The sequence below is a fragment of the Dasypus novemcinctus genome, chromosome 3 (assembly GCF_030445035.2).
Source record: "Dasypus novemcinctus isolate mDasNov1 chromosome 3, mDasNov1.1.hap2, whole genome shotgun sequence".
Lineage (NCBI taxonomy): Eukaryota > Metazoa > Chordata > Mammalia > Cingulata > Dasypodidae > Dasypus > Dasypus novemcinctus.
In genome coordinates, this window is record NC_080675.1 from 107,102,007 (window position 1) to 107,174,095 (window position 72,089).

At 37.2% G+C, this 72,089-nt stretch overlaps 1 pseudogene; it reads left to right on the plus strand.

The window, feature by feature from the left end:
• The first annotated feature begins 10,264 nt into the window (after window positions 1–10,264).
• Window positions 10,265–42,312, plus strand: LOC101423811 (protein SET-like; annotated as a pseudogene).
• Window positions 42,313–72,089: the final 29,777 nt, after the last annotated feature.

The window sequence follows — 72,089 nt, forward strand, 5'->3', positions numbered from 1 at the left end:
AGCAAGAAGACAAGCTAAAAAAGTACATTCTGTTAAAAGGCTTAGTAATAAAGCAGTTATAAAATTTTAAAAATAAACAGGCCTTAAAGTTATACATTAAAAAACAAATACACATTGAAGAGATGAACAAGTAAAAGCCAGATGACTAATTTAAGATTTACACTCAATTATTGAAAGGTTATTTATTAAATAAGCATCAATTTATGCCTCACATGTTTTGTACATTTAATAAATATTTTAGGATAGAAAGAAGGACAGAAAGAAAGTGGGGTGAGAAGAAAGAAAGAAGAAAGAAGGGAAGCCAGAGGGAAAATGGGGTAAGGGAACTACCTTTTTGTAATTTTTTTTTTTCTATTATCCAACTTCAAAAAATTTCTTTTTTAACATCTTAAATAAAAAGGACAAAATTATCTTCTAACACTCTGTAAGTCTTATTTGATGGGACAACAAAAGGGTTAGTCATTATAAAGATCATATTTAGTAAAGGTGAGAAGACAGAGAGGGAGCCTTGCTAAATATAATAATTGAAAAGAAGGATGTAAATCTATGTAAGGATTAAGAAAACTTTGGTTTTGGAAATCTCCTGCTGGGACTTGTCCCTTCACTCTACCTCTCCACTACAAACAAGAATAATATTTTCACCTTTACCAACTGGCTTCTAACTTCACAGATCATTTTGTGATCACAATAAGAATTGTGTTGACCCGTTTGATGGTGCCGTTGTGAACAGTGGCTAACAGTGTGTCCCATCACTAATAGGACCCTGTCAACAATGAGAAGTTTAGGAAAACCCATGCACTTGGGAAATCATGTACTTACACCACCGCCGTTTCTCCTCCCACAGTATATGCACACACACCACAACCTTTTCAAATCAGTCAATCAATACGTGGCAATGAAAAATCCTTATTGGTTTTTCTAGTTACATACAATTATACCAGAATTCTAAAATTTGAAACTTAAATTTAGTCCACCACTTGTCTGTTTGTGATATACTGTTGTTGCTATTGCTGTTGTTACTGTTTATCTATTTTGATTTGCTTTTCACTATTGAAGCCTCTCCTTTGATAATTAAAAGCAAAATTGGCCAACAACATTTCTTTTCCAACAATGTCTTCTGCTTTATTACCCTGTCTGGGTTATTTAGGTATACCAGAAGGGTATTTTCTATCTATGTAGTTCCATGGTTACACATGGAAAATGTGGTGGGAGAATATTTAACTTAAGGGTATTTTCTTCCCATACTGCAATGAATTTTGGATAGTATTTATACTGAATCTTCCTTTACACACTTTACTAAAGTCAAAGCTTGTTGGGATCTTCTGTAGGAGCCAGACCTGCTCAACTGAGGTCCCATTTGCAAAGTACTGTGAACAAGTCACACTCTCGGAGATTTGTCTAATTTCCAAAAGTGAAAGAATCAGAGCTACTATTATAGCTGAAATTCATCTGAATGTCTTCCTCACTCTACCTTCCATTAATATCACCACCATATTTGTGGGCCTGTAGGCCATACGTCCAACCACCTCACTGATCATCTAAAGAAGACTACTGAAAATTTAAAACTAGCTTCATCTTGCAGGATGTTCAATAATCCATCACACAAAAAAAATTCTTATTCAGCTTCCACCCATAGATTATCATTTTCAATTAACAAATTATCTTGAAAGGAGACTTGCTGATGAGACGTCAACCTATGAGAACAAATAATGATGAGATGGCCAAAAAGATCCATTTTAGATCCTTATAATTTAAAAGTATTATTTATCCTCTCCCTGGCTCTGTTTCCCCAGTTATAAAGAAGTGAGATGAGTCAGACTTCCTCCCCACAGTGTGAAAGACTATGAAAATGAATTAGATAACCACCCTGATATCTTTGCAGAAAAAAATCTGAGTTAATTTTTAAAAATAAGTCTTGAGGGATACTATTTAGGATCTCTGTTTCTTCAGTCTTTTCCCATTCTCAAATTGTATTCTGTTGTTAAGATCTTGCTAAAGAAGGTCTGAGTACATTCATCTGTTTAGAATCTAAATTACAAACCAGATTTATCACATAGTTCCATTTTGTTACATTCTACATTTGACCACAGTTGGGGAGTGAGTTGAAAGAAAAACAATTGAAAGGAAAGGAAAAGGGAGGGAGTTAGCAAGATATTAAAGAGATTTCCAGGATGAATTGATTTCTTTATAAGGAAGTAATGTATATGTGTAAATAAATTGAAATGATATTGTTTCACAGAATTAAAAGTAAAACTTGATTTATTGAAAAAGAATAAGAATATAAACAACAGGGTATTATATAACATAAGTCTGTTACATGAGTATCTTATTACCCTATGTGCTGTGTTAGTAAGATTGCACCAGAAATGTGGAATAATCAGAAGCAGCTCTTGAATGTGGAAATATCCTCTTTTTCCCATTTAAAATTAAGGAATAGTCTTCAGGCATCTTGTGACATTGTCAGAATATTTCATGTGACCATTTCTTAGGCTCTCCCTCTCTAACTGATTAAAGCAAATGCCTTTAACGTAGCAGAGCTGTCTAACCCAAACTCTTCACAGAAAAGACACATAAACCTTTTCTGGTTGAAAACTGATCCAGTTCATAGCTTGCTCGACATAGCTTGTTTATTTCGATGGTGGTGTCTCCCCTTAACTGCAAGGAAACAAATAAGGTTAATGCACAGGTTTAATTTGGCATCAAGCACCAACTTAGTCCCTTGTGAGTGTTTATTGCACGTCTGCAGCTGTTATTTCCTTCCCTTTGGTCTGCTATTTCTTCCACAGCTAGGTAATGGAACCCGGGTATCATTCTCAGTTTGCATTTTCAGTATGTGTTTTCCATTTTCATTGATCAGCTTATCTTTTTGCTGCTGATTAACTAAAAATGCATTTTTTCATAATTTATTTTTGAACAATGTTTCTAAAGTGTCTCTGATTTTTCCTTTTAGTCATTATTTTTCCCTTTTAAAAATGATGTATGGATAAAATATTAACTGAATTAATTGTCAATATGCCGTGTTGACAATTTGAGAAGATTGTACTTCACTTTCTCTCTCCTTGATTCAACCATCTTGCTATGGCTCTAGACTCATGACAAAATACTAAAAGGTGACTGATCCTTGTAATTGTCTTGCTAGAAAAGCAGTAATCCTTCCCCAAAGGTTTTGGGCTTTATATTGCTCAAATTTTACAAACTAAAAAGAGTAGGAGTGAAAAATCTTAAAAACACTTTGGTTAGGGCACAATGGAGTCTCTGAAGGTAAGAGGCAAAGTGATGCTATACCATTCTTAGTTAATATTGCCATTCTTAGATGATCAAATGTGATTTTTCAGTCAGCCAAAGATCTTTTTTACTTCCTTCAAAGTCCAGTTCAATCATTCTTAATTATTTTTGACATTTCACTTATGTACTTATTCATTCAGTCAGTCCACATTTTTTTTCAATGAATATTTTTGAGCACCTATTGGTTGTCAGACATACAGAATGTTGAAGGAAAAAGAATGTGGTAGAAAAGACCATGGATATAGACTTAGAAAACTAGAGCTCATTGATAGGCAGGCACCAGGGTGCCTGCCCATCCTTACACCACTCTATGGGTCAGTCTTCTTGACTGTATCATGAGAATAATTAAGCCTTATTACCCTGGGCTACCTGACAGTATAAAGAAACTGATCCCATGGACTGGCACAGCGAAGTACTTAGGTTCAAATCCCAGTTTTGCCACTTTAAACTGTATGATCTTGGAAAAGATATTAACTCTATGACTGTCTCTTTAACTAAAAGGAAAAAATTATAGTAACTATGTCATACGTTCTCACTTAATGAGAAGAGTGCCTGGTACAAAGTAACTATTTTTGTTTAATAAACAGAAGGAAATAAATTAAGTATGTTATGAAAATATGCTTTCAACTGTGACTCACATGCTAGATTATGGTTAGCTAGAGTTGCTATTACAGATCAGTCCTGTTTTGGTAGCCCAGACCCCTTCTGCAGGATTCCACTCCATGAGAACCTACCACCTGACCATGGCTGGCTTGGCCAGAGGGAAAGCATATGACCCAAGGCAGAGAGAACTCTGTGAGTAATTGGACTGATCCAATTGTCCCTCCTGGACTAATTTTTCAAATGCATAACCTGGGCTTTACAGCCAAAGGTGCTGTTTCAATAGACTGGAATGAAGCATAAGCATTAATATATTTCTAAATTTCCAGAGACAATTATTAATGCATACTACAGACGGAGATCACCTAAGGATAGTCAAAGAACAACATGAGTCTGGGCCAGGGAAAGAGAGTGAATGAAAGTGAGATGACAACCAATGCTACCTTAAATCTCTCTTGTGACCTTCATTAATAATGTGCCAGTGGGCACTTTTTCAGCTTATAGAATAATCCTTCTAGAACATGAGTGTAACAGTTTGATATTACTGATAAATTCCAAAAAGAAATATTAGATTATGTTTGCAAACTGAGCTTATCCTCTGGGCATATTAGATTTTATTGGATTCATAGGTTTACTTGATTAGGTAATTATGTCAACCTCTTGTGCCAGTAGGGCACAGCTAAAAGGCATGGCAAAGAATAGAGTTGGGGGCTTTTAATGTTGGAGTTTGATGCTGAAGCTGGAGGCCCAGGGAAAGAGAGACATAACAATTTGCCTGATACTTTACAGCTGACCTTGAGGAGAAAACAGAGGACTTGAGCCCAGAGGAGTCCAGGAAGCCTGAACCCTCACAGCTGCTGGCAGCCATCTTGCTCCAACAATAAAAATAGACTTTGGTGAGGGAAGTAACTTATGCTTTATGACCTGGTATTTGTAGGCTCCTACCCCAAATAAATACCCTTTATAAAAACCAATTTCTGGTATTTTGCATCAGCACCCCTTTGGCTGACCAACACAATGAGATATTCTTTCAAAGCCATCATTGACTCCCCATGAGTCCCAAAATCTGTAACTCAGCTTTTGGGCTCTCCATAAAGTAATTCATAGGAGTTCTGCCTTCTACCCCTACACTCCAATCAAACCTGCCTTTGGCCATTTCCCAAACATTCTGTATGCCATTATACTTCCATGCCTTTAGTTCATACTAGTATCTCAGTCTGAATTGTCCCTTCCCATCCTTTCTGTCCACATCAAAGTAATAATTATAATAGCAATAATAATTTTCTCATGACAATATGCTTTCCCTAACACTTCTACATTTCTGAATCATATCAGCAACTTTGAGAAAAAGATAAAGCTTTTTCTTTCATCTCTCTGATCCAGAAACTGAGACTCACCCAGGCTAGCTGACATACCCAGCAACTGAAAATAAAATAAAAATTGCCAGAAATAAGGAACTGAACCAACCCAACCAACATTAAAGGCCAAGATGTATTTCATTCATTTTGTTTTGTTTTATTTAGCTTTACCACACTACTTCCCAAGGTTAAAATCTTAATCTTTCAAGACTTATATCCATTGGGCACACTATGAAGTCCTCTATAATGCCCCAATCATAGCCCTTAGCTTATAGTGATTAACAATAACTACCATTTTTTAACACTCACTATATGCCAGGCACTATGCTAAAGGCTTTAGGTACATTATTGTAGGTTCTACTTTACCAAGAGACAGAGGCTGAAACAACTGGCCAAGTTATCCCAGCTCCTATTCAGAGGAGCCAGGTCCCCAATTATGGAGCTCATATGCTTGGCTCTTACTCAATGCTCCCTTCTGTACCCAGGTATTATTTTTTCCCTTGTTTTAAGGTTAATTATTAATATGAATTTCTCTGTTATTCCCTAAAATCCTTGGGTTTAAGAACCTTCTCAGATACCCCTCACCCCACACATATATAAATACTCCTGTTTCTTCAACCATTTTAGTAAGTATCTTGCACAAATTTATTGATGTGAATCTGGTCCCAAGAATGGGACCAGAATCTTTAGGGACCAAATGCTCAAAAGAGGGCAGTTCAGTTTAGTTCAATTTATCCCTATCTTTATTTTCACTATGCCTCATCAAATTCATCTGAAACAAAATACTTCATGAGGTCTTTTTGATAGCCAAGCCCTTCATTCACCACGCTTACCTCATGAGGGCCAAATTAAATAAGGTATGGGAATTTACCTAGAAAAGTATAAAACACCTGATAAAATTGTTAAAACTTCAATTTAACTAGCCCCAATAAGAAAGTCATGAACACTGACAAATATTTTTCTAGGAAGTTCTTCATCTCAAAATTCGGTTGTTGTATTCTTCAGTTCTATGTTTTCTGAAACTGTGTAGTCTCCTGACCACTTTATGCCTAGTATAATAGGATATATAATATGAAAAGTGAATGGATCCAGTAATCCCAATTTTCCGAACAAGCACTGAGTGAGTAATATTCTCATTCCTCTGAAACATACTCCTGCCATACTTCTGACAGAGGTCACACCCATTTCTGTATTCTTTGTTCTTGAGGTTTTCATCACCATTTGACTCAGTGATACTGTTCAACCTCTCTTCACTCATCTTATTTACATTATTTCAACCTAGAGCCCTGCATCACTTTCACTATTTCCAATCCTATCTGGTTTACAGGTGGTTCTCATTGCAACCCATTTAAGAATATCAACAGTGGTTTAGCAACAGTGACTCTATTCACCTAAACAGCTTGTGACAGTTCATGCACAGATTTTTATCTCTTTACATAAAACTCCATCAATGTTGCATACTCAGACACAGAAATGTAAAACCATATGTTTCTGATATTTGGGTTTTTCCCCCTTAGGCTTTGTGAATGGAAAGGAGGTATGACATCCTCTTTACTCTTTCACTGACAAAAGGCTCATTCACACAAACTAAAGTCATTTGAGTATGATGTCTTATTTTCAAGTACTGTTATCAATTCTATATAAATTATAAAGATTGCAATACCTGCTCACAAAGAGGAACACCTGTGAATCACTCTTGTCCAAGATTATTCAGTATTTTACATTTATTGTTAATAATAACATTTCAGCTGCCACTGTTAGAAAATATTGAGAATATGTTCCCTCTGCAGTGCTTTAACTGGTGAAAAAATAAGGAAAAACTCAAGTTCTTCTTTTAACCGAGTACCAACAAGGTGTTTCAGTTGTATGATGCCAACTCTGATTTCCAGAAGTGCCTTATTCTAATACTATGTATTACATTTAACATGATCATATCAGCTGACCTTCATTGGTTTCTGCATATAACTAATTACTAAATTGTATTGTGCACATACTAATGCAAGTCACTCTGTTAAGAAGGTACCATATGTAATCACATTTCATGTGATGTGGAATTATTATTAAGCCCATTTAGCAACTGAAGAAATTGAGGCCTAAAGAGATTTAGTAAAATTTCCAGGGTACCCAGCTAGTAATGGCAGAGCTGGGATTTGAATCCCAAAGCCTGAGTTTTTAGCCACACAGATCACTCATAAAGATGTTGACTGGTTTATAATATTAAGATGGGCATCCTTTCCTAATCAGGGTTCGGAGGGCATCAGGGAATGGTTGTCCTGGGTGTAGTTCATAGACCAGTCAAACTGCACTGCCCATTTAGCAAACTGCTGTATCTGACCTCTTTGTTCCTCAGGACTTCAATGAAATTGGAAAGAAACTAAGATCAATGATGCCCACTTCCATTTATACTATATTGAAAGGGTTTTTACAGACCCCATTCTCTATAGCCATCAGTTCTGTCTCTCCACTGCTTTTTTTTCAAATTATTTTAGCTAGTATCCTGTGGCTGTGCAGTAAAAACTGCCCAGGTTTTAGTATCCTTAAAAATAAATTTCCATGTCAGTTCTTTACCCTCTCTTTCCCCTACCCCATATAAAAAACCTCCCAAATTCTCCTGGCCAGTGGAATAGGGAATTGCATAACAATTTGCAATATATCTTTCAAAGTACCCTTTTAAGGGTCTCTGGCATTATGTGAAGTGACTATGTAAGACCAAAGTCGAGTCTCTGAAACTGTTTTCTGCTGTAGAGTGACAAGTAATTTAAGATTAAAAAAAAAAACTTTTGCCGTAGATAATATTAGAAAACCCAGCCTCATATAAAGACATGCTTTCTATCCCTTAAATCTGTTCTGGGGCCTCAACTCCTTGTTTCCCAGTCAGCGTACATATGCTATCATATATAATGTCTGTGGAAATATATTGATTCAAAGATCAAGTCAGGAATGGAATTGGGCTCTTTGCAAGTTACCTCGGTTTAACTACTGAAAACCTCTGTAATTGCCTCTGAGACTTGAGTCACTGGAACTTTAATTCATTTGTCCTTTCACAGGGAGGAATTTAACTGCTCACTCTAGGCCTCCACCCCCTCCTAAGTACCTTCGGAAGTGAATGACAAACCAAGCAAACAGCCTATTTGTGGGCGTAAGGGGCAACTCCGGTAAAATCTTAGCCACAGAAGAACATTCTGGATATTATCCATCTGTAAGACTGGTTATTTACCACAGCTGTCTTGGGAATCATACATCCTATGACAGTCATGAATTTTAAAAAGTACCCATTGACTTCTGACCTGTTGGTTTTGAGAAGGTGAGTAAGCAAACAGTAGAAATGGTGACTTGAAATTAAACACATTTCAAGGAAAACCTCAAGGAGAGGTCAGAGCAGTGAAACTAGAAGGCAGAGCAATGATTTCTCCAGGAAGAACTTAGGTTTCCCTGGGAGGCAAATAAACTCCCCGTGCCTTCCGATGAAAATCACATAGATTGCCTACTTAATATTTGCATGTTTATTCTCTTGAATTTAAAGAACACTTTTCCACAAAAGCACATTTTTTCATTTAGAGTAAAAAACACTTTCTTCACTCATTTACCAGATTTACTGAAGTTTTTCTTCACTCACTCATTTACGAGAATGAGCACTAAAAACTGAAGCACTAAAAAATTATTATGTAGAACAGTGCTAGACCCATTTTCTAGAATCTCAGTTCAGCACTTTCTCCAATCAACTGCACTTTGTATGTATATGCAAAAATATATGCATTAAATGTTAGCATCGTTCAAGGCCATGTGGTAATGTTTCATGTTTAATATGCAAGTATGTTTCCTGTCTAGACAGTTAAGTGATTTGTCTGTCAGTTCTTCAGCAATAAATGATATTGAAAATTATTTCCTTTTTCAACTATTTGCATTGAAAATTGAAAGTGCTTATGTAAAAAGAAAAAAGAAATGAAGTCACTCTTGTGCTTCTCCATAGCTATTTTTTGGTTTTTGGAATTTAACTCCTATATTAAACCTTACCGTAGCAGTTTGATATGGTTATGAATTCCAAAAATAGATACTGGATTATATTTGTAATCTGGTCTATACCTGGACATGATTAAGTTATGATTAGGGCTTTGATTGGGCCACATCAGTGGAGCACTCGTTGGTGGGTGGGGACTCACAGATAAAAGGCATGACGAAGGACAGAGTTAGGGTTTCTGATATTGGAGTTTTGATGTTAGAGTTTGATGCTGAAGTCTTTAGCTGGAGCACCAGGAAGTCAGCATGTAGAGGAAAGAGAAGCAAGCCCTGGGAAGAGAGGACCTGAGCCAGGAGAAGAACATAGAGTAATAGAGGCAGCCTTAGACACAGCAGAAACCCCAGGGAGTGAGACAGAGCCATTCACCTGATAGTCTTCAGCTGCCCTTGTGGAGTAAAGAGAGAAGTTGAGCCCAGAGGAACCCAGGAAGCCTGAACCCTCACAGATGTCAGCAGCCATCTTGCTCCAACACGTGAAAATAGACTTTGGTGAGGGAAGTAACTTATGCTTCATGGCCTGGTATCTGTAAGCTCCTACCCCAAATAAATACCCTTTATAAAAACCAACCAATTTCTGGTATTTTGTATCAGCACTCCTTTGATTGACCAATACAGAATTTGGTATCCAGGAGTAGGGAAGTGCTTTTGCAATTACTGAAATGCTAGAATGGTTTCATAAATGGATAAGAGGTATTTTTTGGAGGAATTGTGAGATGACTGATGGAAAAGGCCTAGATCTCTTTGAAGAGACTGTTGGTAGCAATATGGATGCTAAAGAGACTTTTTATGATGCCTTAGAAGTAAATGATGAAATATCATTGGAAACTGGAGGACAGGCGATCCGTGTTTTAAAGTTGCAGAGAACTTAGCAAAATTAACTCCTGGTGTTTCAAAGAAGGCAGAATTTGAAAATGGCAAGCCTAGGCATTTAGCTGAAGAAATATCCAAAGTAAGCCCAGAGAATGCAGCTTGGTTTCTGCTTGCAACTTATAGCAAAATGCTAGATGGGAGAGATATTAAGGATTGAACTGTCGGGCACAAAGAAAACAGAAACTGATTCTGGAAAGTCCAAGCCTCCAGAAATCAAGCTCCCAGATAAAAGTGCCCCATTGGAGGACTTAATTAAACTTGGAACTTGTAAGTCAAGATTGAAGATGCAGTTATCTCAGAAAGACTTTTTTTTTTTTTAAAGATTTATTTATTTAATTCCCCCCCTCCCCCGGTTGTCTGTTCTCTGTGTGTATTTGCTGCGTCTTGTTTCTTTGTCCGCTTCTGTTGTCGTCAGCGGCATGGGAAGTGTGGGCGGCGCCATTCCTGGGCAGGCTGCACTTTCTTTCGCGCAGGGCGGCTCTCCTTACGGGTGCACTCCTTGTGCGTGGGACTCCCATACGCGGGGGACACCCCTGCGTGGCGCGGCACTCTTTGCACGCATCAATACTGCACATGGGCCAGCTCCACACGGGTCAAGGAGGCCCGGGGTTTGAACCGCGGACCTCCCATGTGGTAGACGGACACCCTAACCACTGGGCCAAGTCCGTTTCCCATCTCAGAAAGACTTGTGAAAAGTCTTACTGTCTGATAGCTTGGACACCAGCTTCTTGCATGCTAAACCAACAAGGTTTTTGAGAGATCTGTATGAACAAAACCACTGTCAGCTTGGACTAAAGGGGACACAGAAAGGAGAGATTGAAGGAGAACTAGCTTTAAGAGGAAAACCATGGAAGCTGAGATGAGAAATCACCATGTGTACAGAGAGGGTGAGTTTACCCCAGCAGTTGAAGAGGGTGAATGTTCCCACCCAATGTTCAGGGAAAGTTTTGCCACCCTAAGGTAAGAGAAGGTGGAGCACATTCCTCAAGGATTAGGGCAGTTAAGGTCAGAACCTCATAGGTCTGAGAGGGGTGGACCTGTCCCCCATGGATTAGGGAAGGCCAGGTGATCAACTTGTTGCTCTGAGAGGGTTGAGCCTGTATGCCAAAGATTAGGGAGAATGTTTTCTTCACATCACTGTACTAGGGGGGTTAAGACTCTAACCCAGAGATTGCGCAAGGTGTGGCAAGCACCCCTTTGGCTGGCTAATACACTTACCAATTCATTATTTGGGTCAAAACTATTTCAATCTCTTTGACATCTTGCTGTGATGTAATAAGACATTCAACAATATTCACTAAGTTTAGTAATCATATTTATAAAACATATAAAAGATAAAAGTATTACAAATACTACCATGGCATAGGCAAAACATACTGGTCAAGCTATTTATCTATCTCTCTCCAAAGTAGGTACATATAAAACAAAACAGGCCTAGCGGATGTGGCTCAAGCAGTTGAGTGCCTGCTTCCCACATATATGTGGGAGGTCCCAAGTTCACTTCCCAGTGCCTCCTAAAAAATAAAAAAAGACAAACAAACAAACGAAAAAACCAACTCAGGGGAGCTGATGTGGCTCAGTGGTCAAGGGTTGAGTACTGGCTTCCACATTCCAGGTCCCAGGCTCATTCCATAGCAACCAGTACCATGGGGAAAAAAAATAGGAACAATCCTCTTGCTGGGTGTATATTGGTGAATATTAATGAAGGAAGCCTTCAGTAAAATGTAATGTGTCATTCTAGTGGTTTGGTCAGTTCAAAGGATGTGAAGGATATACAGAGGTTGCCTATATCAGGAACATGGCTCCTACCAAAAGTGTGATGGTAGAAAACCAATTCTATAAAGCCTCCAGAATTATCATGGTCATTCTTAAATTAAATTTCAAATTGGTGGAGTCAATTTTTATACCTTGACTAGATTGCTAAAGGGCACAGGATATATGCAGACAAGCAAATGTTTGAGAGTCCTTATTTTCCATAAATACTGAAATGTTGTAATTATCTCAAGAACTATAAATTATTTATTTACTTTCATTCGTTAATGAAGGAAGACTCAATGTTTATCACATTAAAACAGGAGAGAGGTCACACAGGCTGAAAAACATGGCTCTTTTAATGATTTGGGCCTTATGTTTCTTCAGATTTTTTATCTGTAATTTTATGCTCTGCAGGTAGTAAACAAAAATGGTGACAGCCAAACATGTATTTTGCATCATAACAAACCATTGGATCTGCAAATAATTGTTTAAGGTGCTCCTTTTTCCATCGGAAAAAACAATAGCATTTATTAGCAGTGTTTCATTCCACTCCCATGATTTGTGTTCCTCATTCTGAAAGTGTCAGCTGTCAAATGAAATGACGGGGACTGACAGTTCAGAATTTTAAAAGTTCAGCTCCTTTCAAATGCACTAAATGAACAAGAGTTGCCTAATTTGGGCTCAAGAAAAAGCAGTAAAAAATCCCCTGTAAGTATGCAAGGTTTTATTCTACTTTTGCAAGCTTAGTATGCACAGAGAATGTTAAATACTTTTCAGCTGGATACACTGTTAATTCTATGAGTGAGAAAGATTTCATTAGGTGAGCTTCAGGCAAGAGTGGGCTACAAATGGAATTCCCTTTTATTTTCTGAAATTCACAGTATATGACCCATATCCAATGATAAATGGTCTATAAACTCTCTTGCTGTATTTAATTGCATAAACTTCCATTATATTCTACTATTAACATGGGAACACTTTGACACAAGATGTCAGAAGGGGAAAAAAAGTAAAAAAAAAAAAAACCTTCGCTCTTAAAAGCAAAATAATCTTAGAGATCCTTTGCAATCTTGTAAATTCCAAGGACACAATTTTAAATATTTTTTCAACTAATTAGTTACTTTTAATTTTAGTAGTGCAAAAATCTATTAATCACTATTTAATTATCTGTAGCTCTTGCCTGCCTAATTAGTGCTTTCCGTATTGCATCTTCAACTAAACTGGGGACCCTATCAACTCATTTATCTGATACGTATTTGGTGCACTGGTGAGTTAATTAATGAAAAGAGGGAAAAAAAGACTTAAATGGTTCATTCAAAAAAAGAGAGAAAAGCTTATTAAACACTTTGAACATTAAATAAGCCGAATGATTTCATTGGGTTTTCATTACCCTAAAAAGCATTATATAAATGCAAAATCCCATGTGACATTTCTGGATAACTACACATTGTAGAAGAATCAGAAGAAGCAATGATGAGTTGAGTAACAATCCCTCTTAAGTACATCGCCCAAGGCAGTAGGCTTTTGAAACGTTTTATACAAAAACGGGGACAATGATTAGACATAAGATTTTATTTGGAATTTTCTGGTGTTAGTCGGGAACACTAAACATGATTGTAAGTAAAATTACATTGTTATATCCTAGGTAATGTAGTGTAAAATGGCCTATAGTATCACTATGCTTGTAATAATGAAGAAAACAAAGGTAGTATGTTTTCCCAAACCCAAGTATTAGCAACCTGTCCCTCCACCACCTCTCTGTTTTGTTCTGTCTTGCCAAGAGGCTTCGCTCTTGTCCTCAGACAACACCACCCCTAAGAAGGTCTCCCTGAGCACCCCCTGGTTGGGTCAGGGGCCCTTCCTGGAATCTGGGAACGAACCTTTGTCTTTGTACTTAGCATGGGGAAACAGCGCAATACAGTGGTAAAGAGCATGATTTTGGCCTCAGAAAGATGTATGTGCTCCGCCACAGACTAGGCTGTTAGAATTAAATGAAATGATCTAAATAAAGCATCTAGTGCAGCATCTGGCTCATAGTAAATCTGTAATAGCCATAAATAATTTTTTAAAAAATCACACTCCACAGAACTTGCCTGTTCAGATGTTTCTACTACTAGATCCTAAGCTCCTTGTGGGAAGAGATCCACCATCCAACTTTGTACCTCCAAAGCCTAGCACAGTTCCAGACAGAAAGAGAGCATTCATTTGTGTTTGTGTAATAAATGGCTAGAGCAATGAATCTGCAGTAAAGGAATTCAAGGGATTTAAGAGTAAAATAAGCATACTAAAGCCAAATTGTTCCTCCTTCTTATAGACAGAGGGCAATGGAGGTTCTGAGCTACAAATCTACATATGTTAAATGTTTAAAACACAATTCGCCATCAAAACGGTGTTATTAGTTATTTAGCTATTAATACCTGCATTGTTTGTCTCTGGATCTCCAATAGAATGTCAAATGGAAAATGGCATTTGGTCCCTCATCTGTGGATTCATTTTGTGAGTTCTACCCATTAAGGAATTGCCCCTAGGAAATCAAAACTTGTCACAGCATGAAAATATTCACTGATGAACTGACCACTTGTAAAATTATTTCCTACCCAAACTCTCCTCTGTAATTAATATAGCACCTAATTTTTAACAAATCAATTTTATTGATACACATTAATAAACATACAGTTCATCCAAAGTCTATAATCAATGGTATTTGCTATAATCAAACAGTTGAATAGCATCTATTTTAATCCACAGAATCTACATCTTGTTCAGCTAATCTCCTGCTGATTATCTGATATCTACAAATTCCTATGCAAATAGGATGCAAATTTAAAAGTTAAACTGAAAATCTTTTCAAAATACATGATTTTGTATCGTTGATTAAAGTGATATTGGAAATCTGTTCAAATCATAAGACTGGGACTCTGTCAAGTTTAGATAATTGAAAAAGGAGAAAAAGAAAATGATGAGATTCAAAAGAGAACAATTTGAATAGCAAAGGATTAGAAAACCCCATTTGAAAATTAATAAAGCTGTGGTACATTTTTGCAAAATTGACCCTTTTTAATGGTCAGTGTAGTTTCCCTTTTGGGGAATGCTTTTCTTCCAAAGAACTGAGGTAATAGAAAAATATTAACTCTACTGTACTAGAAAGTGGGTATTTAATCAATAAGGGCTCCAAAACTAAATCACCAGACACTGCAATGCTCCAAAGAGCCAATGATGACCAAGTGCTGCAGAGGCTATTATATACAATATTCCCGAATGTTTTTTATACTCCCTCTCCACTTTTTTCTTTCCTGACATAACCACTGAATGAGTTTTTAAAAATTAAAGAATTTATTAAAAAATTTTAATGTAATTTTCTCTCTACTGTTGAAATCATAGAGAAATATACCATTTTGGACTTTTTTATTTTGTTATGTAAAACTTCTAAAAATATATGAAAGTTAAATATTCTTTAAAACTATTCTATGGTCAGTGAGAAACTTTAATCCAAGGATATTAACTTAATATCATTGATGTATATTATACATCCTGTCTTTTTCAAATATGACAAGGTAAGTACATTTGTTTCCATTTTAGTGGTATCTTTAAAGAAAAATTCGAATATATTCATCAGAACACCAAAGGTAATTTTTTTTTCTCGATCTCCCTGTCAAGTTAGTTCAGCTCCAATTCAGGCAAATTCCTGACAGATATCTGAGTTCTATTTACTGATTATCTAGTCTTCCCATTGGGATCATAAGATTTTAAGTGAAAAAATCTAAAAGATTTATTGCTAATGGGATTCTACAAATGTTATCTTTGCTCAGAGTAAAAGTAATATACGATCCTGGATTTGTAGAGTGCCTTTTAGGTTCCTTTTCTGAATATGTATAACTCATTTAGAGACCAAAAAATAGGCAGTAACTCATCATTTTTGCTACCTGCCTTAAAATATTTGCATTTTTGTCTGTTTGAAAATATATACTTGTGATTTAATTGATGTCATAACTTCAATTCATCACCATATTCATTGTAAACAAAGAGGCACTGAATAATGAACAAAATGCTTATTGTTCAGCAGAAGAAAGGTCATAACATGTTATATTTACACTTATGTCATGTCTTATTACTAAATCTGGATAAATCATCTTCTTTCATTATTTCTGAATGGGAGACTGATGATAAGTGCTATTTTCAAGATTTTTTATGCTTTTTTATTTGTCTAGCTAATTTGTGTGCTGAATCATTACAAGGCTAACTCTGTATTTTGCTTGTTAAGTTGTTAGGGATTTGTAACTCCTGAAAATAAAGAGCGAGTTCCTAAATGTAACATGTGCATGGGTCCACAGCTTCACTGGAGAGAGGTCAGCTGCCCCTGTGAAGCAAGAAGAAATCCGTCTGCGTCTGTGTGATCCTAATTTGCTTTGAATAATAGACACTAGGCTTGGGATCAGGAATGATTTGTTGTTAGGTTAATCAGCAGCAGGAAAGCTTATGGCTTATTATTTTTACTCCTGATACAACTGAAGCAATGGGTGAGTAATGAGAGGACCATAGCTAATCAAAATGATACAACGCAATGAATTGTGTGTGTCTGGGTGAGTGCGCAGGTTTTAGCCGACGACGCTGGCCAGTAAGATAATACAAACTATAAATATTCAGATGAGTTAAATCTCTATTACATCTGCAAATAGCTACTGGCATGTTTTTCCCTCCCACTTTATAATTTTAGTAACTCTGACTCTAAGCCATACCTTACATTCTCGGGAAATTTAAATTAAAATAAAGTGTATCACAGTGTGATAGAAAATGAAGACATACCCAGTGACACCTAACGGTCACACAATTAAAGCACAGACGTTAACGCTGGTTTCCTATTCCTTGGACATCTAGAAATTAATTCCTTACAGAGTACGGTTCATCCTATTTTCTCCCCTTCCTTCTTCTTCTCCACCCATCCCAGTGAATTTAGCTAGTCCAAGAGTTCTCATTTGCTGAGCTCTGTCCGTTGTTTAAACTAAAGAAAATACAGGATCAGTCCTCTTTTTTCTCAGCTATAAAGTCTCTTCAGAATCCAATTCAATGAGATTGTATTTGTTACAATGAACGCAGATTGTTCAATGGGGCAGATTTAAGAAATGCTGAAAAGAGTTCAGGGGTTCACGGGCTGGGGCCTAGCTGTAGGGTGGGAGAAGTGCAGTTTTATACATCACCCCATGTTTGTTAAGGCCTAAAAGCACTGAAAAGGATTTGTTCTGTTTGTGTAAAGAGCCTTCGTGCTCTGGGTCTCTAAGATGTCACGCCAAGCTTTTTAGCCCATGAGCTTTCTCTTGATCTTGGGCCTGACATGACCAAAGCGCAGGGGATCAGGCTCTCAGGGACTGACCCATATTGTTGCTCCAATCCAGCGTCTAGGAGTCTGTTTCCTAAACAATCAGCTTTCTGCAATTGCCATATTGTTTAAATTAATATATGAATTTGGAAAATCACTGCTGCACATCTTACTATTTCCAAAGAACCATCTTGTTTACTAAATATTTTCACTTATCATATTAGCTGTAATGAAAAGATCTGGGCTCTCCCAGGAAAATGAACATCTTTAATCATACATTATGAATTAAGCAGTCAATAATTAGAGTCAATGACAATATTAACAGCCCTAGAGAGAGTTCTAAAACGAATGGTAGCAAAATCCAGTAGTGATTTCCCTGTCATAGGCTTGAGTTCTGGTACTTGAAGTCCATCATTGCCCCATTTTCTATGAAACTCCATTTCACCATTTGCTTTAATGCACATACCAAAGGGCTTAAAGATATTTTATCATCTAGAAAGAATGATAAAATATGAAAATATACAGATACATATATGTGTGTATATTGAACGGGCTAGCGTTGGTGGAGTAGTGTCAAGAATTAGCTTTCTTGGGGAAGCGGATTTGACTCAAAGGATAGAGCATCTGCCTACCACATGGGAGGTCCAGCATTCAAACCCAGGGCCTCCTGACCCGTGTGGGGAGCTGGCCCATGCACAGTGCTGATGTACACAAGGAGTGCCATGCCATGCAGGGGTGTCCCCCATGTAGGGGAGCCCCACACACAAGGAGTGTGCTCCATAAGGAGAGCCACCCAGCATGAAGAAAGTGCAGCCTGCCCAGGAATGGCACCGCACACATGGAGAGCTGACACAGCAAGATGACACAACAAAAAGAAACACAGCTTCCCATGCCGCTGACAAGAATACAAGCGGACACAGAAGAACACACACCGAATGGACACAGAGAACAGACAACTGGGGGAGCATGCAGGAAGGGGAGAGAAATAAATAAATAAATAAATCTTAAAAAAAAAAAATTAACTTTCTTTTTTCTCTACTATTATTTTAAGAAATTGTTAGATCTCCCTTCCACTTTTTCGTAATACTTCTCAGGCATTTCCCCAAAGTTTTTGCATTCCCTTTTGAGTATTAAAGCAGTATTGTTTTTAGATTTGAAAATAGCCAGTGTAAGTCACAACTTGAATCATTTCAAAGCTTCCCTCACCACCCTAACATAGCATATGCCTGACCTGCAATTCGAGGATCAAAAATGGGAACAGGGGAGTAGGGAGTGTTGCCTCGCTGCTTGCTCCCTCTCCTGCCCAGCTGGCTCTCCTGTTTCAGCCTCTTTCAATGTGGGGGGCGAGGGGGTGGTTTGGGGGGGGGAAGGGAGGAGACACAGACAGGCAGAAAAGACAAAGCTTTTCTTGATTGGAGTTTATGGAACACAGGCCTCTCTCTTCAGGCTCTTTTTCTCATGGTTTTCTTTTATTTCTCCTCGGAGATCCCCATACTGGGACCTGTACATGGCCCCACACCCTGGCATAGGCAATGCATGCTCTAACTAACCTCTTTTTTTTTTTTTTAAGATACTTAAATTACATACATGTTACATAAAAAAATGTAGGGGATTCCCGTATGCCCCACTCCCTACTCCTCCCTCAATTTCCCACATTAACAACATCCTTCCTTAGTGTGGTACATTCATTGCAATCAATGAACACATTTTGGAGCATTGCCATTAAGCATGGATTAAAGTTTACAATGTAGTTTACATGCTCTCCCACCCAATTCTGTAGGTTATGGCAAGATAAATAATGTCCTGTGTCTGTCGTTGCAATGTCGTTCAGGATGATTCTCAAGTCCCGAAAATGCCCCTGCATTACACCCATTTTTTCCTTCTCCCTGCCCTCAGAACCTCCAGTGGCCACTGCCTCTACATCAATGATAAAATTTCTTCCATTGCTAGAATCACAATAAGTCCATAGTAGAATACCAATAAGTACACTTTAGTCCACAGTTCATTCCCCAGTCCTGCGGATTCTGGGATGATGATGTCCACTCCACCTCTAATTGAGAGGGAGTTGTGATCCCTTAGGGTTGATGGATGGGACTTTCTTGCTTGGAGCTGTAGACTCTCTTGGTTCCTTGGTATGATAGTTGTCCATCATCACCTCCTTGTTAGTTGTAACCTCTTTTGATTCTGCCTCAGAATATTTCTTGGTGCTACACTTCTGAGAACTCATTCCTAGTGGGCAGCACTCATATTTTAGAGTCCTCTCAGGATGGCTTTTGCATCAACAATACAAGTATTCAGGTGACCCATGGGAAAGTCCAGCACCATTGCCCTGTATATTCTAGAAGTGCAAGGTGGTCCCACACTTGTCCTCTCTCCAGGATCTGCTCTAGTTCAGTGGCAGTCCTAGACCTGGGAGTTCCTGAAAATCATCAAAATCCCAGTTAGGAATGAGATATGAGTCTTTTCTTTGACAGATCTGCCCCATATCTATGCATCAATCTTTTGGAGCTGTCTCATATAGGTAGGGGGAAACTGGGAACACCACAAGCTTTCTTTTACTACAAAGTGCAAGTAACTCAACGTAAAAATGGGCAAGGGATCCAATAGACATTTCTCCAAAGAAGATATATAAATGGTCAAAAAGCACATGAAAAGATGATCAACATCATTAGTCATCAGGAAAATGCAAATCAAAATCACTATGAGGGAAGCAGATGTGGTTCAAGTGATTGGGTTCCTGTCTGCTATACAGGAGGTTCCAGCTTCTATTCCTGGGGCCTTCTGGTGAAGGTGAGCTGGCCCACGTGGTGAGCTGGCTCACGTGGTGAGCTTACGCAAAAAGATAACGCAACAAAAAATAGACACAGAGGAAAAGACCATGAGAGACACAACAAACCAGGAAGCTGAGGTGGCTCAAGTGATTGAGTGCCTCTCTCCCATGTCGGAAGGTCCTGGGATCAATCCTAGTGCCTCCTAAAGAGAAGACAAGAAGAAAAGACAAGTAGACACAGAAGAATGCACAGCAAATGGACACAGAGAGCAGACAAGGGAGTGGGGAATAAATAAATTAATCTTTTTTTAAAAACCCACTATTAGTTACCAATTTGCACACACTAGGATGTCTTTAATCAAAAGGACAGATATAACAATTGTTGAAAAGGATGTGGGAAAAAGTACCGGCACATGTTACAACATGGATGAGCCTTTAAAACATTTTGCTAAGTAGAAGAAGCTGATCAAAAAGGGCCACATATTGCATGACTCCATTTATAGGAAATGTCCAGAATAAGCAACTCCAAGAGGCAGTAAGTAGATTTCTGCTTGCCTAGGTTTGGGCAGGTGGAGATTTGGGGGTGGGGGTCGGGGGTTGCTAAGGGATAATAGATTTCTTCTGGGGATAATGAAAATGTTCTAAAATTGATTGCTGTGATTGGACAATTCCACGAATATATTAAAAACCATTTAATTGTATATTTTAAATGGGTGAGTTGTATGGTATGTGAATCACATCTCAATAAAGCTTTAAAAAATATCCTTACTCTCTCCCCTTGAAAATCTATAGGATTCTCTCCCATAGACTGGAAGATAAAAGCCAGTCCTGCATCACTGAGTCTTGTACTTTTCCTTAGAATGTATGGCACTTATCACAGATTTCCTAACCTGTCAGGTCTCAACTGTGACTCCAAGACAGAAAGAAGATCCCATTTAATAATATATATATATATATATATATATATATATAATAGACTGCATTACTCCCCAAAAGTGATTAAGTTTCCCACAGCTTTACTGGTTATATATTTGCATTAAAGAAATAAGTGATTATTTTATAAAAAACAGTGATCATTGTTGTGATTTCCCAACTGACATTCTAATAATAATATGTAGTTTATTATTTAATGGATGCCTACATTCTATTCCTTAGATGATCATATAAGGTAAGTGTTGTCAAATAATCATTTAGAGTTAAAGGAACTGAAACTCAGGATGGTTAAGACAGTTTGTACAAAATAACTCCATTAATAAGTGACTGAGCCAGGATTCCAATCTACAGACTCTGTCCTGCAAACAAAGTCTCCTGAGGTTCTCTCTCTTTGACTGCCCTTTGATAAGAGAAATGTTCACATAATTTTAATGAAATCCCTATTTACTGCTTTAGGGCTAGACCTGAAATCCTGCAACAATATGCAATGTAAGTTTGACCTTTTGCTTGTAAGTAATCTATTTTTATGTCTTAAAGAGAAGTTGTGAAATGAATGAATATTGGTGAGGCTCTATCCATTTCTGAGCATATTCTACATTAGACAATGATAACTCCTGAATTGTAGTTTAGAAATGCTTTTTACAAAATCACTGGAGAACATGGCAGAGGCTATCATTAGAATAAAAACTGAGACTCTAGATTCTAAGAAGGTGAACTAAACTATTTGAGAAACATCAATGGCAAATTGAAAGAGAGTTGTATCAACACCCATCTCAGCGTACTCTGCCATCTCGTGTTACCCACTATAAAGATTAATCCACATGCAAGGCAAAGTCAATGTGGCTTCAAAGAAATACAAAATGTACTTCCTTTGTAAATGTAATTATCGATACAAAAGAAAAATCATAATTACTGTTTTTGACAAATCACTTCAGCACCTATTTTCTCATTTGTAAAATGTAGTGTTCTAGTTATAACTCCAAGTCCTCTTCAATCTACGAATCTGTGTCTATTAAAATATTTGTTCCTTTGGATATGTTGCCTCCTCTTTGTATCCTGTTCTATATTCTCCTGTATTTTACTGAGGAAATATAACCAATCACAGCATTAAAGTATGTTATGAGCTACACAATTGCAGTGTAAATTAAATTGCAGTGTAAATTAAATTGAATTTATTTTATCAGTTAAATTGGTCCATCATTTATAGATATGAACTCATGATCAGGGAACAGCAGGTATCTGGGAAAAGCCAAGTACATAAAAGAGAAGTATGAAGATGAAGAAACAAAAAATCTGATTTTTGCAGAAACAAAGGAAAAAGAAAGAATAAAGACTAGTATATCCATAGAATGAGAACAAGCCACAATTTAAAAAAGCAATATATTAAATTATTATTGATGTTAAAGAGGTTAAAAATATGAATGACAAAGTAGAAACTTCAGCATAAAAACTAAATAATAGAAAGAATAGTGCCAAAAATAACCAAACTGATGATAAGAATACAGAGTTGAGTAAATTTCCTGGAACTAAGAGCCAAAAGAAAAAGAGATGGAACCTATCTGACATGTAAATATCCAACAGTCCATCTAACAAGAGATTCAGAAGCAAAGAATAGCAAAGAGTTGAAGGAAATTACCTTTTAAAAAGATGTAATAGTACACAAACTAAAGAAAGACTAAGAAAGAAAAAAATTAGCACAAAGGAGTCATAACTTGAAATGCTAGCAAACAACAGAGTTAATTCCTTTAATGGTCTGAGAAGAAATAATTTGAGCCCACAATTTTCTATTCAGTGTATCACGTATCATGGTCAGGCAGCAACTCAGAAAACTTACCAGCCAAGCCACTCTCTTAAAAACCATTTCTTGAGGAGGATAACCAAGGCAAATGCAAAGGCATATGACCTAGATGATGACATAATTTAAAAACAGGAAACACTAGTATGAATGAAAGGAAGTCAAGAAACCTGAAAAAAATTTTAAAGTATCTGCCAGATATTCATGCATTATGCTAGGAATATTTTTCTTCCCTCGGGTTTTGTGACTTAAGGTTCATAAAATATTTTTCTTCTGCAGTTCTATTCACACTATTTGGTTTGGAAATGAATAAACCCACATAATCATAATATTACAAATGCTCTTTTATTAATTTTTAAATTTTAGCCTCAACTGATAGACAAAGCAGTCTTTTTTATAGTTAAATATAGTTAAACAATGTATATGTTATAAAACTTGAAAAGGTAAAAATAATAATATAACCAGAAAAGCAACAAAATCTCATCTCATTAAAAACTGCCTAAAGTTAATCAATAAACAAGCTATTTAAAGTCATAAAAATAGTATTTAATACAAATTAACAGAAATCAAGCACAGAGGTGGAATGTAATAATGAGGAGACAATAGATATTTTCTAAAGTTGTAAAGCAAGAAATAACTTGATAAAATTTATTATTTATATTTATATTGAAATTACCAAAATAACTGAAAAACAGAAACTGCTAAAAGTGTTTAACTTGCATGAAGGAAGAAGATTAGTCCTTTCTATTTTACACCTTTCTACATGGAATTAATTTTATTAAGCAGTCCAGATATTAAATTTTTTTAAAAGCTTAACATTTTTCAATGCATAAAAAGTAGAACAAAAATACACCAAAATATACTGATTTTTTTCTGGATGGGAGAAACTTTTGCTGATTTTTCATCTTCACTTTTTCACATTTTGTGAGTTTCCAAATATCCTAAGCACATTACTTTCATATTCAGAGAAAATAAACTAAACTTCAAGTTTAAAGTCTTTCAGAGAGCCATCTAAGATGATTATGAAAATGCAAAATAATATTTTAGAATTCTTTAATCCATACTTTCAGGCCACAATAGCCTGAAATCTCAGTAAAATAGAAAGTTCCTCCAAGAATTTACCAGTTTACCCACTTCCCAGCTTTGAAACAAGAAAAAGTATCTGCGTCTACAGTAGAGGTAAAATCAGTGCTGTAAGCCAGGAAGGAGAGGAGAAAAGGAAAGAGAGAGGAGAGAGAGTGGGTCTCTGACCATTCAGAATTTCACTAAATGTCTGCCCTTGGTGGACCCCACCAATCCAATGTCTAGTACTCCACTTTACATACTCACAACTCTAATTTCTCAGCTCACTCAGGGGTGATAGGATTCTAAGTGGCTGATTCTCACTAACCTAGCAATAGAAATCCACAGATTATCCAAAACAATTTCCTAATCCACCCTGGGAAATATAGCTGCAAAAATTTCCATCGAACAAGTGAATACCCTATCCCTAAATAACCCTGAAGACCTGCTAATAATGATAACAATGAAGGTTAGCATTTGTTGAGCTGTCCCATGTGTGTAAATTCTGTTCATCAGATTTTCCTTGCCTTTGTTTTTTCACTCTACACTTGACATCCCCTTTCCATTTACTACCCACCTCCCACTCCCCAGCCATTTTGTCAGTAATACTTCCTTGACAACATGTTAAAACTTAACCATCTAGTCTATTTGCTTTAGTCCTCATTATAATTGGTGTTCCCCTGATGGATTTGAGAAGAGTTGCAGGAGTGGAGAGTACGGGTAGGGAACATACTAATTAAGCTTGAGAAGAACAAATTTCAGCACACACGGAGTACATAAACCTGGGGGGCGGTCCCCTTGCAGATTATGAACCCCATCTATGTCCACTTGTTTCTTACTCACTTCCATGAGTAAGAGAGAGGTAATTTTGAATCTTGTCATAAGCTTATAGGTGTTCCTTCAACTTAGAGCTCAGAGTGATTGCCACAGTGGGTCTGAAAAACAATCGAAGGACTGCCTGCCCCTGAAACCCAAATATATGCTTCGAAAAGTATAAGTACTTTCCATCTGCAAAGGCATTCTTGTTATTGTTGTTGTCTTGTCCAATACATTAAGATGGAGAAGCTGGTTCATTACTAAAAACAGAAGAACCGCTTATGTGATTATGGATACATCAATGTGTGGCAGCCTTTCTTCAAGGAATCTGGCAGTAACTTCAGAAACATACAATGAATTATCTAATGGTGCTTTTCTGCCCTTTAATTCTGTGAAATATTAATTATCATTAATTCATTAAAGTAATATCATGGTTTTTATGAACGTTCATGAATATTTCATAAAGTGATTAAAATTGTTAATCCTGCTTCCAATTAATTTTAAGTAATTCTTGGAATACACATGTAAATAACAGGTAATTACAGTGTTTTATTATGTGTCATTTATACAACTTAGGCCATTAAAATTGCATTTCTGATATACATTTCTTAGGACCTTCTATCATTTGTTGTGTTTTTTAAAGCAAAATTTATTTTTACTTTCTTAGAGCCTACATTAATTTTGAGGGGATTGTGGATGGGAGCTTTTGAGAGATTTTAAGGAGGAGAAGGATTGGTTCTCAGAGTCCAAAGACTAGATCATCTATGAAGTATCATTACCAAAATTCTACATTTTTTTCCTTCTTAGATGGTATTCAATATATCTTCTCTAGTTGAGAAAACTATTTGTGGAATTAGACACAAAGCTAGTTCTATTCTTTTTTTCTTTTCTTTTCCTTCCTGATGCTTTAGCTTTTCATAACACTTCATAACACTTGACTACCACATGGAGAGATAAAGGAACTCAAATTTGGAGTCAATTTAGAATAATGGAACACGCACAGTCAAAAAGAACCAGCTTGAAGGGATCATGACTTCCTAGCTGCCTGTTCTTGGGAAAAGTTACTTTATCTCTCTGAATTTCAATTTCTTTACCCATAAAACCATTTTTTCTGGTAATTATCTCAACTGTACTACCAAAAATATATGTGCTTTTGAGCAAGTTACTTCACTATTTTCATTTTTCTTGGTCTCAGTTTCCTAGCGTCGAATGCAGGAATTAAAACTCTAAAAGAGGAAAAAAGATTTGGTAGTCTATTTACATGTTGCTGACTTTTTCCTTAACTTTTAGTTTATGGATAATTTGTTGCAAGTTTGGATGGTGCAGAAGGCAGAGAGAAATAGGGAATGAGAAAGGCAGTCCAAATGTCATGGTGAATTCTGTAGCCTTTGAGTCTGTGGCATCTGGTAGGGATTTGTGTGTATTTGGACATCCCCCCAAATGCATTCTGGACTCATACTCATGAGCCACAGGGCTTACATCCTGAATATCCATCACTCCCAAAGAAATGCCTTTGTCAGTAGCTTGACTTACTCTGGGGTGGATTGTTTCCACCATAAGTAGCCAAGTGAAGTTCTGTTTTGCCTTTGCCTGTTGTGTTCTGTGAGAACTAATTCCAGTCTTTGACAAAGAGAGGCATATTTATGACATTTGGCGTCTATGTTCAGCAGATTTTTCCTTTCTATGTTTATGAGAGCTAGCATTAAATATTAATGCTCCATCCTACTGGGTTCCTTTTGTTTAAAAGCATTTGAGTTCTCACTTACTTTGGCCATTGTTAGGAGGAGTTTAAGGGGCACAGCTTAAGTTGCTTGACTGCTTTTATGTCCTTTGATAAAAGGTTTCCAAATCAAGAGATTCATGTATTTGTTATTTCTGGGTCCATTAAATGCCCAAGTAATTAACGTTAGCCATTTTGCCATCAACAAAGCATGGAAACCACAATGTTTTCATGATGTACAGTCATTTAAACGTCAGCTCACAGTTGCACAGGGCCATCTAATCACCTGAATGACAATAGAAAGAAACAGGTGCCAAGAGTATAGAGCCAGCTTCCTAATGACTCTTAAGTTGTTTGGAGATGCACATGTACCAGTCAACCAATGAGGTGTTATTTTAAAGTTTTGCAAAAAAAAAAAAAAAAAAGAGACTCTTAAAACAGGAATAATAGTGACTGAGGTCTGAAAATGTGCCTGACCTGTACTTTCAAAAAGAAAGTTACATTTTAGACAGGTCCAGAACATAAGCAGAAATCAGGCTCTGACATTATTTATTCTCCATTTGCAAATGTGTTCCTTTCTAAAAAGCTGCAATTAATTACAAACTAGTTTTGATGCCGTTTTTGCTTTCCTTAAATATGGAGTGAATTCACCCCATAAACTAATGAACCAAAGTGGAGCCAAATAGAGACCAGCTGGCTAGATGGCTCAGTAATTTTATCCACATGATTGACTTTATGATCCTTTCACTGAAGTAACTCGTCTTTATTCTTGCAATCAGCACCAATGACAATTTAGGAGGGGGTGGGAAATTATTAAAATCTGGAGAAAGAGGAGGCATGGTTTGTTTGATGTGGGACAACACATTCCTCCACACACTTTTCTGGTGTAATAGGTGCTGAATTACAGATCTCTCTGGCTTCCAATGTAACACATTGACTAGTTGCCACAGAGATGTAATAAGCAACCAATGCCCAAATAATCATTACAAATAATCCATTAACAGCATCTAACTGCATGGCTTTTAACCATACAAATTGTTTTCTGACAGCTCGTAACCTTTTCAAATAATTTCCTTTGGGCATTGCACCACACTCAGATCTAATTTTAACTTTTTCTTTGTCTATAATTTATGAGTTTCTTTGGAGACACATAATGTATTTGAGAAGGGATACTTTCAAACAAAAGCTAAAAACAAAATTAATGCTGTTTTAATCCATGAAACCTTTAGTCACCAAGAGATAACTACAATAGAATGAAACAAAAAGGAAGGAAAGGAGCATAAATTATCTATAATTCCCAAAGAACCTGTCTTAAAACAAGCAAGTTTAAACTATTTAAACAGGATCTTAGCTGTACAGAAATGAAGTGTATCACTGGTACATGCAGAAATTTGTCTTAAGATCATGAAATGCTACAACACACAAATATAAAAATTACAAAAAAGCTTAACGAAGCTGTCAGTGAAGAGCTAAAATATACATCTCTTCAGAGAAAATCTCCAGATTTGCAATTTCTAGACCCTGGAAGACATCCACTCAAGAAGAAGAAAGAGAATCTTTCCAAACTCTGTTAAAAAAAAAAAAAATGGATTCCACTTAAAGATCATAGATCAAATACTTTAGGAGCTAAATGGAGCTTTAGAAATCATCTGGTACAACTCAAAATGAAGCCTCATGGCTTCATTCACAACTCTTCTATTTCTCAACCCTTGACACCCAGACTATCAACAAGTCTAGCCTTCTCTGCACAAGTACCATCTTCCTCCCAAAGCTGTATTTTCATCCCCTTTCACCTGGGCTACAGTCAAAGAGCTCTAATCCGGGGGCCAGCAAACTACAGCTCATAATCCAGCCCACTCACTGGTAATGTACAGCCCACAATTAAGAATAGTTTTTACCTTCCTAAATGAAAAGAAACAAAAGAATACTAATTATTTCATTACATGTGAAATTATATAAAATTCAAATTTCGTGTCCATAAATAGTTTTCTTGCAACCCAGACATGCACAGACTTGTATATAAATTGTCCTTAGATGCACTTGCTTTAAAAGGTTACAGTTGAATAGTTGAGACAGAGATTGTATGGCCCACAAAGCATAAAATATTTACTATTTGTCTTCCACCAACCAGATAGAAAACACACTGAGCTCTGCATAATTCGGTCCCCAGTGTCCACCCTTTCTCTGCCACAGTCCATACTTCACATAGCAGTCAGTGATCCTTTTAAAGCAAAGCAAATCATGTCCTTCCTAGCTGAATATCCTCCCACGCTGTGCTGTCCAAGATGGCAGTCACTAGTCACATGTGGCTATTGACCATTTGAAGTGTGTCTAGTATAATTGAGGAACTGAGGTTTTAATTGTATTTCATTTCGATCAATTTAAATTTAAAAATGGATACTTGACACAATTATTGGAAAATATTTGTTAGGAAATTTGTGGGTATGTGAGTCCACTATTTCAATTGTAAATTTTTTGAAATCTAAATACAGAGTGAGTATTTCTGATGAAGATTTGCCTTCCAAATTGAGATGTGCTATAAGTATAAAATACACTAAGGATTTCAAGTTTTAATACAACTAAAGAATGTAAAATAGCTCATTAAAAATTTTTAATGGTATATATATGTTGAATTATACATTTTTTATATACTGATGCATGTTAGTAAAATAATAAGTTTGTTTCTTGGTACATTTTTAATGTGGCTAACTGACAATTTTAAATTACATATGTGGCTCACATTTTATTTCCATTGTGTAATGCTGCTCTAATGGAGTCATATGACAACGAGAAGAAAATTCAATCTCCCTACAATGACAACAGGTCTTCCATGGCCCCTGAATCTTATCTCTTGTCCTTCTCCCCTCGATTCTCTTCATATTGGTTTTTTGCCAGTCCCTCAAAAACACTAAACTAATCCTTACCTTAGAGCTTTTTTTGCACTAACTGTGCCTTTCCCCTGGGAATTGTTAATCTATATCATGGCTCATTCTCATCAACTCATATACTGCTTAGATGTCAGTCTCCTCAGGAAGGCCTTCCCTAATTCACCCAGAGTCACTTTCCAGAACACTCTACCCAGTGTTCTTCTCTTCAGAGTTATCAATGTCTGGAGGTTTCTTATATATTAATTTACAGACCTTGCATACTCCCCACCTCCAACACACAGAGCAGAATCTTTCAATTCGATTGCCTGTCATATTCCCTGCACCTGAAACAATGCCTAGTGCTCGATGAATATTTCAATGAGTGAGCTCTCATTTTACAGATGAAAAACTATGACACAGAGCAGTTAAAAGACTTAATTAACAACAGATTTGAGAATGGAAAACAAGTCTCCTACTCCCAGCCTAGTGTTTTTTAGGAGATACAGGAATCAGTGTCAGTCCTAGACAGAACCATAGAATCCTTCTGCCTACCTGAGTGAAGCTTTGTTGGCATGTCAGCTTCAAAAGCAAACCACCTAATTTATCCATAGGCACCTAAAAACTGCTCAGTAGCTTCGTCTGCTCTCTGAATTCCTTGCCAGATTGTTAACAGCTTTTGGGATAGCTTTGCTGATGACTTCTTCCTGTGGGCATGGGAAACCAATGGCATTTAGCCTTTCACACACACCAAAGTGATAGTCACAAAGCAAAAAGAACCATGTCATAAGGATGAGAAAGCGACCAAATAGTCTGAAGTAACAGCTCTACCACTACCAGTGAAGACAGGCAGAAAAATAAACACAAGGGGTCAGAATGCCCTTCTGCTTTTTATCTTTTTCATTTTCCTCTTTCATTAATTAGCATTCAAACTATGCTTGTAATAATGCAAATTAAGCAACAGTCAAAAGGGTGATATTTCAAGGCAATTTGAAAATTCATTATACACCACCTTCTTCCGTTAAATTCCAAAATGTCACTCTTTGTAATATCATATATTTGAGGCTTTAACCCCCACTTAAATCCAGATATCCTTAGGGGAGTCATTGGTACCTCCTTGAATGAAAAGTATGAGGGTAAGCATCTGCCTCATGATTTTGCTTGTGGGTAGACGTAATATAGTGGATATATTATATTCAGAGGTAAAAAGGATCCCAACAAAAGTCTTCTATTTAAATTCTCATTTACGACCAGCTAAAAAACTCTTGGATCTCTCCTCTTCCTTCCTTTATTCTTTCGTTTATCAGAGAGGAAGGATTTTTTCTCTTACTTTCACATGCTTTTATCAGCATATCATGTGCATTGTACTGTCAGATGTGTTCAGCAATGTTAAAGGAGGCTTGGAGTAAAGGGGAAACATTGTAAGATGGGGCAACCGGTGAGCAAACCGTCAAGGCTAAAGTAGAGGCTCAGTATGTCATAGAACAATTTATAACCGAATGGATGTGATGAGGAAGCTTTAAATATCAGATTGAGGCATGGGAATTTTATTCTGTCAGTAACATAAAACTACTATAAATATATTACATGAATAAAATATTGTCATTTATTGCATAAAATGACATATTTGGGAGAATATTAATGACTAGCATTTATTGAGCACGATATGCTAGACATTGTTCTAAGTACTTTACATGCTTATACATCATTTAGTCCTCACAATGACCCTATAACATAGGTAGAACCTTTATTACTCTTTTACAGATGGGGAAAATGGGATACAGAAATATTAAGTAACTTGTCTACTGTCACACAGTGAGTGTACGGCAGAGACAAGATTCAAACGCAAGCAGTTTGCCTCCAGGGCCTAGCTCTTAGAAACAGCTTAGCAATACGGTGAAGAGGCTAAAGGACTCTTAAACCTAGGCAGAGTCATTGCTACCCTGTATGACACCTTTGTACAAAGTCAAAAAGATGCTACCTCTGGGTGAGTATTGCAAAGTGGATGATCTGATGTCTTTGTGTGCATTTTTAAAGGTTCTTCTTCCTCTGGGCATACATTTCCCCATGACCAGGATCAGTGGCTTAGTAAGTAGAGTATCAAGGCTAAATGTCAGCCCTCATTTGTCCCCATTACGCAGAACTGTTAAATATTTTATTTTCAATTGAATTTCTGAAACATATTAAACCTTCGTCTCCCCAAACCATCAGTTAAGATAGTTCTATACAATGAAGCCTTGTTTTAAAGACAAATTTCTGCATTAGTGTGTGTGTGTATGTGCACATGTGTGAATGCACACAAAGCAAAGACAGAGGTGAAGTCCCACATTTGGGCTGATGCTGGAACGAGGTCAATGAACAGCCACAAGTCTTGGAGTTGAAAACATGAATCCCTGATGGAACCCTTCAAGAATCCAACAAAATCTCCAACAAAGATGAAGTTCATCAAAAGTCATCAAAAATTCTACAGGGGATTCAAACTCATCTTTTTTTTTCTCTTCCCTTCTCCATGTCCCCCCCTCCCCCCCCCCCCAGTTGTCTGCTCTCTGTGTCCATTTAGCTGTGTGTTCTGTGTCAGCCTGTATTCTTGTTAGCAGCACCCAGAATTTGTGCCTCTTTTTGTTGCGTCATCTTGCTGTGTCAGCTCTCCATGTGTGTGGCGCCATTCCTGGGCAGGTTGTACTTTTTTCATGCTGGGCAGCTCTCCTTACAGGGCGCAATCCTTGCGTGTGGGGCTCCCCTACGTGGGGGACACCCCTGCGTGGCATGGCACTCCTTGTGCACATCAGCACTGCGCATGGGCCAGCTCACCACTCGGGTCAGGAGGCCTGGGTTTGAACCCTGGACCTCCCATGTGCTAGGTGGAGGCCCTATCCATTGGGCCAAATCCACTTCCCTCATCTTATCTTGATCTTAAGGGGAAGGAAGACCCCAGCTGGAATCACAGTGGCATTAATAATAACTTTGATCAGGGAGATATGAGTGATCCAGGAGAGTTCCATGGAGACAGTGCCATTTGACCATACTAGAATTTATATACTAACATGATCTCTTTATTTCAAGACATGTCTTCGTTTGGCAGACAGTTATGGATAATGGGTTGGCTAAACAACATTGTCTCAAGGTTTTGAAGACTAGACGTTCAAAGTCAAATTGTCAGCAAGACCATGGTTTCTCCCAGAAGTCTGTAGCATACTGGTGCTAGCTTGCCACAATTCTCTGGGTTCCTTGGCTTCCATCTCTGCCTCCCATCACATAGTAGTCTCTCTCTCCTTGTGACTGATCTTCTGGGTTCTGCTGACTCCTGGCTTCTCCCTGTGTGGCCTTCTCCAAATCCTCATTATAAGGCCTCCTATAATTTGAATTAAGGTCCATCTGGATCCAGTTGGATCACTCCTTAACTAAAAAATAGTATCTTCAACAGATCCTATTTACAAATGGGTTCATATCCACAGGAATACAGATTAAGATTAAGAGAATGTCTTTGTCTTTCCTCTTTTCCTTTCCTACCTACTTCAAATTTCATGTATCTGTCTGGGGAAATCAAAATCTGCTTCCTATTCTATACATACTCCTTTTAATTTGTCTGAATTCTTTACCCTGAGTCCTCAAAGTCATTTCCCTTCTAAAACTTTTTTGCTTGCCTTAAAACCCTAGACTTTGAACAGAATTAATTCCCTAGACTTCACTAAGGTAGGATCATTAACTGGCCAAAATTTGAAATTTAAGTTTGTCCCAAATAATTCATTCCTTACAATATGAAAGTACCAATCAAATTTCTGAAGTCTATTAAAGAACTTAACTTCAAATCAATTGCATTAGTGTAGTCAAGACAGGAAAGCCACAGAGTTTTAAAGAACAATAGGTTCTTAGCCTTAGGAAGCTCATTAATGTTTCAAGGATCTATGAATTCATTACGATAGTATGTGATATATAAAATTGTGTGTGCATCTATGAGTGTATGGATGCATTTTTCTAAGGTGAGGGCCCATAGATTTCACCAGAATTCCAAAGAAGTCTGTGAGCCATAAAATATTAAGGTTCATTGTCTGGTCCATCAACCCTACTCCCTTCAGATACTCAGTGCCCCTGGCTGTATATCTTGGCCTATATAGAAAAGCTAAAATATTTTGTAAATGTACATTTGTTTTGTTTCTTCTTATTATTTTTTAATTTAGATATTTAAAAATACTCAAAGATTTCCACATTCCAAAGTACCATTATTGATAGTCTTGATATACTTTCCTAAACACAACTTTAGAAAATTCAAAAATGACTTCTTTTTGTAAATGCACCTGTAAAAGTCTGACATTGGTAATGTATTGGTTAAGCAGCCATAAGAAAAATATTTAAATATATTCAGAGGCATATAATGGACTTATGCCTTAAAAATGATAAAATTGTAAAATGACCTAACATCATATAGTTTTATCTTAGATTCCATTCATAAACTACACAGTGGGACATCTTCATATGCAGGAATGGCAAGACAGAACTATCTGCAGTACTAGCTACTCCTAGCAGATTTTTACACTATGCATTTGGTATATCTGAATCCAGATGACAGATGTAGTTATATTCCAGGTCCTCCCTAACCATGATATCTGAAAATCCTACTATTCTTTCTAAAAGAATTATTGTTGTTTAGAGAATGTCAATTTGTTAAGCACACAAAAAGGCACTATTTATGCTATTAAATTGGAGAGGTTATTGGTCATGAACCCAGTCAAATCTCAACTTAATCTGACTTTGATATCCCACTGAGATTATCTGAATCACATTTAATCAGAACAAATACAAGCTTTTTAACAAAGAAACTAATTGCATGCTTTCACATAATTTGACTGGGTTAGGATATTAATTGACAAATCTGAGAAGTTTCTCTCTCTCCTTCATCTCCTTGTCCTTCTCCTCATCCTCTCCTCTCTTTCCCGCCTCTCAATCTCCCTCTTTCACTATATTTATATAGGTAAGAACAAAATTAGAACTTTCTGATCTTGGAAGTAGACTGTTTTACTTGTTAATTAAACATCACTAAGTTGATAAACTGGTACAAAATCGTTTAAAATTAAAACACGTTTTTGATAATTCATTCAGTGCCTACTATTTGGTTTAGGTGAAATTACCAAACCATTTTTCAAAAGCCATTAAAGAACTGAACAAGTAGCTGTCTTATTAGCATATAACCAAGGAAAGAGTTTCGTGAAGCTCACAGATATATTCAACAATTCCGAGTGCCTTTGTGCTAGGCATGGGCAGTTATTGGTGGGGTGAAGACAAACAATAATGCCCTTACCTTTAACTAAATCAAAATCCATTCACATGCTGCCTGCAGAAATAAATTAGCAAAGTTAGATCTGCATATGAGTTCTAACACCATTCTGTATTCATTTTCTATTGCTTTTATAACAAACTTAATGCTTAAAACAATACACATCAATGTCTTGCAGTTCTATCGGTCAGAAGTCTAAAATGGGTTCGCTGAGCTAAAATGCCAGCAGGGCTGCATTCTTTTCTGAAAGTCTGGGGATAATCCATTTCCTTGTCTTTTCAGACGCTAGAGGCCACCCACATGCTTTGGCTCATGGTCCCCTTCCATTACAAAGCCAGCAATGGCAGGTCGAGTTCTTCTCCCATCACATCACTCTGACTTCTTCTTCTGCCCCTCTTCTTCCACTTCTGAGGACATTTATGATTATAATAGGCCTGGCCTAATTGTCCAGGATGATCTCCCTGTTTTAAGGTCTGCTGATTAATAATCCTAATTCCATTTGCAACAATAATTCCCTTTTGCCATATCTGGCAACACATTCTGGGAACTGAATGTGGACATCTTTGGGGGCCATTATTCTGCCTGAGGTCTCACCATGTCTTCTGATGTATCTATTAGCCCTTCAAAGAAAGATTTAAAAATTTTACTTGACCAACAATCTCTAAAAGAACTATACATGTTGCTTCACCTCAGATGCCCTGTATGAGGGGAATATAATTACTTAATTTTCAAGTTGATTTTTCTTTCAGGGTATTCTGGTATCAGGAAGTACTTTTAGAGGAAGAAAAGCTGATAGTTTAGGAGCAAAATAAGGTACAATCTCAGAAAACATAAGACAACCCTGAAGAACATCTCCAAACGTGCAATGCCCAAAAGGGCAAATTGTTATAGCCTTCTTTACTTCTAAATAAATGCATTTTGTGCTGCAAGTAGAAGGGCATGATTATTATGGGTTGTGTCATTTGATTATGATATATCTGCTTGGCAAGTGTTTGCAGACCCAGGCAGGAAATTTTTCTTAGAACCTACTTTCTTTTAAGTACATAGGCAATCTTTATGAATACCGTTTCAGGCAGGGTCACTAGGGAAGTTTTTCTTAAGGGGCCTTCTGGACTCAAATGAGCAGGCTAAGTAAAGCATAATCAAGTTCCCTGCAAGAACACCTCACCTAACAGAACAGAGGCTTTATAAGCAGAAGGTCTCATAAAGCAAATATCAATTAAGGGAATACAATTTTCCCTTGAACTATTTTCCCATTATAGAATAATCACAGATGCATTCTGTTGGAAAATTTTTTTTAGTTACTCGATGTAATAAAGTTGTATCTAAGCATGCAGCAAGTCTTTTAAAATCACATATTTAGAGTTCTCTGAGATTCTTGCAAGGGAACATTTCTCTTTGGCTCTGGTTACTTGACTTTCCTAACAGCATAGCCTCCAAACACCAGCTTCACTCCTGCCTCAAAGGAAGAAAGCAAAGCTGCCTTTGCCCCCAGGCCAGAGAAGACATCCTTACTCTGGACTTGCCAAAAGGAGAGAAAGAACGGCAAGAAGCAACTGAACATATTGATGGAGTACAAAGTGAATTAGACAGATTTAATGAACAAGCTAGTGAGGAGATTTTGAATGTAGAACTGAAATATAATAAACTCTGCCAATCATTCTTTCAGTAGAGGTCAGAATTGATTGCCAAAATCCCAAACTTTTGGTTAACATTTGTCAACCATCCACAAGTGTCTGCACTTCTTGGGGAGGAGAAGAAGAGGTGCTGCATTATATGGCCAGAATTTAAGTGACAGAATTTGAAGATATTAAATCAGGTTACAGAATAGATTTTTATTTTAATGAAAATACTTACTTTTAAAATAAAATCTCTCCAAAGAATTTCATCTGAATGACAGTGGTGAGCCATCCTCAAAGTTGACTGAAATCAAATGCAAGTCTGGAGAAGACTGGAGGAAAGAGAATAAAGTCAGCAGGAAGAGGCAGCATGAAGAACCAGAGAGCCTCTTTACCTGGTTTCCTGACTCTTCCGATGTAGACGCAGAGGAGTTAGGAGAGATCATCCGAGATGATATCTGGCCAAATCCATTTGGTTCTGGATACAGATGAGGAAGAAGGGGAAGCAGAAGGCGGTGATGAAGAAGAGGAAGGACTAGATGCTACTGGGAAGAAGGGGATGAGGATGAAGAGGAAGAAGAGGAAGATGATGTTTTTCGACTTACTTTAGGGAAATACCTTGAGCAGAATACAGTGAGAAAAGAATCTCTACCCTTTTTTTTTTTAAGATTTATTTATTTATTTATTTCTCTCCCCTTACTCCTCCTTTACCCTGGTTGTCTGTTCTCTGTGTCTATTTGCTGCTTCTTCTTTGTCCGCTTCTGTTGTTGTCAGCGGCATGGGAATCTGTGTTTCTTTTGGTTGCATCATCTTGCTGTATCAGCTCTGCATGTGTGTGGCACCATTCTGGGCAGGCTGCACTTTCTTTCGCGCTGGACAGCTCTCATTATGGGGCGCACTCCTTGCGCGTGGGGCTCCCGTATGTGGGGGGCTCCCCTTCATGGCAGGGCACTCCTTGCGCACACATCAGCACTGCGCATGGGCCAGCTCCACACTGGTCAAGGAGGCCCCAGTTTGAACCGCGGACCTTCCATGTGGTAGACGGACGCCCTATTCATTGGGCCAAGTCTGCCTCCTCTCTACCCTTTTTTGTTCCAAATCCATTTCCTGTCTTAAAAAAACAAAAACAAAAGCTTTATGGAAACAACACACGACTATGTTCTGTATGAAAAAAGAAAAACTTTCTGCTTCCTTCACTCTACTGGAAGCTGGAGGAGGCTAGGCCCTTGCGTGGTAGTACATAGAATTCCAGCTGTCTTCCTCCTTTCTCTGCATGTTGGGCTCAGAGATTACACTGTGTCTTTCTGTGAATAGGGACAGTTAACAAATGTATCTGTCTACTTCCTCTTTTTAAAAAAAAGAAAAAGAAAACTTCCAAAAATAGGTGTAAAGAAGTTGAGCAAAGAGTGAGTTTGAGATGTTTCCTTGGGTTAAGTGGGCATTTTGACAACATGGCTTCTCCTCTGGCATATGTAATTGTAATGTTTAATGGACACTTGCAGTTCAAGATGACACTTTTAAAATAAAATTCTCTCCTAATGATGACTTGAGCCCTGCCACTTGATAGAAGAATCATCAGAATCTGTAGCCTCTTGTTTGGAATTGACATTCTCTATTGTAATTTTGTTCCTGTTTATTTGTAATTTTTTTTGTTTCTCTGGAAAGGAAAGGTGATGCTCCCTTTTAAACATTAAAAGTGTACAAGTTGCTTTGTTACAATGAAACTAAATGTATACACAAAAAATCACATATTTAAAAGGGAGAATATACAACTTGCGTTAAATATTAATACCAACACTAAAGCATTTAACAATTCGCTACACTAAAAATAAGGTCAAATGCTGAAAGTGGAAAACAGAGTCCTCAATCTTTGGCCACCTTATCCACCAGCTCTGTTTTTGTTTCAATTTAAAAGAATTTCTTAAAGCTTTATCAGTTTTTAAATTTTTCACAAACCTCAGCCATCTTAATGTTGTAACTATATTTCTGTGGGAACCTTTTGCATTAAAATTTTTTTTCTGATCACTAAATTAAATAGCCTTGCCCCACACTCATTCCCTTCCTAATATCTATCCAGTTAATATGGCATGACTCCTTTCTTCTTTTTTTTTTTTAATTTGAGAAGTTGTTAGTTTATGAAATAATCATGCATAGCACACGGGATTCCCATACATTGCCCCACCACCAGCTCCTTACATTATTGTGACACATTTGTTACAACTGATGAAATATCATCATCATCATCATGACAATATTACTGCTTTCTATAGCCCATAGTTTATATTTGGTGTATTATTCCCACAAACCATACTATTATTAACACCATGTATTAGTATTGTATATTTGCTATAGTTTGTGAAAGAAATATTCTCATATTTGTATTGTTAACCACAGCCCATCACTCACCACAGGGTTCACTTTGTTAAAAGGCTCCCTGCTTTGTAAGTCCATCTAAAGTGTACCCTCAGTATCTCTCAGTTTCATCACAAAGGTATGCTGTCATCAGCTCAGTCCATTTCAGAACCTTTTCATTACTCCAAAAGGAAAATTCTCACATGTGCTTATACACCCCATTATTGGCCCTTAGCATTTGACCTTATTTTTTAGTGTAGCAAATTGTGGTGGTAAATGCTTGAATGTTGGTATTAATGTTTAATACAAGTTGTATATTTTTCCCTTGAACTATATGACTTTTTGTGTGCACATTTCGTTTTTATTGTAGCAAAGCAATATTTTTCTATATACTTACATATTCTTAACACCTTGTAAGAAAGGAACATTCTTGTGTTTGTACTATTAACCACAATCATCGTCCACCACTGAAATCACTGTTATACAATCCCATATTATCCTGTGACTCTCTTTCAATTGACATTAATCTCCCTAGACTATCCCAATATACTGGCTACAATATGTTACCATCAACTCTATCCATATCCACATATTTACAATCCACCTCATTTAACATTCTACATACATTCAGCATCGGATCCCCCTTTTCAACCCATATTCTATCTCCTAATAACCTATACTCTAGAATTTAACTCACGTGATTAAACACATACAAGGTAAGCTTTCATGTCTTCCTTTGCAGAAGGAAAAAAGAACACATGACCTGATAAGTTAAGGATAAAGAAAATCCTTGACATTCGAGCCACTCTATTTTCTGAGTTACTGGCTGAACTCTCAGAAGCTTCTAAGTGAGAAACAATATCAAGTTTCTTTCTTCTTTTTTTCAATAAATTCTTAACTCTTTACAGAGGTGAGTAGATTTTCATCTATATATGTTTTCATTAGTGTAATCTGTATATTTTTTACAATAATGTAATCATATGCATGATATTTTTAGCAAAATGAAATTTTAATATTTTGTTGGAACAGCCAACATACTTAAAGAACCACTATTATAATTGTGACCTCAAGAATTCATGAGCTAAATGAGCATAAGTACTGAAGAGAGATGATGGATTCCTCTAGGTTCTTGGCTATGTTACAGAAAATAATTTAAGAACATGCTGGTTTAGTTAGGCCAATAGTTTATTGAGAAATGGGAGAAAAGAAGATAATTATGTACCTTAAGTGTTGATGCAGGCTCCTCTAGGTAGAGAGAATATTTTGAGCTTGTGGGCTACATTTATTAAGGTATTATTCACACCTCCTTTTCTTAATGTTGGGGGAAGGGCCCCAGCTGTTTGCTGTTCTGATTGGTTACCCCAACCATTAATTCCCAGGGGGGCAATGTGAGGCCCCTTGAGGGTATCTGGGGCTTTACCTTGACCCCAAATGGGATCTCATGTCCAAGATCTCACGGGGTCCTTCCAGAAGCCTTTTAGTGGTGGTCTTTCCCTCAGGGGTTTTCAGGTAGGGTTCCACACCACTTGTTTCCCAGCCATGTTTTCCTGCCAGGTCTTAGATTAGTCTTCTCTTTTCCTCAACTAATCTGCCTCACCATTCAGTAATAGAAATTCACCCCAAAGTCTGAAAGATTGTGCCCTTGTTGATTTTGCTAGTCCCACACACATATTGGCATATTGATTTGACTAAGAGTTTAATGACTGTGTCCACATTAGAGACTTTCACTACATCCGAAGGGTATGAGCTGATTTTGGAAAGTGCTGATTGTTAACTTGTGGCTGACGTTGGCGTTTGAGCATCCTAACCACAACACACAGGAAAGATACTAACCATATAATTCAAGTAAACCCAAATTCTATTCATTCAGTATTCCTCCTTATCATAAATAATCCATTATAAGATGATCAGAATTCATTAAATAATAACACTGTTCTTTTTCTATGATGAAAATGCCAGTTGCAGCCATTGAGCATAAACTGAGTTGCCTTACTTATAGCTAATATGAGCTTTCCCTTAGCCAAACACACTCTTTTGCATAATTCTCTTTACAGACCTTTGGAAAATATTTTGAAAAAAGCTACCCATGATTAAATGTAGACATGGCTATAGAATAAAGTAAGACCAATAGGCTTGCATGGGGACTCATACCAAAGTAATTTTAGTTCAGGAAGGAAACTTTTCAATGTAAAAGGGACACAATTCACCTGAGTTAAAGGTGAAAGTCATCTTAGGGTCACTTTACTCAGGAAAGCAGAAGAGAGAGTTGCTCTTGGAAGAGTAACAGTGCCCTGGAATGATGCCATTTTTGACTGGGCTGGAAAGCCAAAAGCAGAATGGTGAAACAATATTCCCAAAAACACACAGGAAAGAACACCTGAGGTGGTATTGTGAGCCCTACTCAAACCTAGTGTGAGCAGATCAAGGCCTTGGAAACAGATCACAATCCATCCAAAAAAAAATTATGTGATTCAAATGGCCTCATGGAAAATGTTAAATATAGTTGAGCCTTACATTAATCTTACATTATTCACAACTCATTTCTCAATCTCTATCCTGCTTCTATCCCCAAGAACATAATTTTAAATGATAATTTCAGCTTGGACTTTAATATTCCTTCCAGTGGACTATCCTGATGAGTTTTAAATGATTAAAAGCAAACACACCCTCAGTCCTTAGGCCTAAAACTTCTGGCAGCATTCTGTGCTGTGGGTATGTTTATTTTTAAAAAATAAATAAATGGAATAGACCCATAACATCCTATTTTCCTTTTGCCTTTAAAAAAATGAATATATGTTTCCCACATGCAAATTAGATTCTGATCTTGGGATATGCCGCTGTTAGAAAACTACACATCATCTAACCCAAATTATACACAGTAAGGAAAGTACTGGGAGAAAAATTTTCTTGCTCTTAGAACTGTCTTTAGTTCTTCCATGACTGATTTAATTGATGATACTAAAAAAAACAAAAACAAACACTAGCTAGAGAAAAAATGTTTTATTATAGATGAGGTATACTATTATTTCAAACCTATACAGAACTCATGTTCATTGGTTTAGGTTTGTTCCAGAAACTATTTTAACTCTGAACATTGGCAATATTGGTCTCTCATTTCATTTTGTTAAATCTGCTCATTATTTTATAATCCACAGGAAATTCCTATTCTTTCGTTGTGCATATAGACCCAAATATAATTCTTACCTTTTCCATCATTTAAAAAAATAATAATAATCCTCATATGCAAAACTGTTTAATTGCAGCTAAGAGAAGAATATGGAAGGACACAAAAACCTAAATCACATATACACAACAATACAAAAATATTTGTACTTTAGAACCAATGTAGTTTGTTAAATTGAGGGTATATCAAAGTATATGGTATGATTTAAAAGGAAGTAAAAATATTCTGACATATGATACATGCATTTCTAAAACATACTGCTCTAGGGAATTTATTAAAACTAATGTTTAATTTTCCTTACAGGTCATTCTAACCCAAGTTCCTTCACAAAAGGAGTCTGCCCTACTTTCAGAACAAAAAGTAAGAAATTTTATTTTCTTGTTTCTGTTAACTAATAAAATATAAGGCATTGACTAAATTGTTATAGTGTCTATTCATTCAAAAGAAAAAAATGGGAAGAAGAGTACAGTTTTGAGCAAAGCAAAAACAAATACAAAGTAAATTTCAGAAATTTTCTGTGACTGAGGCCTGAGTACAAAGAGCCATCTAAGTGAGTTTCCTGGTGACTTTCCTCTTCATGCCTCGTAGGACAACAAAGTCCTTCTAGAAACACAGCTGAAAACGGCGTCACCCACTCCTCTGACAGGCTCCCTCAAGGGTCTGCTAGGAAGCCAGAAGACAACCCAGCTCAGTGGTCGTATGTCAGAATTGGCTGGGGAGCTTTAAAAATTGCATCCCCAGTTCCATTCCCCTCAGCGATTCTTATTCAATGTAACTGCATTGGAGGCCCAGAAATCTGTACTTTGAAATGTGTCCCCCCACCCACACCCAGCCCTGCACCGTTGTTCTGATCAACCAGATTTGGAAACCCCCAACAGCCCAGGATAAGTACAACTGCACCCATTCTCACACTGTTGGTGTTTGAGTTGACAAGAGTCTATTATACCCACTCCTGCAACCTCTCTCTTTGATAGTTATTGGCTAAAAAGTATCCAGTATGCACTACTCACTTATAGCCATGCCTTCATAAAGAAAAATTCATGAAGTTAAATAAAGAAGACATTAATCTCCATTGTATTCTCCAGATTTCAAGTGTGTTGCTTATCTTTTCTAAAGAGAATTTTGAATATTAAGACTACCTGACCTTTAAAAGGCCACTTTATATACCACCCTCCCCCACGTTCTCCAGTTGTCCAAGGTTTTGTTTGTGGTCTCACACTTAATCTAAACTTGTCTTCTTGCCTCGTCCAGTTCAAATGGGCCATGTCCAGAGATTGTGAAAATCAGTAACATTTGCTAACGTTACCTAACTTTGGATCTAATGAATTTGATTGTGCCAACCTGAAGTCATTGTTCTTGGTAGGTTTCCTAATTTTACAAGTCTAAACTCCTTTATTTGCATAAAGGAAATGATGATGGCTACCTCATGATGTTATTTGTGAAGATTAAATGGGATGATGTATAGAAACTGCTCCATTGATAATAAATGCTCAATAAATATGCAGAGAATTACTTTATTATCAGACAGACTTGGACTTTTATTCCAGCTCTGTCTCTAAATAAATTTTGACACTGGGAAATTCCTTAAATGTTCTAAGTCTCAAGTACATCATCCATAACACAGATACAGTAGCCATTTCCTTTAGTGAACACAAGGTGTAAGTCACTAAAGGAAGCCCTTCACATCTTCTTATATTATTCTTACATATTGCTGGCACTTAGCAGGAATCATTAAATTAAAACTATTATGTTGACTTTCCTCCCAGCTTGCATTCCAAAAATTCAGGAAAAGTTAAATTTGGATTTTTAAAGATGGAGAGACTCTCAATCCTCCTGTCACAGACGAGGATACTGAGGTTGAAAAGATTAGGTGACTTGCTCAAGGTACATAGCTAGTTAGTGACAGAGCCGGGTGTTTTTTCCAGTGCTTCTCGGACATCCCTCAAATAGTTGAACATGCTATTTGTGATGAAGCCAAATCCCTGAGGAAAACACTATTAATTCTCTTCCATGACTAGAGAGTAAGTCTTGATTTTTGATTAAAATAAAAGCAACCAGATTAATTATTTATTATAAAATACTACTATGAAAATATACCAAGATAACTCTATGGATCTTTATTGCTGAGAAAAAGCCAAAGGATGACTTTATCTGGTAAAGAATCACAAAAAGGTATTTTTGTATTTTTCCTCCAAATGTACATGAACATGGACCCTCGAACTGTCTGCTCATTCTTAGGTTTTGGCTGTATCTAAATAGAAAACAAACCCACCGTGTCTACCAACGACTGGAAAGCAAACCCCAGCAAGCATCTTCAGGTGAACAATGACAAGTTCATTTGGGAGCTATTTTCTAGGTTCTACCCCAGAGAAAGGCCCACGAAGATGTGGTCCAAAACAACCTGTACATAAAACATGAGAAAGGGCACTGCAAATTCTGGAGTCCCTTTGGACTTTTTCTTTCACTAACAAAGGACTGCAATCTAAGTTTGTTCTGGCCACAGCAGAGAGCAACAAAGGCCACATGGCTGCATTTTCTTAAATGGAAAAAGAGGGGTTTATGCTATTTAAATTGCACAATCCAGATGGTGTTTTCCATCCTTCATGCTCTTTTGGTTGTGACCACGTCTTGCCTATGGCTTTTGTGGCAGGGCATACTCAGCAGTCAGCAACTTCACCACTGCTTGGGTCCAAATGAGCTATGGAGAAAGAAATTAGGGTGAGTGGAGAGCCACAGCTGGCAGAGATCAGCCACACTCAACAGGCCTTCTCCTACACGCATAAACAGAGCAGAGAGAGGGAAGGAGGGTGGAGAAACAAAATACTGAGCTTTAGAGGGTAGTATTTAGGGGCTGCAAGGTACACCTAACCACATGACATGTGCCTTCAGGTTCTAATCCAATTGCTGAAAATCCTGAGTGTCTCTGAAAAGGTAAGTACTAAATTTCTCACCTGGAACATTCAAATGCTTTCTGATACCACAAAATATTTTTCATGCACTTAAACTGTTCCTTAAATACCTAACTGAAAGGAGAGAATCATTTAGTAAATTTATTCTCATGTAGGAAACTGTCTCCTTTGATAATAGACTGTGCTAGCTGGGTTTTGAGTTCCTGCTGTGGTTTTAAATCTCTATCTTCACTGCAGTTCAAGTTGAAAATTACTGGGATTCTAAATTCACCAGGCCCACAATCCTACCCTGTTTATTAGAAGAAACATTAAAGAATGTAACATGTCTTTCACAGCATATTGCATTTGCACCTGAACTGTAAAAGGAAACTAATGCCTTTAGCAACGGATTATGGCTTTTTAAGTACCACTTTCCTTGCATAATACTACAATAAAAAAAGAAAACATCCATAGGAGAAATCAGTATTTTTTCTAAAGAGTGGAGGAAATTTTTTTAACTCTAGAATTGTGGTTTATGTTCAGCCACCTGCTATTGAAGCATTAAGGGTTTTTTTTTTCTTTTGCCAAAAGCAAGGTGTCATCCCTCTTTTTCTTCTGTGTCACAAAGAATGCATGCCCATACAGCCTTCACCTGAAATGAATAAAACTGTGTAAATAAAAGACTCTTCCCCATGATTCAACAGGCCCATGATGCTTTTATGATGTGTAACCTTAATTAGGTTCTCTGCAAGAAAGAACACTAAATTTAAATTGTGACCTATATCAACAGCAAAAGCAAAGCAAAGCAAGCTTGGAGCAGTTTTCATGATGACTGTTTTACAATATATAGTTCCTAAAAATACTGAGCATTGCTTCTAAAACCCAGTTATTTATGAAGTACACTTTTTAATCTTTTTTTCAACCCTATTAAAATGATGAAATATATACACACATACTCTCTCTCTTATATGCTTGTAGTCAAAATATGCTGACTTTCTAGAAGACAAATTTTTTAAATATTAAGAGACTTAAAGTTGCTTGAAATCAGTAATTCCATGTCTAGGAATCTATTCTAAATTGGAGATTTAAGCAGAGATCTGTAGAGGGACAGATCAGTACAGTTTTTTAATATAATAGTGACATGTTAGAAACAGTAAATGTGTCCAAAAGCAGAAAAAAGATTAAATCAATTCTGAAATATGATGGTTTGAATAATATTTACTAATATTGGAAAATACTTGAGGGACCATGTTAATTTTTTTTTTTTAATTTTTTTATTTTTTATTGACTTTGTAATAATATTACATTAAAAATATATGTGTGAGGTCCCATTCAACCCCACCCCCCCACCCCCCCCTCTCCCCCCCCCCCCCACAACACTCGTTTCCATCATCATGACACATCCATTGGATTTGGTAAGTACATCTTTGGGCACCTCTGCACCTCATATACATTGGTTCACATCATGGCCCATACTCTCCTCTATTCCATCATGTAGGCCCTGTGAGGATTTACAATGTCCGGTGATTACCTCTGAAGCACCATCCAGGGCAGCTCCATGTCCCGAAGACGCCTCCACCTCTCATCTCTTCCTGCCTTTCCCCATACCCTTTGTCCATTATGTCCACTTTTCCCAATCCAATGCCACCTCTTCTATGTGGACACTGGATTGGTTGTGTCCATTGCACCTTTATGTCAAGAGGAGGCTCAGATTCCACCTGGATGCTGGATGCAATCCTCCCATTTTCAGTTGTAATCACTCTAGGCTCCATGGTGTGGTGGTTGTCCTTCTTCACCTCCATCTTATCTGAGTGTGGTAAGTCCAATAAATCAGATTGTAGGTGCTGGAGTCTGTTGAGGCTCAGGATCTGGCTATCACATTGTCAGTCCAGAGATTCAAATCCCCTAAATATATCTTAAACCCCAACATTAACTGCACCTCCAGCACATTAGCATGAAAGTCTTATGAAGGGAGATCCCATCTGAGTCCAGATTCATCACACATAAACACCATTTCCAAAGAGGGGCCATCTGCCCTGGTAATTAACCCCATCGGCCATGACCATAACTCCCATGGGTCTCTTTAGCCCTCAAAGGAACCAATATCTGGGGGTTGTATCTGCTTTATCTGTCTCTCTGACTCTGCTCAGTTGTGCATGAGGGCAAACCTTCTGCCAGCCTCCAGACTCTTTTTTAGAAACTCGTAGCCATATAAACTCATTTCTCCTTTCCATTTCCCCCTTACTTTAGGTCAAACAGCATTTTAAAGTCATGGTATTTTATGTAGACATGGATATTCTGCTGATCCGCATTGAACCTTCCGTATAAGTTCATTTTCCAGTTGCATCATCAGTTGGTAGTTGATAGTGGTCCCTCGTTGCCAGGGAGGCTCATCCCCGGGTGTCATGTCCCACGCTGGGGGGAAGGCATTGCATTTACATGCTGAGTTTGGCTTCGAGACTGGCCACATTTGAGTAACATGAAGGCTGACAGAAGGAAATTCCCAGGCACAAAGTTGCTCTAGGCCTTGTTATTATTTTGGGTTTATCAGCTCACAAGCATAGTCATTAGTATCAGGGGCTCACTGTTGAACCCTCACTCCCTCCCGGTCCCCACCACTGTACCTGGGAGACTGTCGCTGCTCCCCTAGGGACCACGACAGAGCACCACTGGCCAGGAACCCAGTACCCCCCCTACTGTGGTTTTTAATTGTTGCCACTATGAGTATATCCAAACATTACCATGCACCCTGGACATATGTTCTGTACAGCTCCCTGTCAGTCATATATCACCTGTCATTGGTATCCCATACCAGTATCCCTCCATTGCCATTGTTGAAACACTCTGTGATCCAGAAGGGACCATGTTAATTTTTACAAAAAATATGTATGTGTGTATTTATATGTGTTGATTTATATCTATACACAAAATAGAATAAAAGAATATAAGAATATATAACTTTTTTCTTCTTTAACATTGCCTGTTTTCCCAAATTTTCTACAATGAAAACAGTTCGATGTTAAAATTAGAAAAAATAAGCATTAAAAAAGTATATTATCAGTTGATTGCTAAGTAAGGAGTTCCAAGAATCAGGTCATCTTACAGTGCAGTTAGTAATCACCCAGAGTTATCTAAAGCACCTGTCTGGGGGGCCCAGGAGACGAGAAGAGCATCCTGCAACATTCTTAAAAGAATGGAAGAAGGAGACTGCTCATCTGCAGTAAAATCACGTGAGTAGAACACTACACACCATGGAGGCCAATGCCCATTTTTCACTGGCAGCACAAGACACCTTGGGAACTATTCCATGGCTGGAGTTGGAAACTCCATTTCCCAAAAATGGAAGAGGAAGAGATGGTTGGGCATCCACTTCAGCTACTGATTAGTAAAATTAGTAGGCTAAAGCATAATCCTAAGAATAGCTAAAGTTTGAACCTGTCCAAGTTGGAAGGAGGTCAGTGGCTACCATTTTAACTCTACCCTTGGCATGAGGGGAAGTGGGGCTGATTGAAAATCACACTGACAAGTAAGGACCAGCTTCTTTCCACCCAAATCAGACTGCAGCCCTAGCCGAGGCTCCAGCCCTACTTCCAGCAAGGAAGAATATGGGGAAACTGCACCAGCCTCTGTAGGTAACTGCAGGTGCTTCAGCTGGCACAGACTGAATAGTCGAATACCTGGGGCTCCATCCCTGCACCCCAATAGGATAGGAAAGGAGCTGTTTCCTTGGCCTCTCTGAGCAACTGCAGGCACTTTCAGCACATACAAACTGATGTGTACATCACCTACAATTCCATCTCCACCCCCACCCTCCCATAGGATAGGAGGAACCTAGTGTTTCCTCAGCTCTCTAGGCAACTACAGGCACTTTTCACCTGCACAACTGATGGGAGCCTGTGGCTCCACACCCACCCCTGATAGGAGGGGGCGGGGGAGGCAGTGTGTTTCCCCATGCTCTCTGGGTAATTGCAGGTACTTTTGGCCCACATAGCAGATTTGAGGAGGCAGGAGAAAGATTGAGCTTGAAGATATGGCCTTTGAAATAGAATATACAAAAGAATAGATGAAGAAAAAAATATTTAAAAATTGAACAGGGTATCAGGGAACAAAAGGATAGGAAGAGACATGCTAACATATGTGTCATGGGTGTCCCAGAAAGAGAAGAGAAGGGAAATGGGGCAGAAGAAATATTAGAGGAAATAATGGTAGAAAATTTCTCAACCCTACTGAAGAACCTTTTTTATTGTGACCAAGCAGCCCAATGTATTCCAATATGAATAAATCTAAATAGACCAACTCCAACACACATACTAGTAAAAATGTCAAATGCCAAATACAAAAACAAGAGAGAATTCTGAAATCAGCAAGAGAAAAGTGATGTATAACATATAAGACATACCCAATAAGATTAAGTGCTAATTGCTTATGAGAAACCATGGAGGCAAGAAGGTGGTGGTAAGATATATTTAACATACTGCAAGAGAAAAACTGCTGGCCAAGAATCTTATATTCCATAAGATTGGCTTTCAAAAATGAGGACATGTTTAGAATATTCATAAATAGAAGCTGAGAGAGTTTTTAACAAAGAGACTGGCTTTGCAGGAAATACTACCAGGAGTGCTAAATCCTGAAAAGAAATGACAGGAGAGAAAAGCTTGGAAGAAAGTCTAGAAATGAAGATTATATCAGTAAAATAACTAAAAGTATAAAAAGAGTGGTGAAAATAAAATATGACAAATGAAACTCAAAAGTCAAAAAGAGTGAATCTTACTTCTTTTCTTACTGCCTTTATAGTGACAACATTGGCTGGATAAGAATATATGAGCCATCTATATGCTGTTTATGAGAGACTCACCTTAGACCCAAAGATACCAATAGATTGAAAGTGAAATCCTGTAAAAAGATATTTCAAGCATGCAGTAACAAAAAAGAAAGAAAGAAAGAAAAAACCGGAGTTGCTATACTTATATTGGATGAAATAGAGTTTTTTTTTTAAAGATTTATTATTTTTATTTATTTCTCTCCCGTTCCTCCCCTTCCCCTCACTCCCCCCCCCCCCCAATTATCTGTTCTCTGTGTCCATTTGCTGCATGTTCTTTGTCCGCTTCTGTTGTTGTCAGCGGCACGGGAATCTGTGTTTCTTTTTTTGTTGCATCATCTTGCTGCGTCAGCTCTCCGTGTGTGCTGTGACATTCTTGGGCAGGCTGCACTTTGTTTCGCTCTGGGCGGCTCTCTTTACAGGGTGCACTGCGGGGGCACCCCTGCGTGGCAGGGCACTCCTTGCTTGCATCAACACTGCGCATGGGCCTGCTCCACACGGGTCAAAGAAGCCCGGGGTATGAACCGTGGACCTCCCATGTAGTAGATGGACGCCCTAACCACTGGGCCAAGTCCGCTTCTCTGAAATAGACTTTAAAAGCAAAACTGTTATTAGAGACAAGGAAGGACATTATATATTAATAAAAGGGCAATTCACCAGACATCTGCACACCAATGTTCATAGCAGTGGTATTCACAATTGCCAGAAGATGGAAACAACCCAAGAGTCATCAACCAATGAATGGATAAACAAATGCGGTATATACATATGACGGAATACGAGGCTGCAGTAAGAAGAAATGAAATTGGGATACACATTACAACATGGATGAATCTTGACAACATTATGCTAAGTGAAATAAGCCAGACTCAATAGGACAAATATTGCATGATCTCACTAATATGAACTAAATATGAAAAATAAACACATGGTGTATAAACTACAATGTAAACCACTATCTATGTGGTGCAGCAGTGCTCCAAAATGTATTCACCAAATGTAATGAATGTGCCATGATGATGAAAGAGGTTGTTGATGTGGGAGGAGTGGGGTGAGGTGGGTGGAGGGTATATAGGGAACTTATATTTTTCCAGTGTAACATTAAAAAAAAATAAGGAAAAAAATTTTTTTAATTAAGATAATAAAAAAATAAATGCATTCATACATATATCATATAAAATTTTATGTAAGTTTTGGTAATTCACTCCTGTCTTGTGATTAAACTTGAAAATGTGAACAAAATAAATAAGTAAATAAATAAATGGTCATAAAGGGGAAAAAAAACAACCTAGTGTATAGACTATTAGGAGATAAGAGGAGGGCTGAGAAGGAATACTGATGTCTAAGGTATGTAGAAATTTTAATTAACTTGACTGTGAAAGTGTGGAAATGGATAGAGTTGATGGTAACACGTTATAATGCGTAGCAGCTTGTTTATTAGTGGAATTGTGGCTGAAAAGGGTAGTTTAGGGATATAAATGCCAATTAAAAGTGATCTAAATAATAATCTAGGGACTGAACAATATAATGAACCCAGAGGTGGATGAGAATTGTGGTTAATAGTACAAATGCAAGAATGTCCTTCTGTGAACTAGAATGGATGTACATCACTATTGCAGCGTGGCAGGGATGTGGAAAAGCATGGGAAAAATATAATTAAAGTAACATGTGGATTATAATTAAAAGGAATACTGTAATATTCTTGCATCAATGCCAAAGATGCACTGTGTTAATAAAGGGGGGTATGCAAAAAATATGCCAACTGTATGCTATGGACCATTGTTATTGGTATTAATCTGATGATACAGCAAATGTTCTGTAACAAATGTTCCACAACAGTGTGATATGTTGATAAAGGTGCATTGTATGGGAATTCTTCATATGTGCATGATTGTTTTGTAAGTTCACAGCTTCTGTAGTTAAAATATTTTTTTTTAAAAACCTTAATAAGTATATTAAAAATTTCAGAATTGGATATTCTGAAGAATTCTAAATTATACATCTGGAAATTGAAAGAAATTCCATCTGGCCTAGTTTTTATTAAAAAGTTAATGTGTTTTTCAGATGAGACCCAGAGATACTAATTGATTTATTTATATACAGCTTATAAAGAAAAAATTTACAATTTGCTTATCATAAGATTTATTTATATATAGCTTATAAAGAAAAAACTTACAATTTGCTTATCATAAGAAAGTCTGAAATTGCATCTTCAAGACCTTTATTCACCCACCATCACCTTGACGGTTCCTTCTGGTTACTAAGGAAAAGCTCTAAGAATTTAGATAAATAAGAGCAACGCACAAAATGATAACATGAGATTTTAATGGAACCCCAGGCATCACCCAGTCCAGAGATTTCCACACCAAGTTCAGTGGAATGGTGAGTTCAACAGTGGTTCCCAGGGGACTCCTGGGGTGGGGGAGAAGGGGACAAGAAAGTCACTGGCATGCAGAGTTGCTTCTACTAGAGCAATGTCATTTGTATGTTTTATTTAGTGGCTCTTTTCTTAGGTTAGATTCCTCCAAAAAGAGATCCAGGATTTCAGAGCAGGTTTTTATTTGAGTGGTGAAGCCAGAAGCATTGTGAGGATATAGAGGAAGGACTGGAAAGGGAAGGCAAAGTAATAAAGGGTGTGTTTAAAAAAAGGTTACTGCTTACTCCTAAGGACAACTGGGACTCCAGCCTCTCCTAGGAACCCTCTTAGAGATAGTGGAACATGCCTTAAAATTGTTTCACTGAGGGTAAGAAAGCTAGTATATTTATCTACCAACTCTTGCCCCACACCGATTGAGGGTCACTTATGGGAAGTTATCTCTTTGTCACTTACTGCCTACACAGTCAAGCACTCTCCTGGAAACTGTCCTTGGACCAAGAAACACTGTAAGTCCTTAGCACCCACTAGAGGACTCCATGTAAGAGTTCATTTAAAAAACCATGGTGAAGCAAAAATTTAAACACCATTGTCAACTTCAAGTCTCTCCTTTTCAAAAGAGAAGGAAACTAAAGTTCAGGGAATTCAAGTGATTTGGCAAAGGTGACATGGCATATTAATGTCAAAAGTAGGACTCAATCCTGGTTTGCTGGCCCTTTCGAATTCTTAAGCCACCCACTCCAAGACACAAGGAGAATCTAGGCTTTGAGCAGATTAGACCCAAACATGAATCCTAGCTCTTTGACTTACAAAACTCTGGTCAGGCTATTCAATCTCTTTCAAACTCAGGTTCTTCACTGAAAAAGGGAAGAATACGTAAATGTTTGATATGGATACTTTTTTGAAATATTAATTCTCCTCCAACTGCCTTAGAATATCAAGCCATTTTCCATTGTGCCAGATCACTAGGCAGGGCTACTACAGGCAATGGTCTACTGTTTGAATGAAGTACAAAATGTGGATTTTAAGCTATGGTCCATCCTTTGCCATCACAGCATTTGAAATCTGAATACTTTTATTCTATTAATTTTATGATAATTTTCTGGATTCGTGTACCATTTTGGAATAACTTTGTGTGCTATAATAAAGTCACTAAATAGATATGTAAGTGAATAGTGTAACTTTTCCATTTTATGATAATAATAATTAAGACTACACTATTGAGCTCTTATATGCCAAGCAATTTTTACATCAGACTTCACATGCAGTGTCACAGTAAATTTCAGTAATCATATTTACTAGGTACTATTACTAGCCCAATTTTGCCAATGAGAAAATTGAAACTTAGAGATGGTAAGTAACTTGCCCACAATCATGTAACTAGAATGACATAACTTGGGCCCCAAACTACATATGAATGTTTCCAGAGCTAGTGCTCCTAACAATTATTCTACACCCTACTCCCTTCCATTCGGTTGGCCATTGGACCAACTGTGTGCATAAAAGTGTACATGGTTTGCCAACCTTCTAGTCACTGAAGTCCTAGGGCAACTGTAATCATCAATATGATTTAGTAGACATTTTAGCAGTCCACCTTAACAAATTCTTCATATCCTATCAAAAGCCTGTCATTCTGTCTCTTGTGTCAGCTCTTTGGAGCCAGACTGACTTGGGGTAAAATTTTTGGCCCAGCACCTCATATTTGTGTCATGTAGAACAAATGGCTTTACTTCCACATGCCTCAGTTCCCAAAAATGCCCAGCTTACAGAGTTATAAAAGTTAATAAGGTTATATTTCAAGTATCTTCATTATAGTACATGCTCAAAAGAGTATTACTACTTCCCAATTGTCAGTAAAACAATTAATCCACATTCACTACTGTCTGAAATGCTCTGCACTCCAGATTGGTCTTGTAAACACCTTACTGCCCAACTATAGAGCTACTATATTAAATCAACCTTATCTGTTGTTCTGAGTAGTTGTCATGGTTAAAATGTTGTTCTAGAGTGATCACACTAAGTAAAATTAGTTTCATATCCTTGAATAAGTATCAGCTTATTGAGTCATGTAGAATATATATTTATGTGTGTAAAGCTAGAGAGAACAAATATTTGTATACATATAAACAATATATAATACCAATATATATATTTATATATTTACTTATGTAAATAAAATAATTAACTCATTTTTGCTTGACATAGTTTGCTAAAATGCATGAAATCTTTACTACTTCCACAAAATCATTCTTGATAAATAGATGATGTGTAGTAGCAAAGAGTTATGAGTTAGAAATGGAGTAGAAGAAATAAAATTAAGAAAAGAAAATCTATTCTAAAACTCCTGTGATTGCCCATCACTGAAGCCATTTTGAAAAAATAGCCTGTAGGTGAAAATTGTAAACACCATATGTTTTTGAATATTGAAGTGTCGTCTAAGAAAACTACTGAAAAAAACTTTAATCCCAAGATTATTTTGAATTGGCATATATGTCCTTAATAATAATCTGTTTCCTATAACACCTTGTTGGTCTTGCAATTAGTTTATTTATAATAACTAGAATGAAGTCTAGAAGATACTTATGCCTTTATTGAAGTTTATCAATTTCATATTTATCAAAACACAAGGAGCATCTGACTTGGCGGGGAGGTGGGGGGAAGCTTGTTTTTAATCCACGGAATTTTTTCCGTGTTTTCTGTCATTAACCTCTTCTGATTTTTCATAATTTTTTAAACCCCTCTTTTTCTGAGATTTCTCATATATACCCAGGCAACATTGGGCAATTATTCCTAAAAGTTCATTATAAAAGTGTTATAAGTAGGATTAGATACAATTAAATAAAATCCATTGACCATCCTTAAGTAGATCATATTTTATGTTTTTGTTGTCCTCACTGACTCTTTTTTTTTTTAAGATTTATTTTATTTCCTCCCCCGCCCCCCTACCCCACCAGTTTTCTGTTCTCTGTGTCCATTTGCTGCATATTCTTCTTTGTCCGTTTCTGTTGTTGTCAGCGGCTCAGGAATCTGTTTCCTTTTGTTGCATCATCTTGTTGTGTCAGCTTCCCATGTGTGCAGTGCCATTCTTGGGCAGGTTGAACTTTCTTTTGGGCTGGGCGGCTCTCCTTACAGGGCGCACTCCTTGTGCGTGGGGCTCCCCTATGCAGGGGACACCCCTGCGTGGCAGGGCACTCCTTGCACACATCAGCACTGCGCGTGGGTTAGCTCCACACAGGTCAAGGAAGCCCAGGGTTTGAACCCCGGACCTCCCATGTGGCAGACTGATGCCCTACCCATTGGTTCAAGTCCGCTTCCCCTCACTGACTCTTAAAGAAAGTATACATGATGTCATAGATAAATACAAGCTGCAGGATCATTTTCTAGAGCTAGCATTAAGATCAATGTTATTAATGCTAGTATTAAAAAGTAGTAGAAAACCTTTGAGAATTTGTTTTTCAGTAATGATGGGTCTAAAAGAAAGGAGATGGCTGGCACACCAGTGTTTGATTTGAGAGGCATAATATTGGAAGAAAGCAAGTCTTAATACTACATTCTGAGGAAGCAACAGGAAAAGTAATATGGAATATGAGGCATTTTCACAGTGTTAGTGTATACATCAGTCAACCATCACATGGTTTAGGAGTTGTATAGATTTTCGTGCATCAATTTTAGCAAGTACATCCGTTCTAATGCTTTCAGCTGTTGAGCAACAACGTATTTATCAAACTCACCAATGTGCAATTCAACAGGAATATGAAAGTGTTTCACAAAAAGGTGGTTTACCAATAGTTAAAACAGACTTGCATGTACGATCATTTGCTGTGAGTGCATATTAATTAGACAATTAGAACTCCAACAAATATAACTGTTAATGTGATTTGTTCAAGTCACTCTCTGAACTGCAGTATTTCATCTGTAAAGTATAGGGCTTGAATTGTCTGATTGCCAGGCCCCTTCTAACAGCAAGACTTTATACATTGTTATTCTGTGTGCTTGCTCTCATAAATTAAATCCAGTTCCAAAGTAGAACTGTACCGAACTAGAAAGTTAAAAAACAGTGTAATGGGTTTTGGAAAGTTTGGGAAATATTTTCTTCCTGAATTATTTATATTTCCATTATTCCTCTCATATTTGCCCATTTACATTTAACCAGGTAATAAATAAATCCATTTCCTCCTACCACCTAATTGATCAATAACTTATGTTTGTAATTTTCATTCTATTTCTAGTCATGTCTTTCCACCCAATTAAAAATTAAATTCTTTGAGAATAGGATCATGCCTGTTTCATTTTCTTTGTATTTTTATAGTATTTAATAAAAAGCTTTGCTCATAAGAAGCATGTATTAAAACATTTATAAGAAGTTAATGTTCATTGAGGATATCACTTTAATGCCAAATCCAGTGTGTGCCTCTCCTGGATCCGTCACATTCACTGAGGGTAGATGTATGGCCCACAATCTGAAATCTGCCTTAGAGAATTCCTCTACTCTTGCTCTAACCCATTTCAGAAATCATCTGCTCTTACTTTATACCCTCTTGGTTTGAGAATTGGTTCGCCCTCCTTGTTTTCTATTTGGTTTTGGCAACAGTTTCCAGACTGTTTATCTTGTGTACTGACCTTGGAAACCCCTAAGATTTACCTCTGCTAATTGCCTCCTCCTTCTTTGGCTCCAAATTCCAAATCACTGCCCAGAGCAGGCCTCTGGGACACCACCTGCCCCATCCCATGAAAGGAGATCATATTTGATTTCTTTTGAAAAAATCCATTATTTAACATTTTTCAATTATAAACAAATGCATCTTTGTATTTTGATATATTAACCACAAAAATCTTTGTCCATCAAGCTTTCTCTGTTTTTAATTTTTATTAATAGGATAGCAACTCATTTTTTTTAAAGATAAGAATCTTGATATTCATACCTCTAGTTGATATTGTTTGCCAAAATACAAGACTGTATATGTACGTATCCTACATTTTGGGTAGATATATGTACATGTGTGTATATACATAGCTGTTAAACTTCGTTGAATGGGTTTCTTCCTACTTTGATTCTATTACTCTAATATTTTAATATGTTTCTCGCAGTTCGACAACTTCTACAAACATAATGTGTTGGCCTAAAACTTTGAAATTATTCACATGAACATTGAGGAGGAAGGGTTTAGGATAGACACTCATGGCATGTCACTAGAGCTCATTCATCTACTAATCAAAACTCTGGGAGCATTGTGCAAGCAGCTAAAAAATTCACAAAGCATACTATCATTTAGCCCATATTTTTCTATCATCGACAACAAGGTGGTAAGATATCTTCCAAATATGATATCATAGATTCATTTTTTGTAAATTCAAACAACTATATAGAATTTGAAACTACAGAGGGAAACTTTAGAAGCAAACTACTTTAAAATAGTTATTAGTAGATAAAATTAATTCTCAATCAACTTGTCTCATTTCTACTGCCTAAAAATTTATCCATACCATAGAGAAAGAGCACTTCTTAGGAGCCTTTGTTCTATGTCCCATGTATGTTTTACATCAGGAAAAATAATCACTTTGACTGGAAAATTAGGTTTATTGTTGTAAAAATAAAAGCAAAGAAAATTATGTAATATCTTTTTTAAATGTAAAAGCATGGATGGTTGGATGGATGGATGAAATTAAATGTCCAAAATGTTTACAGTATCTTAAAACTTTTATGGTCAACAGGACATTGTGATGAGTTCATTGAGCCTTACTTGTTGGTTGACAGGCAAGTCTTATCAAAGTACATGTTTGCTAAAGAATTGGCTCTTGTCTGTCAGCTCTGAATACTATATAATGGCAGGATTGTTTTGCTCCACTGCCTAATAACTTAAATGTTTTAATGGATGATTATATTCTCAGTGAATATCATTCTTGGCATAATGGAAATAATTTCAAGTGAAATTAGACTTCAAATATTAGCTTATCTTTAAAATATTGTTTATTCCCTTTCAAAGGGACTACTACCAAACAAAAATGAAATTTAAAAGAATAACTCATGTCTTCTTATGATGGATAAAGTAAGCTTGACAAAGTTAAGGGGTATCTTCCTTAGCTTTTTTTTTTTTAAAGATTTATTTATTTATTTCTCTCCCCTTCCCCCTGGTTGTCTGTTCTCTGTGTCTGTTTGCTGCGTTCTTTGTCTGCTTCTGTTGTTGTCAGCGGCACGGAATCTGTGTTTCTTTTCATTGCGTCATCTTGTTGTGTCAGCTCTCCGTGTGTGCAGCACCATTCTTGGGTAGGCTGCACTTTCTCTCATGCTGGGCAGCTCTCCTTATGGGGTGCACTCCCTGCGCGTGGGGCCCCCCTATGCAGGGGACACCCCTACGTGGGGGACACCCCTTCGTAGTACAGCACTCCTTGCATGCATCAGCACTGTGCGTGGGCCAGCTCCACATGAGTCAAGGAGGCCCAGGGTTTGAACTGCAGACCTCCAATGTGGTAGATGGATGCCCTAACCACTGGGCCAAGTCCGCCGCCTCTTCCTTAGCTTTACAAAGTCTTGAAACATAGACTCTTTATGCAGTATGTTACAGAAACCATGCAATGTTTCTGATCCCTATTTCTAATTTTAACTTGTCTTCATTTTAACTTTCCTTTCATTTATTATCTAGACGTTACAATTTCTTACAAATTGTCTTCTACACAGTGCTCATGAAAAGATATTAAAGGGGAAAAAGTAATTTGGCTTGGGCAATCATTTTTTTAAAAGTTTATTAAAATGAGAAAGTAGTTGAAGACTTCTAGCAAACCATTTGTGACATTATTTACAGGTTCTATTTGGATATCAAGGTAAACTTTAAAGTTATGTAAAACAGGAAGATTCTTCAGCTGCTATTTTCTTCAACTGTAGGATGTCTTCATTATCCATACAGAGTAAATGAACCCTTACACACTATGAAGTTCTATATGAAGGAAAAAAGAAAAGTTATTGCATAAAATTAGCACATCTTGAGCACCAACTATGTGCCAGCACTTATTTGGTTACCATTTCTTTTTATTTCCTCAAACTTCTATAAAGAGTGTAGAACTGGAGGCTCAAAGAAGTTGAGCAACTTCCCAAGGCCCTGTAAGTAATAAGCATCAGAGCTTAGTTCCAGCTTCTAAATTTGAACTCTTTCTCATTTACCATAATGCTTATTCATGAAGCAAATAAAAAACTGTTGGAAGATACTGTGAAACGTTCTAAACCATTTAAAAATATTTTGCCAAAGGCATAATTATTCCCATTATCACAGTGATTAAAATTAAGAATGTTACTCTCAACCAAGTGTGGTAGGTCAAATTACATATCCCAGAAAAAAAACACATTCTTAATCTTAGTCCATTCCTGGGTGTGAAACTACTGTATATAGGAGTTTTTTAGAAGATGTTATTTTTAGTTAAGTTGTGGCCCAAATGAATAAAGTTAGGCCTTAATCCTATGACTAGCGTCTTTATAAAGAGGAAGTCTTGTGGATGAGGAGAAGCTGAAAGTCAGTGGAACCCAGAAAAGAAAAGAGAAGATTTTACCAATTGAAAGGATAGGTGAGGAACCCAGGATGGCCAGCTAGCCAAAACACTACTGACTATGGGAGGAAACAAGCCTTCTAGACTCTGAAATCATAAGCTAATAAATTCCTTTTATTAAGTGAACTCGTTGTGTTATATTTCTCATTGCAGCTGGGAAACTAAGACACACACAGTGATGTCTTAAGTTGCTGAGTCTTAAGTTGCCTCTCTCAAAGCCCTTAATGGTATCTAGGACACAATGACAATGACTTAACAGTTTACTTTTAAAGTATGATACATTATGTGTATGTACATCACACAATAATACATGATACATTATTCATGACTTATTTTACTTTTAAAGTATGATATATTATGCTAGCACATGCCATATATACCTCGCAGGAACATTAAGATTGTACCACAGCCCTTTTTTACGGTCTGAGATACCCTAGAGCTCTATTTTTAGACCACAGGATTGAGACTGAGGATCAATTCCAAACTTCAATGTAATTGATGGTAAGCAATATTTATAATTCTAATCAAATAAATTCCTCTGAAATCAGAACTATGGCAACATCAAGGGTGAAAGATGCATATTATATTTAGCTCTCCTTTCTCATCATCTCTACATTGTAATCTTTCTCTATACCTTGCTTTGTCTTGTCTCTTCTCATTTATTTAACAAATACTTATTGTGCATTTACTGTGTCTCTGGCACTTTTCTGGGACCATATCTGCATTGCTAGTCTGGTTAGATACACTAGTGATAATTAAATAGTATATATATAGTGATAATTATATATATACATATATATATACACCCCCCCACACACACACACGCACCTATATGTGAAAGTAAGTTTAAAGGCATGTCAATTAAACAGGGGAATAACAGCATCAAAATTATGTCTTGTGTTTTCATTATTTAACATTGTTCTGGAAATTCTTGCTAATTTCAAGAAGATGTAGAGCAATAAAAGATACAACTATGAGAGAAGACAAGACAAAAAAATGGTAATTTACAATTGATATGGTTGTATACCTAGAACTTCACCACACAAGAAAATCAATACAAAAAAATGTTAAAATTAATGAGAGTCCAAGAAAATTACCAAGTATAAAATCATTTTCTCAGTTGTTTATTTTGGAAACATTTAAAGCCACAAAATCATTGGAAGAATAGTACAATTAATACTTGCTTTTTTTTTGCCAGGATTCAGCAATTTTTAACATTTTGTAACGTTTGCACTCTCATTTTTCTTCATATCTATACATTTGTGTATCTCATTTATTTTTCTTTTTGTGCTAAGGCTTTTGAGAAGTTGCAGACATTGTAACACTTGATCCCTGAAACTTCAACAGGTACACAAAATTAATTTTAAAAGTCAATATTTTGTTATATGTAAGCAATAACTAGTTAGAAATATAATGAAAAACATGTCCTTTACAATAGCAACCAAATATTAATGATCTTATTGAGAAGTATGTTGGACCTAAATGAGGAAAAATATAAAAATTTACTGAGATGTATAAAAGACAAACTGTATGCCTGGATAGAAGATTACAAATAATAAAATTACCTTTTTTCCCAAATTAATTCAAGGCCTCCTAGGCAAACAAATACCACAAATACTAGCGTTAGAACGAAACTTAAGTTCAATTTTATCACTACAACTTGTTTGACCATGGACAATGATTTAACTTCTCTGAGGCTTGGCTTTATTGTCTATAAAATAGTCATAAAAACACTGTCTCATAGGGCTACATGAGGATTCCAAGCAACTGACTCAAAGAATAGTACAATATCCAGACAATGAAGAAAAACTCAATATGTTTCAGAGATCAGTATTTACCTCATTGGAGACTAAAATAAATTGGGATCAAAAATAAATTTTAAATCCAGGTAGGGATCAGTTATAAAAAGTTTTAAGTTTAGAAATAAAGGAGAGAGAGAGATAAACCATAAAAAGGTAAATATAAACTAAAATTCGTCAAATCTCTGGAGGAGATGCCTTTTACCTTAAAAGAGATTGAATAAATGATTAAAAGTATGCTTAGGAGAAATTTGGGAAGAAAGTATATCCAAATATTAACAACACTTGTCTGGGTGGTGGAACTATGGATGATCTTTTTCTTTGTTTAACTTTTCTGCATTTTCCAAAAATGATTTAAGAAGCATTGTTTAATTTTACAATAGAAAATAGTTTCTGAAAAATAAATCAAAATAAAATAACTATATTACATTGAGATAAAGTTTAGACTTTAAAAGAAGGAATTAAAAATTCTTCAGGAGAGCAGGTGTGGTTTAAATGGTGGAGTTCCCGCCTCCCACATGGCAAGACCTAGGTTTGGTTCCCAGTACCTCCTGGAAAAAAAAAAAAAAAAAAAAAGCAAGCAAATGAAAAAACTAACTCAGGGAAGTGGATATGGCTCAGTGGGTGAGGATCAGCTTCCCACAACAAAGTCCCGGGTTAATTCGAGCACTTAACTCAGATTATAAGGTGAACAAGGAATCAGGAAAAGCTTCACAGAGAAAAGTACACACGAGCTCATTCTTAAAGAATGAAAAAGAAATGGAACGAGAATGGAGGGAAGCCACCACATATTGGGAATAGCAAGGAACAAGTGGCTACATGGTGCATTACGGGAATGCAGGCCCAGGGTTAGAGGGTTGGAAAGAGCAGGGGAAGAGATGTATTGGAAATACATTCCATCATGGCAGGACCTCCAAGGAGGCTTACTGCTCTGGTCAAGGGAGGTGGATGATGTTTCCTTATGCCCAAACTTGTGTCAGAGAGGAGGAACACCCGTACTACCCAAGAGCTGAGTATTTATACAACTCCGGGGGAGGGAACCCTGCCACTGATAAGCTATTTATTCCCAGTTTGGTGTTCAAGGTACAGTCAGGTCTTGGAAATACACTGAAACATCTGCACATAATAGAAAAGGGGAAGAGGAATAGGTGAGGGCTGAGCGATGGCCACTAGGCATGCCTATGACTTCCCTAGCAAATGGTCATGAAGGCACAAAGGTATGTAGCTTATTTAGAAGCCGCAAGCAGTTCACATGACTGCAGCCAAGGATGCATCTGGGAGCATGGAAGGGAAAAAGGTGAAAGGTCCATTGGGCAGTCTAGAAGATGATAGACTTACTTGCCACATTAAGGGCTTTGGATTCCCCTCTATAGGAAGCAAGAAGCAATATAGTTGTCATTGGATAATATTTGGATGGATGGATGGATGATGGATGGATGGATGGATGGATGGATGGGCAGATGGATGATTTGAATGTAAGTATTTTAAATTGGTGAGAAATATGATGAGAATGTCATTTTGGAGAAATTTTGCTGACAGTGATGGGAAATACAGTCATGAAGGAGAGACCATTATGAGATCATTATGCAGGTAATAAATGGTAAAACCTGGTGTAAATCCAACTTGGAGGTTACTCTGCTGTGTGCTTGGGACCAAATTATAATGTCAGTCCCCTATCTCTTTCAACTGCTTCTACCATAATCTTAAAATATATTTTATCATCAATATTCACTCAGAAAGTCTAGGACAGAAACCAGCTTATCATTTGTTTTATCTGTTCAACATTTAGACAATGCTTGGCACAATGGAAGGGGAAAAGGTAAGAGGGAGATGCAGAGAGGGAGCCAGAAAAGAAAAGAAAGGAGAAAGGCAAGTCAGGAGGGAGAAAAGACAGTAGAGAAAGAGAAGAGAGAAAAATAAGAGAGAAGGAAAGGAGAGCAGGAAAGAAACAGCTGAGGAAAGTACAAAGAAGCAACTGAAATATTTTATGGGCAATAAGGAGTGATGAAGAATTGGTAGACTATCAATAACTGAACTGACACCTATTCCTGTGAAATAAGCCTTCAGATGTTCAACTTATGATTATTTTATCATTTTATTGTAATTGCTATTAAGATCACTCCTAATGTTGGTCCTTGTCTCAATTTATTTTGCTTTCATGCAGTGGCTCAATCAGCAGATCAATTTCCTAAATACAGTCAATATACCACCGTAAAATCACATGGAGTCCATAGCTGTCTTTGGCTCATAACTACATTGCTCAAGCTTCCAAGTTGTCCTCAGTCCTGGTCCAGCAGCAATCCATTTCCTATTTCAGCCAAAAATGTTAATATGCTATTTGAATTCTTACCTTAAATAACACAAGTTAATAAATGTATTGAACAATCTGGTCAGTACCAAGGAGCTAACACTGCTATTTATTGCTAAAGGCAATATAATTTGATCTGATACATTTCTATTCACTTAACTATAGATCCTCATTCACAATGCCAAATGTAAACATCTTCTTGCCTGCTGGGAACAGTTTTTTGAAAAGATGATGCTTTTATCTATCTGAATAACTAGAGAAGGGAATACAGATCATCTCCTTGGTTAAGAAGAAAAAAAAAAAAAGTTTTATTTTCATGAGCTAGGTTGACCACATCATTTGCAAGTGTTAAAAAAGGCTGAGAGCCTAATGAGTAAAAATAAAACTGTTGTTGCACCTCAAGAGGTTATTTTTTTATATACACACATTTGAGGAGTGTTGTTTATTACAGCTTGGTAAATATTTTTAAGGATTTGTTTTGATGGAAGCTGTGTTTCTTCTAGGAAGAGAGGTTTATGGGGATATTGTAGCAGCCTAACATATGCAAATTAGTAGCATTTCTGAGCTGGAAAAAGATAGTATACATGATGTACAATGAAATGGACAACTTTTTTCATTAAAATTGCACATGGATATTTAAGGGAAGTCATTATTTCTCTTACCTCATGACTTCCTGTCTAAGACAGTTGGTATCTCATGCATATGCATGTTTTCAGTTAAGAAAACATTACAGGGAAGTGGACATGGCTCAACTGATAGAGCGTCCATCTACCATATGAGAGGGTCCATGTGGTGAGCTGGCCCACGTGCAGAGCTGCCTTGTGCAAGGAGTGCCATGACATGTAGGGGAGCCCCTGCATGGGGGTGCCCCACGTGCAAGGAGTGTGCCCTGCAAGGAGAGCCACCCCGCACGAAAAAAGCACAGCCTGCCCAGGAGTGGCGCCACACACACGGAGAGCTGACGCAGCAAGATGACACAACAAAAAAGAGACCAGTTTCCCAGTGCCACCAAGGGTGCAAGCAGACACAGAAGAACACACAGCAAGTGGACACAGAGAGCAGACAATGGGGGGGGGGGGGGAGGTGAGAAAAATAAATAAAATAAATCTTTTAAAAAAAGGAAAGAAATCATTACATACAGAATCCTAAATTCGCAGAAGATACTTATGCACAATCCAACAGAATTTCTCATGTTACTAAGGTTTTTTTAAAAGACAACTACCTCAGTGCATTTAAAATATTATTTGAGGGAAGCAGATGTGGATCAAGCAATTGGGCTCCCATCTGCCATATAGGAGGTCCAGGATTCGATGCCCAGGGCCTCCTGGTGAAGGCAAGCTCACCCATGTGGAGTGCTGGCCTGAGTGGAATGCAGGGGTGCTGCCCCATGCAGGAGTGCTGGCCCACACAGAGAGCTGGTGCAGCAAGATGATATAACAAAAAGAGACACAGAGGTGAAATAATGAGACTCAGCGGATGAAGGAGCTGAGGTGGCACAAAAGAATGATCACCTCTCTCTCACTCCAGGAGGCCCCAGGATCAGTTTGTGGAGCCACCTAATGAGAATACAAGCAGACACAGAGGAACACCCAGTGAATGGACACAGAGAACAGACAATGGAGAGAAGGGGAAGAAATAAATAAATCTTTTTTAAAAATAAAATAAAATATTATTTGACATGCAAAACTGTGGTCTACAAGCAATCTATCAAAATCACATGGGTAAAATAAAATCTGTAAATAGAATTAAAGAATAGAATCAGAATGAGGTCTATAAAAATATGAAAATAATGAAGCTATCTTAAAACTTGATCATTTTCAGTGTAGTATCAATTAAAATTCTAATAGCCTACTTTATAGAAATAGAAAAAGTAATTACCAAATTTATTTGGAAGGGAAAATTCCCCTGAATAACCAAAAGCATTCTAAAAAAGAAGAGCAATGCGGAGGACTTTCGCTGCCTGATCTTGAAGTACATAACAAAGCTACAGTAGTCAAAACAGCATAGTATTGGCATAAAGATAGACACATTGATTAGTGGAATAGAATAGAGAGTTGAGAAGTTAACCCTCACCTCTACAGGCACCTAGATTTTGACAAATCTACCAACTCCACGTTACCAGGACAAAGGAATCTCTTCAACAAATGATGCTGGGAGAACTGATTATCAACCAAAGGAATGAAAGAGGACCCCTATCTCACTACCTATACAAAAATTGACTCAAAATGGATTGTATTAGTCAGAGAAACAGAATCAAGAGGAAATATCTGTAAATAGTATAAGATTTTATAAAATTCTCTCACATGACAGTGAGGATGCACAAGTCCAAATTCCACAGGCAGGCTGCAAACCAAGGGTTCCTATGCAGGTCCTTGATGATTTCCCAGGAGATGTTGGCTGTCCGAAGGCAAGCTAGAAAATTCTCCCTGAATGCTGAAATTACTTCCCCTTTTAAGGCATTCAACTGATTGTATAAAACATCACTCATTGCTGACTGCAATCTCCTTGTTGGGTTGTAGATGTAATCAATCATCTATGCAATGAACTCACTGGTACCTGAAGACCATAAATGTCCTTGTATTACAATTAGCCCAGTGCTTGCTTGACCAAACAACTAGGCACAATTACCTGGCAAAGTTGACTCATTAGCCTAACCATCACATGGATCAAAGACCTAAATATAAAAGCCAGGTCCATAAAATTACTAGAGGAAAACTGCTAGATGAAAATGGAAGAAAATATCTTCAAGATCTTGTGGGAAGTAGTGGTTTATTCCACAGGCAACAAAAGAAATAATAGGTAAATGAGACTTCTCAAAATTAAACACTTTTGCACCTCAGAGGACTTTGTCAAAAGCAAGAAAAGGTGGTCTACTCAATGGGAGAAAATATTCAGAAATTACATGTCCAATAAGGGTTTAATATCCGTGATATATAGAGATGCTAGAACTCAACAATGAAAAGAAAAACTACCTAACTAAAAAATGGGCAAAAGACTTAGACATTTGTCCAAAGAAGAAACACAAATGATGAAAGAACACATGAAAAATGTTCAACATAATTAGCAATTAGGGAAATGCAAATCAAAGCTATAGTGAGATATCATTTCACACCTATTAGAATAGCCACTATTAAAAAGACGGAAATCCACAAATGTTGAACAGGATGTGGAGAGATAGGGACATTTATTCATTGTTGATGGGAATGTAGAATGGTACAGCCATTGTGGAGGACTGTTTGGCAGTTCCTAAAGAAGTTGAATATAGATTTGCTATTTGACCCAGCCATACCACTACTGGATATATACTCAGAAGAACTGAGAGTAGTGACATGAACAGACATCTGCACACTGATGTTCATAGCAGTGTTATTCACAATTACCAAAATATGGAAACTACCCAGGTGTCCAGCAACCAATGAACGGATAAACAAATTGTGATGTAAGAAGAAATAAAGTTGTGAAGCATATGACAACTTGGATGAACCTGGTGGACATTATGTTAAGAGAAGCAAGTCAGATACAAAAGGACCAACACTGTATGATTGCACTATTATAAACTAATTATATTGTGTAAACTAGTGGAGTTTTTAACTGGGGTATAGGACACCAGAAAATAGAATGAGGATAGAGAATGGAAAGCTGACAGTTAACCTATGCAGAATTAGTAAAAAGGTTGGTTGTTAGTTTTTGGAAATGAATGGAAAAGATGAAAGCACAATACAGTGTTTGTTACTAGCAGAGCTATTATATGGGTATGACAGTGGTTGATGTATATTACTTAGAAGGAAAGCTAAAAAATGTAACATGGGACTATATAGCATAGTAAAACCTCATGTGAAAGATGAACATGGTAATATTTCATATATAAAACTATTTCTTTGAAGCTAAATAGATGTATGTTAATGCTATAAGAAGTTCATATCAGACAAAAACAATCCTTATGCTAAGTGAAAGAAACAAGATACAAAGTACTACATTAAAATGTATAAATAAGGTTCCACTTACAGAAAATGTAAATATAAATAAATTTTATAAAGATGAAATTATATTAGTGGGTTTTTTTTAAAGATTTATTTTCCCCCCTCCCCCTCCCTCTCTCCCTACCCTATTCCGACCTGCTGTTTTTGCTGTCTGTGTCCATTCACTGTGTGATCTTCTGTATCTATTTCTCTTTTTGTCTTCTCGTCTTTCTCCTCTAGGATTCACTGGGATTTGATCCTGGGGACTTCTGATGTGGAGAGAGGTTCCCTGTCAACTGTACCACCTTGGATCATGGTCTCTGCTGTGCTTCACCTTGACTCTCCACCTTGTCTCTCTTTTGTTGCATCATCATCTGCTGCATAACTTACTTGCTCAGGCACTGGCTCATCACATGGGCACGCAGCTTGCTGCGCAGGCACTCAGCTCACCACGCAGGCTCTGGCTCACCACACGCGCACTCATGCTGGCACTCGGCTCACCACCCATGCACCCACATGGGCACTCAGCTCACCACATGGGGACTAGCTCACCACAAGGGCACTGGATTACCACGCAGGCACTCATGTGGGCACTCAGCTTACCGCACGGACACTCAGGCACTTGCGTGGGCACTTGGCTCACCACATGGGCATTCAGCTCACTGCACATGCACGCACATGGTCACTCAGCTTGCTGCATGAGCTCTTGGCTTACCGCGTGGGCACTTGGCTAGCCTTGTGGGCACTCAGCTCACCACACGGGCACTGGCTCGCTGCACAGGCACACTTTCTCTTCTTTTTCACCAGGAGGCCCCAGGGATCGAACCCAGGTCCTCCCATATGGTAGGTGGAGGCCTTATCACTTGAGTCACATCAGCTTTCCTATTAGTGGTTATGCAGGGGAAGGATAGAGGGATTGAGAGGTGACTGCTAAGAGGTGTGGAGTTTTTCTTTTTGTTCTACAAAATTATTGTGGTGATATTTGCACAACACTGTGATTGTACTAAAAGCCATTGATTATAAACTTTGAATAGATTATACGGTATGTGAATATACCAGAAAACTGCTTTTTTAAAAAAAGGAACACTAATGGAAAAAAATTTTTTATAAAACTTGATCATTTTGGAATTTAAGGAAATACTCTTGGCAAGGATATAAGAAAGACAAGTATTAATTTATATTTACACATAGAATTCAAGAGAAGTTTGAGTATTCTAATCTTACATAATTGAAAGACTGTTGTGTTATCAACCGTATTATTGACTATGCGCACAATGGGACATCAGTTTTCAGACCCATACTGAAAGGTATTTAATTGCTGTGAGATTAATATAAAGTATTTGAATTGGAACACTTCAAAAAATATTTTTTAATATACCAGTAGTTCTCAAAGTATGGTTCCCAGACCAGCAGAATCAGCATAACCTGGGAACTTAATAGGAATGCAAATTCTCAGGCTCTACCCCCAATTTACTAGATCAGAAACTGGGGGCAGAGTCCAGCAGTCTGCATTATAACAAGCCCTCAGGTGATTCTGATTCCCTCTGAAGTTTGAGAAGCACCGAGGTAAACTAATAGATTCCTAATGTGTACATACATTTGTTTATTGCCTTTGTCATTATTTTCACACTCTGTTTCTCAGAATTCTGAACCTGTATGGGAAGAAAAGAGATACAAGGAGAAAAGCTATTTTAAAAATATAGTTTAAGATGCCAGGGACAACCTATGGGTGGAACTGTTTAGAAGGCAGCTCAAATTCCACGTCCTGAACACAGGAGAGAGAGCAGGTCTAACAAGAGGAAAAAGAGAGGGGTAAAAGGAAATGAGAGGGAAGCGGATGTGGCTTAACCAGCTGGGCACCCACCTACCACATGAGAGGTCCCGGTTTTGGGTTCCAGTGCCTCCTAAAGAAGGTCAGCAGACACTGCACTCGCCGCAATGAGCTGGCACCTAAATGAGCCGATGACACAAGCCAGCAGACTCCTCAGCCCGCAGGGAGTGGATGTGGCTTAGGCTGTTGGGCACTCGCCTTGCATGTGGAAGGTCCCGGGTTCAGTTCTCAGTGCCTCCTGGAGAAGGCAAGCAAAAACAATGAGCAGAGAGATGAGAGAACCATCTGGGGGAGGGGAGGGAATAAGTTAAAAATAAATAAGTCTTTAAAGTTAAAAAAAAAAGAGATGAGAGAAAAGAGAAAGAAGAAGGGAGAAAAGAGGAGGGAGATTATTCAGGCAACTATAAAAGATTCTGTAAAATATTATACAGCAATCAAAATAAATCTATACTATGGATATTCACAATGCAACAATATGGATAACATATTAAATGAAAAGAATGAGTAAAAAATGACTACATAAAACTTGATGCTTTTTTAAAAGTTAAAAACAACTCAAAATATAGGAATTTACTTTTCAGAAATATTGCTGGATGGGAAAAAAAAGTTATAAAAAGCAAAGCTAGAGAACAATGAATACAGGATTTGGGATGGTGTTTTTGTCAAGTAGGAAAAGACAGTGTGGACCGAAGAGAGACACATAGCCACAAAGAAGTTACTGTCAAGGTCTTTCCTTTGTGCTAAAGAACGGACCCAAGAGTGCTTATTATAGTAGTTTAAATGACTGACTGTCTAACTCATGGAAGGGAAGGAGGAAGGGAGGAAGGAAGGAAGGAAGGAAGAAAGCAAGGGAGGAAGGAAGGAAGGAAGGAAGGAGGCTGTGAGTACAATAACAATGACCAAGGGTTATATGTAATCCATTTTATGCAACTGATGTCCATTAAAAATAATTAGAGATTCTAGTAATGAAACACAGAATATGCACTTGGAAAGTATCATCAGAATCAATCCAAGAAAAACTATGAGTTCTTTATTATAATTTTAATACATTTACATAGAAATTTATTATATACTCTTTGTCTATGAGTTGTTTATATTATGAAAATAGGGGAAGAAATGAATGAACTCCAACCCTAGGTAAGATTGGTAAATTAAAAATGTCTTTAAGTGGGGAGGGGGGAAAGGGGAGAGAAATAATTTTTTTTTTAAAATTTTAATTAAAAGCCTTTAAAAAATTGTCTTTAAGAACCTGCCATGTCACTTTTTTGGACCACCTTGCCCTCCTTTATTACACTACTGCTAGATTTTCGGAGCCCTTTTTCTCTCAGGAGTGTGGGTGGAAGGACACTGTCATCAGTAATCCTAAATGCAGTTTGTTGGTTCTAAGCTCCACTATCAGACCTCACCTATTCTGTGTCGTGTGGCCTGAGGCCCTTCTTCAGCACATAAATTATGAGCAGCAATTATTTAAACAGGTTAAGTAATCCCTGCTAGCTACTGGTTAATGCTGTTCAGTGTGATGGCTTAACTTGGTTGAAATGTTTAGCTTTTTGAAAACCCCTAAAGTAACAATAATACTTGGAATTTGGAACTCTGTGGCATGCCATAGAGGAAGGTATTTCTGATCAGAGTGACCTTTCTTCAAAGCACACCACTGAAGTGACACTCTACCTTACTTACATGTGAGATTGGCCATCTATGTCATTTTCATTTGTACAATACTTTTCAAAGTGTATATATAAGTCCTCAGTGGTGACAGAGGCTGAAATGATTAATTCAAGGAAGCTGGACCATGTTGCTACTAAATCACTTCTATCCTGTTAAATAATCACATGCCAGTGTAGCCATATTTCCCATATTTACCTCTTTCTCCCATTGGGCCTTAATTGAAAGATTTACAAGATCCTGTTTCTCAAGTGACAGGGAAAAGAGAGGTCAAACTAAATAAATATGCCTTATCTAAATAGATCCAATTTTAGATAAAACATTATTTTAAAACATAGATTAGATTTAAAACATAGATTGCATTTTCTTATTACTCAGGGCAATGAAATGAGAACTGGATCCTATTAGACTAGATATATGTATATTACCTGATAATACATATAAAGATTTCATTGTATTCACTTACAGAAGAATACCGTGTATAAAACAACACAAAATTATATTCTTAGATCTCTTGAATCAAATGTGTTTAGGCACTTAAACCATGAGTATCCCTTTCTCCATTACCCATGAGCAAGAATTCTTTCAGGGTTTGTAATACTTTTCTCCACACTAATGTAAAGCAAAAATACTAAATGGATTTAGGTCAAGACTGCAAAAGGGAATTTGCCTTTGCACTAAGATCAGATATTCAGACTCGAGAAAGTTATGTACAAGCTAAGAATATATTTATAATAGAAATAACTCAGAAATTGGAACCAAGATTTGAAGTGGGATGGTCATGCATTGCTTCCATTAGAGAAAAAAGAAAGGGCAGTCATTTATTCACAGGCACAGATTTGAACTAGACATCTATAAAAATTTAATGGGAAGATTCAGAACCGCGTAAAAAAGCTGTAGAAGAGCATGACCATTCACATCCATTGTGTGTGGTGTGCATTAGCTATCTGTATAGGGAAAGGGTGAAAGTCATGCACGTAAAAGGCTACCAGTGTTAAATAATATATATTTACCAGCCTGGAAATCCATAATGTTTAAGACACCTTAATCTCTGCATTTTTGGTGAGAACACTATCAAATGTACTTTAAGAACTCATTAATGTTTAACCATTTCTTTATTAGAACCTAATTTGTAGGAGATGCTCAGGAAATTGGTACTGAGGTTCAAGGAAATTTAGGTCTCGTCTAACACATCTTCAAAATTCTTCCATCCTTGGAGAGAGGATGCAGCTTGTAGCTCAGTCATTGAGCACCTGCTTCCCATGTATGAGGTCAAGGGTTCAATCTCTGGCACCTCTAAAAACAAAAAAATGTTCTTCCAGCC